Source organism: Mobula birostris, chromosome 9 (genome assembly GCF_030028105.1).
Source record: "Mobula birostris isolate sMobBir1 chromosome 9, sMobBir1.hap1, whole genome shotgun sequence".
Taxonomy (NCBI): Eukaryota; Metazoa; Chordata; class Chondrichthyes; order Myliobatiformes; family Myliobatidae; genus Mobula; species Mobula birostris.
The window spans coordinates 92,822,822-92,894,910 of NC_092378.1; positions in this window are offsets into that span (position 1 = coordinate 92,822,822).

A 72,089-nucleotide genomic window follows, 5' to 3' on the forward strand; every position below is an offset into this window, starting at 1 on the left:
CAGACCATGGTTGATCCAAGACTATTACTCCCTGCAATACTCAGATTGCTGTATCAGACCATGATTGATCCAAGACTATTACTCCCTGCAATACTCAGATTGCTGTACCAGACCATGACTGGTCCGACAATATTACTCTCTGCAATACTCATATTGCTCTACCAGACCATAATTGATCCGAGACTATTACTCCCTGCAATACTCAGATTGCTGTACCAGACCATGATTGATCCAAGACTATTACTCCCTGCAATACTCAGATTGCTACCAGACCATGATTGTTCCGAGACTATTATCCCTGCAATACTCAGATTGCTGTATCAGACCATGATTGATCCGAGACTATTATCCCTGCAATAATCAGATTATTACTCCCTGCAATACTCAGATTGCTATATCAGACCATGATTGATCCGAGACTATTACTCCCTGGAATACTCAATTTGCTGCATCAGACCATGGTCGATCCGAGACTATTACTCCCTGCAATACTCAGATTGCTGTATCGGACCATGGTTTATCCGAGACTATTACTCCCTGCAATACTCAGATTGCTGTATCAGACAATGGTTGATCCGAGACTATTACTCCCTGCAATACTCAGATTGCTGTACCAGACCATGATTGATCCGAGACTATTATCCCTACAATACTCAGATTGCTGTATCAGACCATGATTGATCCGAGACTATTATCGCTGCAATACTCAGATTATTACTCCCTGCTATACTCAGATTGCTGTATCAGACCATGATTGATCCGAGACTATTACTCCCTGCAATACTCAGATTGCTGTATCAGACCATGGTTGATCCGAGACTATTACTCCCTGCAATACTCAGATTGCTGTATCAGACCATGATTGATCCGAGACTATTACTCCCTGCAATACTCAAATTGCTGTATCAGACCATGATTGATCCGAGACTATTACTCCCTGCAATACTCAGATTGCTGTATCAGACCATGGTTGATCCGAGACTATTACTGCCTGCAATACTCAGATTGCTGTATCAGACCATGGTTGATCCGAGACTATTACTCCCTGCAATACTCAGATTGCTGTATCAGACCATGGTTGATCCGAGACTATTACTCCCGGCAATACACAGATTGCTGTACCAGACCATGATTGATCCGAGACTATTAATCCCTGCAATACTCAGATTGCTGTATCACACCATGATTGATCCGAGACTATTACTCCCTAGAATACTCAGATTGCTGTATCAGACCATGATTGATCCGAGACTACTATTCCCTGCAATACTCATATTGCTGTACCAGACCATGATTGATCCGATGTTATTACGCCCTGCAATACTCAGATTGCTGTATCAGACCATGGTTGATCCGAGACTATTACTCCCTGCAATACTCAGATTGCTGTATCAGACCATGGTTGATCCGAGACTATTACTCCCTGCAATACTCAGATTGCTGTATCAGACCATGGTTGATCCGAGACTATTACTCCCGGCAATACTCAGATTGCTGTACCAGACCATGATTGATCCGAGACTATTACTCCCTGCAATACTCAGATTGCTGTATCACACCATGATTGATCCGAGACTATTACTCCCTATAATACTCAGATTGCTGTATCAGACCATGATTGATCCGAGACTACTATTCCCTGCAAGACTCATATTGCTGTATCAGACCATGGTTGATCCGAGACTATTACTCCCTGCAATACTCAGATTGCTGTACCGGACCATGATTGATCCGAGACAATGACTCCCTGCAATACTCAGATTGCTGTATCAGACCATGGATGATCCGAGACTATTACTCCCTGCAATACTCAGATTGCTGTATCAGACCATGGTTGATCCGAGACTATTACTCCCGGCAATACTCAGATTGCTGTACCAGACCATGATTGATCAGAGACTATTACTCCCTGCAATACTCAGATTGCTGTATCACACCATGATTGATCCGAGACGATTACGCCCTACAATACTCAGATTGCTGTATCAGACCATGATTGATCCGAGACTACTATTCCCTGCAATACTCATATTGCGGTACCAGACCATGATTGATCCGAGACTATTACGCCCTGCAATACTCAGATTGCTGTATCAGACCATGGTTGATCCGAGACTGTTACTCCCTGCAATACTCAGATTGCTGTATCAGACCATGGTTGATCCGAGACTATTACTCCCTGCAATACTCAGATTGCTGTATCAGACCATGATTGATCCGAGACTATTATCCCTGCAATACTCAGATTATTGCTCCCTGCAATACTCAGATTGCTGTATCAGACCATGATGGATCTGAGACTATTACTCCCTGCAATACTCAGATTGCTGTACCAGACCATGATTGATCAGAGACTATAACTCCCTTCAATACTCCGATTGCTGTACCAGACCATAATTAATCCGAGACTATTATCCCTGCAATGCTCAGATTGCTGTACCAGACCATGATTGATACGAGACTATTATCCCTGCAATACTCAGATTGCTGTATCAGACCAAGATTGATCCGGGAATATTGTCCCTGCAATACTCAGATTATTACTCCCTGCAATACTCGGATTGCTGTACCAGACCATGATTGATCCGAGACTATTACTCCCTGCAATACTCAGATTGCTGTATCAGACCATGGTTGATCCGAGACTATCACTCCCTGCAATACTCAGATTGCTGTATCAGACCATGGTTGATCCGAGACTATTACTCCCTGCAATACTCAGATTGCTGTACCAGACCATGATGGATCTGAGACTATTATCCTTGCAATACTCAGATTGCTGTACCAGACCATTATTGATCCGAGACTATTACTCCCTGCAATACTCAAATTGCTGTACCAGACCATGATGGATCTGAGAACATTATCCCTGCAATACTCAGATTGCTGTATCAGACCATGATTGATCCGAGACTATTATCCCTGCAATACTCAGATTGCTGTACCAGACCATGATTGATCCGAGACTATTACTCCCTGCAATACTCAGATTGCTGTACCAGACCATGATTGATACGAGACTATTACTCCCTGCAATACTCCGATTGCTGTACCAGACCATGATTAATCCGAGTCTATTATCCCGGCAATACTCAGATTCCTGTACCAGACCATGATTCATCCGAGACTATTGTCCCTGCAATACGCAGATTGCTGTATCAGACCATGATTGATCCGAGACTATTATCCCTGCAATACTCAGATTATTACTCCCTGCAATACTCAGATTGCTGTACCAGACCATGATTGATCCGAGACTATTATCCCTGCAATACTCAGATTGCTGTATCAGACCATGGTTGATCCGAGACTATTACTCCCTGCAGTATTCAGATTGCTGTACCAGACCATGATTGATCCGAGACTATTACTCCCTGCAATACTCAGATTGCTGTACCAGACCATGATTGATTCGAAACTGTTGTCCCTGCAATACTCAGATTGCTGTATCAGACCATTATTGATCCGAGACTATTACTCCCTGCAATACTCAGATTGCTGTACCAGACCATGATGGATCTGAGAACATTATCCCTGCAATACTCAGATTGCTGTATCAGACCATGATTGATCCGAGACTATTATCCCTGCAATACTCAGATTATTACTCCCTGCAATCCTCAGATTGCTGTATCAGACCATGGGTGATCCGAGTCTATTACTCCCTGCAATACTCAGATTGCTGTACCAGACCATGATTGATCCGAGACTATTATCCCTACAATACTCAGATTGCTGTATCAGACCATGATTGATCCGAGAGTATTATCCCTGCAATACTCAGATTATTACTCCCTGCAATACTCACATTGCTGTATCAGACCATGATTGATCCAAGACTATTACTGCCTGCAATACTCAGATTGCTGTACCAGACCATGATTAATCCGAGTCTATTATCCCGGCAATACTCAGATTCCTGTACCAGACCATGATTCATCCGAGACTATTGTCCCTGCAATACGCAGATTGCTGTATCAGACCATGATTGATCCGAGACTATTATCCCTGCAATACTCAGATTATTACTCCCTGCAATACTCAGATTGCTGTACCAGACCATGATTGATCCGAGACTATTATCCCTGCAATACTCAGATTGCTGTATCAGACCATGGTTGATCCGAGACTATTACTCCCTGCAGTATTCAGATTGCTGTACCAGACCATGATTGATCCGAGACTATTACTCCCTGCAATACTCAGATTGCTGTACCAGACCATGATTGATTCGAAACTGTTGTCCCTGCAATACTCAGATTGCTGTATCAGACCATTATTGATCCGAGACTATTACTCCCTGCAATACTCAGATTGCTGTACCAGACCATGATGGATCTGAGAACATTATCCCTGCAATACTCAGATTGCTGTATCAGACCATGATTGATCCGAGACTATTATCCCTGCAATACTCAGATTATTACTCCCTGCAATCCTCAGATTGCTGTATCAGACCATGGGTGATCCGAGTCTATTACTCCCTGCAATACTCAGATTGCTGTACCAGACCATGATTGATCCGAGACTATTATCCCTACAATACTCAGATTGCTGTATCAGACCATGATTGATCCGAGAGTATTATCCCTGCAATACTCAGATTATTACTCCCTGCAATACTCACATTGCTGTATCAGACCATGATTGATCCAAGACTATTACTGCCTGCAATACTCAGATTGCTGTACCAGACCATGATTGATCCGAGAATATTACTCCCTGCATACTCAGATTGCTCTATCTTACCATGATTGATCCGAGACTATTACTCCCTGCAATACTCAGATTTCTGTATCAGACCACGGTTTATCCGAGACTATTACTCCCTGCAATACTCAGATTGCTGTATCAGACCATGGGTGATCCGAGTCTATTACTCCCTGCAATACTCAGATTGCTGTACCAGACCATGATTGATCCGAGACTATTATCCCTACAATACTCAGATTGCTGTATCAGACCATGATTGCTCCGAGAGTATTATCCCTGCAATACTCAGATTATTACTCCCTGCAATACTCACATTGCTGTATCAGACCATGATTGATCCAAGACTATTACTGCCTGCAATACTCAGATTGCTGTACCAGACATTGATTGATCCGAGACTATTACTCCCTGCATACTCAGATTGCTCTATCTTACCATGATTGATCCGAGACTATTACTCCCTGCAATACTCAGATTGCTGTACCAGACCATGATTGATCCGAGACTATTACTCTCTGCAATACTCAGATTGCTGTATCAGACCATGATTGATCCGAGACTATTATCCCTGCAATACTCAGATTATTACTCCCTGCAATACTCAGATGTGTGTACCAGACCATGATTGATCCGAGGCTATTATCCCTGCAATACTCAGATTTCGGTATCAGACCATGTTTGATCCGAGACTATTATCCCTGCAATACTCAGATTATTACTCCCTGCAATACTCAGATTGCTGTATCAGACCATGATTGATCCGAGACTATTACTCCCTGCAATTCTCAGATTGCTGTATCCGACCATGGTTGATCCCAGACTATTACTCCCTGTAATACTCAGATTGCTGTATCAGAGCATGATTGATCCAAGACTATTACTCCCTGCAATACTCAGATTGCTGTATCAGACCATGGTTGATCCAAGACTATTACTCCCTGCAATACTCAGATTGCTGTATCAGACCATGATTGAGCCAGGGCTATTACTTCCTGCAATACTCAGATTGCTGTACCAGACCATGATTGGTCCGAGACTATTACTCTCTGCAATGCTAATATTGCTGTACCAGAACATAATTGATCCGAGACTATTACTCCCTGCAATACTCAGATTGCTGTACCAGACCATGATTGATCCAAGACTATTACTCCCTGCAATACTCAGATTGCTGTACCAGACCATGATTGATCCGAGACTATTACTCTCTGCAATACTCAGATTGCTGTATCAGACCATGATTGATCCGAGACTATTATCCCTGCAATACTCAGATTATTACTCCCTGCAAAACTCAGATTGCTGTATCAGACCATGATTGATCCGAGACTATTACTCCCTGCAATACTCAGATTGCTGTATCAGACCATGGTTGATCCGAGACTATTACTCCCTGCAATACTCAGATTGCTGTACCAGACCATGATTGATCCGAGACTATTACTCCCTGCAATACACAGATTGCTGTATCAGACCATGATTGATCCGAGACTATTACTCCCTGCAATACTCAGATTGCTGTATCAGACCATTGGTGATCCGAGACTATTACTCCCTGCAATACTCAGATTGCTGTATCAGACCATGGTTGATCCGAGACTATTACTCCCTGCAATGCTCAGATTGCTGTACCAGACCATGATTGATCCGAGACTATTATCCCTACAATACTCAGATTGCTGTATCAGACCATGATTGATCCGAGAGTATTATCCCTGCAATACTCAGATTATTACTCCCTGCAATACTCACATTGCTGTATCAGACCATGATTGATCCAAGACTATTACTGCCTGCAATACTCAGATTGCTGTACCAGACCATGATTGATCCGAGAATATTACTCCCTGCATACTCAGATTGCTCTATCTTACCATGATTAATCCGAGACTATTACTCCCTGCAATACTCAGATTTCTGTATCAGACCACGGTTTATCGGAGACTATTACTCCCTGCAATACTCAGATTGCTGTATCAGACCATGGGTGATCCGAGTCTATTACTCCCTGCAATACTCAGATTGCTGTACCAGACCATGATTGATCCGAGACTATTATCCCTACAATACTCAGATTGCTGTATCAGACCATGATTGATCCGAGAGTATTATCCCTGCAATACTCAGATTATTACTCCCTGCAATACTCACATTGCTGTATCAGACCATTATTGATCCAAGACTATTACTGCCTGCAATACTCAGATTGCTGTACCAGACATTGATTGATCCGAGACTATTACTCCCTGCATACTCAGATTGCTCTATCTTACCATGATTGATCCGAGACTATTACTCCCTGCAATACTCAGATTGCTGTACCAGACCATGATTGATCCGAGACTATTACTCTCTGCAATACTCAGATTGCTGTATCAGACCATGATTGATCCGAGACTATTATCCCTGCAATACTCAGATTATTACTCCCTGCAATACTCAGATGTCTGTACCAGACCATGATTGATCCGAGGCTATTATCCCTGCAATACTCAGATTTCGGTATCAGACCATGTTTGATCCGAGACTATTATCCCTGCAATACTCAGATTATTACTCCCTGCAATACTCAGATTGCTGTATCAGACCATGATTGATCCGAGACTATTACTCCCTGCAATTCTCAGATTGCTGTATCCGACCATGGTTGATCCCAGACTATTACTCCCTGTAATACTCAGATTGCTGTATCAGACCATGGTTGATCCGAGACTATTACTCCCTGCAATACTCAGATTTCTGTACCAGACCATGATTGATCTGAGACTATTATCCCTACAATACTCAGATTGCTGTATCAGACCATGATTGATCCGAGACTATTACTCCCAGCAATACTCAGATTGCTGTATCAGACCATGATTGATCCGAGACTATTACTCCCTGCAATACTCAGATTGCTGTATCAGACCATGGTTGATCCGAGACTATTACTCCCTGCAATATTCAGATTGCTGTATCAGACCATGGTTGATCCGAGACTATTTCTCCCTGCAATACTCAGATTGCTGTACCAGACCATGATTGATCCGAGACTATTATCCCTACAATACTCAGATTGCTGTATCAGACCATGATTGATCCGAGACTATTACTCCCAGCAATACTCAGATTGCTGTATCAGACCATGATTGATCCGAGACTATTACTCCCTGCAATACTCAGATTGCTGTATCAGACCATGGTTGATCCGAGACTATTACTCCCTGCAATACTCCGATTGCTGTATCGGACCATGATTGATCCAAGACTATTACTCCCTGCAGTACTGAGATTGCTGTATCAGACCATGGTTGATCAAAGACTATTACTCCCTGCAATACTCAGATTGCTGTATCAGACCATGATTGATCCAAGACTATTACTCCCTGCAATACTCAGATTGCTGTACCAGACCATGACTGGTCCGACAATATTACTCTCTGCAATACTCATATTGCTGTACCAGACCATAATTGATCCGAGACTATTACTCCCTGCAATACTCAGATTGCTGTACCAGACCATGATTGATCCAAGACTATTACTCCCTGCAATACTCAGATTGCTACCAGACCATGATTGTTCCGAGACTATTATCCCTGCAATACTCAGATTGCTGTATCAGACTATGATTGATCCGAGACTATTATCCCTGCAATACTCAGATTATTACTCCCTGCAATACTCAGATTGCTATATCAGACCATGATTGATCCGAGACTATTACTCCCTGGAATACTCAGATTGCTGTATCGGACCATGGTTTATCCGAGACTATTACTCCCTGCAATACTCAGATTGCTGTATCAGACAATGGTTGATCCGAGACTATTACTCCCTGCAATACTCAGATTGCTGTACCAGACCATGATTGATCCGAGACTATTATCCCTACAATACTCAGATTGCTGTATCAGACCATGATTGATCCGAGACTATTATCGCTGCAATACTCAGATTATTACTCCCTGCTATACTCAGATTGCTGTATCAGACCATGATTGATCCGAGACTATTACTCCCTGCAATACTCAGATTGCTGTATCAGACCATGGTTGATCCGAGACTATTACTCCCTGCAATACTCAGATTGCTGTATCAGACCATGATTGATCCGAGACTATTACTCCCTGCAATACTCAAATTGCTGTATCAGACCATGATTGATCCGAGACTATTACTCCCTGCAATACTCAGATTGCTGTATCAGACCATGGTTGATCCGAGACTATTACTGCCTGCAATACTCAGATTGCTGTATCAGACCATGGTTGATCCGAGACTATTACTCCCTGCAATACTCAGATTGCTGTATCACACCATGATTGATCCGAGACTATTACTCCCTAGAATACTCAGATTGCTGTATCAGACCATGATTGATCCGAGACTACTATTCCCTGCAATACTCATATTGCTGTACCAGACCATGATTGATCCGAGGTTATTACGCCCTGCAATACTCAGATTGCTGTATCAGACCATGGTTGATCCGAGACTATTACTCCCTGCAATACTCAGATTGCTGTATCAGACCATGGTTGATCCGAGACTATTACTCCCTGCAATACTCAGATTGCTGTATCAGACCATGGTTGATCCGAGACTATTACTCCCGGCAATACTCAGATTGCTGTACCAGACCATGATTGATCCGAGACTATTACTCCCTGCAATACTCAGATTGCTGTATCACACCATGATTGATCCGAGACTATTACTCCCTATAATACTCAGATTGCTCTATCAGACCATGATTGATCCGAGACTACTATTCCCTGCAAGACTCATATTGCTGTATCAGACCATGGTTGATCCGAGACTATTACTCCCTGCAATACTCAGATTGCTGTACCGGACCATGATTGATCCGAGACAATGACTCCCTGCAATACTCAGATTGCTGTATCAGACCATGGATGATCCGAGACTATTACTCCCTGCAATACTCAGATTGCTGTATCAGACCATGGTTGATCCGAGACTATTACTCCCGGCAATACTCAGATTGCTGTACCAGACCATGATTGATCAGAGACTATTACTCCCTGCAATACTCAGATTGCTGTATCACACCATGATTGATCCGAGACGATTACGCCCTACAATACTCAGATTGCTGTATCAGACCATGATTGATCCGAGACTACTATTCCCTGCAATACTCATATTGCGGTACCAGACCATGATTGATCCGAGACTATTACGCCCTGCAATACTCAGATTGCTGTATCAGACCATGGTTGATCCGAGACTATTACTCCCTGCAATACTCAGATTGCTGTATCAGACCATGGTTGATCCGAGACTATTACTCCCTGCAATACTCAGATTGCTGTATCAGACCATGATTGATCCGAGACTATTATCCCTGCAATACTCAGATTATTGCTCCCTGCAATACTCAGATTGCTGTATCAGACCATGATGGATCTGAGACTATTACTCCCTGCAATACTCAGATTGCTGTACCAGACCATGATTGATCAGAGACTATAACTCCCTTCAATACTCCGATTGCTGTACCAGACCATAATTGATACGAGACTATTATCCCTGCAATACTCAGATTGCTGTATCAGACCAAGATTGATCCGGGAATATTGTCCCTGCAATACTCAGATTATTACTCCCTGCAATACTCAGATTGCTGTACCAGACCATGATTGATCCGAGACTATTACTCCCTGCAATACTCAGATTGCTGTATCAGACCATGGTTGATCCGAGACTATCACTCCCTGCAATACTCAGATTGCTGTATCAGACCATGGTTGATCCGAGACTATTACTCCCTGCAATACTCAGATTGCTGTACCAGACCATGATGGATCTGAGACTATTATCCTTGCAATACTCAGATTGCTGTACCAGACCATTATTGATCCGAGACTATTACTCCCTGCAATACTCAAATTGCTGTACCAGACCATGATGGATCTGAGAACATTATCCCTGCAATACTCAGATTGCTGTATCAGACCATGATTGATCCGAGACTATTATCCCTGCAATACTCAGATTGCTGTACCAGACCATGATTGATCCGAGACTATTACTCCCTGCAATACTCAGATTGCTGTACCAGACCATGATTGATACGAGACTATTACTCCCTGCAATACTCCGATTGCTGTACCAGACCATGATTAATCCGAGTCTATTATCCCTGCAATACTCAGATTGCTGTACCAGACCATGATTCATCCGAGACTATTGTCCCTGCAATACGCAGATTGCTGTATCAGACCATGATTGATCCGAGACTATTATCCCTGCAATACTCAGATTATTACTCCCTGCAATACTCAGATTGCTGTACCAGACCATGATTGATCCGAGACTATTATCCCTGCAATACTCAGATTGCTGTATCAGACCATGGTTGATCCGAGACTATTACTCCCTGCAGTATTCAGATTGCTGTACCAGACCATGATTGATCCGAGACTATTACTCCCTGCAATACTCAGATTGCTGTACCAGACCATGATTGATTCGAAACTGTTGTCCCTGCAATACTCAGATTGCTGTATCAGACCATTATTGATCCGAGACTATTACTCCCTGCAATACTCAGATTGCTGTACCAGACCATGATGGATCTGAGAACATTATCCCTGCAATACTCAGATTGCTGTATCAGACCATGATTGATCCGAGACTATTATCCCTGCAATACTCAGATTATTACTCCCTGCAATCCTCAGATTGCTGTATCAGACCATGGGTGATCCGAGTCTATTACTCCCTGCAATACTCAGATTGCTGTACCAGACCATGATTGATCCGAGACTATTATCCCTACAATACTCAGATTGCTGTATCAGACCATGATTGATCCGAGAGTATTATCCCTGCAATACTCAGATTATTACTCCCTGCAATACTCACATTGCTGTATCAGACCATGATTGATCCAAGACTATTACTGCCTGCAATACTCAGATTGCTGTACCAGACCATGATTGATCCGAGAATATTACTCCCTGCATACTCAGATTGCTCTATCTTACCATGATTGATCCGAGACTATTACTCCCTGCAATACTCAGATTTCTGTATCAGACCACGGTTTATCCGAGACTATTACTCCCTGCAATACTCAGATTGCTGTATCAGACCATGGGTGATCCGAGTCTATTACTCCCTGCAATACTCAGATTGCTGTACCAGACCATGATTGATCCGAGACTATTATCCCTACAATACTCAGATTGCTGTATCAGACCATGATTGATCCGAGAGTATTATCCCTGCAATACTCAGATTATTACTCCCTGCAATACTCACATTGCTGTATCAGACCATGATTGATCCAAGACTATTACTGCCTGCAATACTCAGATTGCGGTACCAGACATTGATTGATCCGAGACTATTACTCCCTGCATACTCAGATTGCTCTATCTTACCATGATTGATCCGAGACTATTACTCCCTGCAATACTCAGATTGCTGTACCAGACCATGATTGATCCGAGACTATTACTCTCTGCAATACTCAGATTGCTGTATCAGACCATGATTGATCCGAGACTATTATCCCTGCAATACTCAGATTATTACTCCCTGCAATACTCAGATGTCTGTACCAGACCATGATTGATCCGAGGCTATTATCCCTGCAATACTCAGATTTCGGTATCAGACCATGTTTGATCCGAGACTATTATCCCTGCAATACTCAGATTGCTGTATCAGACCATGATTGATCCGAGACTATTACTCCCTGCAATTCTCAGATTGCTGTATCCGACCATGGTTGATCCCAGACTATTACTCCCTGTAATACTCAGACTGCTGTATCAGAGCATGATTGATCCAAGACTATTACTCCCTGCAATACTCAGATTGCTGTATCAGACCATGGTTGATCCAAGACTATTACTCCCTGCAATACTCAGATTGCTGTATCAGACCATGATTGAGCCAAGACTATTACTTCCTGCAATACTCAGATTGCTGTACCAGACCATGATTGGTCCGAGACTATTACTCTCTGCAATGCTAATATTGCTGTACCAGAACATAATTGATCCGAGACTATTACTCCCTGCAATACTCAGATTGCTGTACCAGACCATGATTGATCCAAGACTATTACTCCCTGCAATACTCAGATTGCTGTACCAGACCATGATTGATCCGAGACTATTACTCTCTGCAATACTCAGATTGCTGTATCAGACCATGATTGATCCGAGACTATTATCCCTGCAATACTCAGATTATTACTCCCTGCAAAACTCAGATTGCTGTATCAGACCATGATTGATCCGAGACTATTACTCCCTGCAATACTCAGATTGCTGTATCAGACCATGGTTGATCCGAGACTATTACTCCCTGCAATACTCAGATTGCTGTACCAGACCATGATTGATCCGAGACTATTACTCCCTGCAATACTCAGATTGCTGTATCAGACCATTGGTGATCCGAGACTATTACTCCCTGCAATACTCAGATTGCTGTATCAGACCATGGTTGATCCGAGACTATTACTCCCTGCAATGCTCAGATTGCTGTACCAGACCATGATTGATCCGAGACTATTATCCCTACAATACTCAGATTGCTGTATCAGACCATGATTGATCCGAGAGTATTATCCCTGCAATACTCAGATTATTACTCCCTGCAATACTCACATTGCTGTATCAGACCATGATTGATCCAAGACTATTACTGCCTGCAATACTCAGATTGCTGTACCAGACATTGATTGATCCGAGACTATTACTCCCTGCATACTCAGATTGCTCTATCTTACCATGATTGATCCGAGACTATTACTCCCTGCAATACTCAGATTGCTGTACCAGACCATGATTGATCCGAGACTATTACTCTCTGCAATACTCAGATTGCTGTATCAGACCATGATTGATCCGAGACTATTATCCTTGCAATACTCAGATTATTACTCCCTGCAATACTCAGATGTCTGTACCAGACCATGATTGATCCGAGGCTATTATCCCTGCAATACTCAGATTTCGGTATCAGACCATGTTTGATCCGAGACTATTATCCCTGCAATACTCAGATTATTACTCCCTGCAATACTCAGATTGCTGTATCAGACCATGATTGATCCGAGACTATTACTCCCTGCAATTCTCAGATTGCTGTATCCGACCATGGTTGATCCCAGACTATTACTCCCTGTAATACTCAGATTACTGTATCAGAGCATGATAGATCCAAGACTATTACTCCCTGCAATACTCAGATTGCTGTATCAGACCATGGTTGATCCAAGACTATTACTCCCTGCAATACTCAGATTGCTGTATCAGACCATGATTGAGCCAGGACTATTACTTCCTGCAATACTCAGATTGCTGTACCAGACCATGATTGGTCCGAGACTATTACTCTCTGCAATGCTAATATTGCTGTACCAGAACATAATTGATCCGAGACTATTACTCCCTGCAATACTCAGATTGCTGTACCAGACCATGATTGATCCAAGACTATTACTCCCTGCAATACTCAGATTGCTGTACCAGACCATGATTGATCCGAGACTATTACTCTCTGCAATACTCAGATTGCTGTATCAGACCATGATTGATCCGAGACTATTATCCCTGCAATACTCAGATTATTACTCCCTGCAAAACTCAGATTGCTGTATCAGACCATGATTGATCCGAGACTATTACTCCCTGCAATACTCAGATTGCTGTATCAGACCATGGTTGATCCGAGACTATTACTCCCTGCAATACTCAGATTGCTGTACCAGACCATGATTGATCCGAGACTATTACTCCCTGCAATACACAGATTGCTGTATCAGACCATGATTGATCCGAGACTATTACTCCCTGCAATACTCAGATTGCTGTATCAGACCATTGGTGATCCGAGACTATTACTCCCTGCAATACTCAGATTGCTGTATCAGACCATGGTTGATCCGAGACTATTACTCCCTGCAATGCTCAGATTGCTGTATCAGACCATGGTTGATCCGAGACTATTATTCCCTGCAATACTCAGATTGCTGTATCAGACCATGGTTGATCCGAGACTATTACTCCCTGCAATACTCGGATTGCGTTACCAGACATGTTTGATCCGAGACTATTATCCCTGCAATACTCAGATTATTACTCCCTGCAATACTCAGATTGCTGTATCAGACCATGATTGATCCGAGACTGTTACTCCCTGCAATACTCAGATTGCTGTACCAGACCATGATTGATCCGAGACTATTATCCCTACAATACTCAGATTGCTGTATCAGACCATGATTGATCCGAGAGTATTATCCCTGCAATACTCAGATTATTACTCCCTGCAATACTCACATTGCTGTATCAGACCATGATTGATCCAAGACTATTACTGCCTGCAATACTCAGATTGCTGTACCAGACCATGATTGATCCGAGACTATTACTCCCTGCATACTCAGATTGCTCTATCTTACCATGATTGATCCGAGACTATTACTCCCTGCAATACTCAGATTGCTGTACCGGAGCATGATTGATCCGAAACTATTGTCCCTGCAATACTCAGATTGCTGTATCAGACCATAATTGATCCGAGACTATTATCCCTGCAATACTCAGATTATTACTCCCTGCAATACTCAGATTGCTGTACCAGACCATGATTGATCCGAGACTATTACTCCCAGCAATACTCAGATTGCTGTATCAGTCCATGATTATTCCGAGACTATTACTCCCTGCAATACTCAGATTGCTGTATCAGACCATTATTGATCCGAGACTATTACTCCCTGCAATACTCAGATTGCTGTACCAGACCATGATGGATCTGAGACTATTATCCCTGCAATACTCAGATTGCTGTATCAGACCATGATTGATCCGAGACTATTACTCCCTGCAATACTCAGATTGCTCTACCAGACCATCATTGATCAGAGACTATTACTCCCTGCAATACTCCAATTACTGTACCAGACCATGATTAATCCGAGACTATTATCCCTGCAATGCTCAGATTGCTGTACCAGACCATGGTTGATCTGAGACTATTACTCCCTGCAATACTCAGATTGCTGTATCAGACCATGATTGATCCAAGACTATTCCTCCCTGCAATACTCAGATTGCTGTATCAGACCATGGTTGATCCAAGACTATTACTCCCTGCAATACTCAGATTTCTGTATCAGACCACGGTTTATCCGAGACTATTACTCCCTGCAATACTCAGATTGCTGTATCAGACCATGGTTGATCCAAGACAATTACTCCCTGCAATACTCAGATTTCTGTATCAGACCACGGTTTATCCGAGACTATTACTCCCTGCAATACTCAGATTGCTGTATCAGACCATAATTGATCCGAGACTATTATCCCTGCAATACTCAGATTATTACTCCCTGCAATACTCAGATTGCTGTACCAGACCATGATTGATCCGAGACTATTACTCCCAGCAATACTCAGATTGCTGTATCAGTCCATGATTATTCCTAGACTATTACTCCCTGCAATATTCAGATTGCTGTATCAGACCATTATTGATCCGAGACTATTACTCCCTGCAATACTCAGATTGCTGTACCAGACCATGATGGATCTGAGACTATTATCCCTGCAATCCTCAGATTGCTGTATCAGACAATGATTGATCCGAGACTATTATTCCTGCAATACTCAGATTATTACTCCCTGCAATACTCAAATTGCTGTATCAGACCATGATTGATCCGAGACTATTACTCCCTGCAATACTCAGATTGCTGTACCAGACCATGATTGATCAGAGACTATTACTCCCTGCAATACTCCAATTACTGTACCAGACCATGATTATTCCGAGACTATTATCCCTGCAATGCTCAGATTGCTGTACCAGACCATGATTGATTCGAGACTATTATCCCTGCAATACTCAGATTGCTGTATCAGACCACGATGGATCCGGGACTATTCTCCCTGCAATACTCAGATTCTTACTCCCTGCAATACTCAGATGGCTGTACCAGACCATGATTGATCCGAGGCTATTATGCCTGCAATACTCAGATTTCGGTATCAGACCATGTTTGATCCGAGACTATTATCCCTGCAATACTCAGAGTATTACTCCCTGCAATACTCAGATTGCTGTATCAGACCATGGTTGATCCGAGACTATTATTCCCTGCAATACTCAGATTGCTGTACCAGACCATGTTTGATCCGAGACTATTATCCCTGCAATACTCAGATTATTACTCCCTGCAATACTCAGATTGCTGTACCAGACCATGATTGATCCGAGACTATTACTCCCTGCAATATTCAGATTGCTGTACCAGACCATGATTGATCTGAGACTATTATCCCTGCAATACTCAGATTGCTGTATCAGACCATGATTGATCCGAGACTATTACTCCCTGCAATACTCAGATTGCTGTACCAGACCATGATTGATCAGAGACTATTACTCCCTGCAATACTCCAATTACTGTACCAGACCATGATTAATCCGAGACTATTATCCCTGCAATGCTCAGATTGCTGTGCCAGACCATGGTTGATCTGAGACTATTACTCCCTGCAATACTCAGATTGCTGTATCAGACCATGATTGATCCAAGACTATTACTCCCTGCAATACTCAGATTGCTGTATCAGACCATGGTTGATCCAAGACTATTACTCCCTGCAATACTCAGATTTCTGTATCAGACCACGGTTTATCCGAGACTATTACTCCCTGCAATACTCAGATTGCTGTATCAGACCATGGGTGATCCGAGTATATTACTCCCTGCAATACTCAGATTGCTGTACCAGACCATGATTGATCCGAGACTATTATCCCTACAATACCTAGATTGCTGTATCAGACCATGATTGATCCGAGAGTATTATCCCTGCAATACTCAGATTATTACTCCCTGCAATACTCACATTGCTGTATCAGGCCATGATTGATCCAAGACTATTACTGCCTGCAATACTCAGATTGCTGTACCAGACCATGATTGATCCGAGACTATTACTCCCTGCATACTCAGATTGCTCTATCTTACCATGATTGATCCGAGACTATTACTCCCTGCAATACTCAGATTGCTGTATCAGACCATGATTGATCCGAGACTATTATCCCTGCAATGCTCAGATTGCTGTACCAGACCATGGTTGATCTGAGACTATTACTCCCTGCAATACTCAGATTGCTGTATCAGACCATGATTGATCCAAGACTATTACTCCCTGCAATACTCAGATTGCTGTATCAGACCATGGTTGATCCAAGACTATTACTCCCTGCAATACTCAGATTTCTGTATCAGACCACGGTTTATCCGAGACTATTACTCCCTGCAATACTCAGATTGCTGTATCAGACCATGGGTGATCCGAGTCTATTACTCCCTGCAATACTCAGATTGCTGTACCAGACCATGATTGATCCGAGACTATTATCCCTACAATACTCAGATTGCTGTATCAGACCATGATTGATCCGAGAGTATTATCCCTGCAATACTCAGATTTTTACTCCCTGCAATACTCACATTGCTGTATCAGACCATGATTGATCCAAGACTATTACTGCCTGCAATACTCAGATTGCTGTACCAGACCATGATTGATCCGAGACTATTACTCCCTGCATACTCAGATTGCTCTATCTTACCATGATTGATCCGAGACTATTACTCCCTGCAATACTCAGATTTCTGTATCAGACCACGGTTTATCCGAGACTATTACTCCCTGCAATACTCAGATTGCTGTATCAGACCATAATTGATCCGAGACTATTATCCCTGCAATACTCAGATTATTACTCCCTTCAATACTCAGATTGCTGTACCAGACCATGATTGATCCTAGACTATTACTCCCAGCAATACTCAGATTGCTGTATCAGTCCATGATTATTCCGAGACTATTACTCCCTGCAATACTCAGATTGCTGTCTCAGACCATTATTGATCCGAGACTATTACTCCCTGCAATACTCAGATTGCTGTACCAGACCATGATGGATCTGAGACTATTATCCCTGCAATACTCAGATTGCTGTATCAGACCATGATTGATCCGAGACTATTATCCCTGCAATACTCAGATTATTACTCCCTGCAATACTCAAATTGCTGTATCAGACCATGATTGATCCGAGACTATTACTCCCTGCAATACTCAGATTGCTGTACCAGACCATGATTGATCAGAGACTATTACTCCCTGCAATACTCCAATTACTGTACCAGACCATGATTATTCCGAGACTATTATCCCTGCAATGCTCAGATTGCTGTACCAGACCATGATTGATTCGAGACTATTATCCCTGCAATACTCAGATTGCTGTATCAGACCACGATGGATCCGGGACTATTCTCCCTGCAATACTCAGATTCTTACTCCCTGCAATACTCAGATGGCTGTACCAGACCATGATTGATCCGAGGCTATTATGCCTGCAATACTCAGATTTCGGTATCAGACCATGTTTGATCCGAGACTATTATCCCTGCAATACTCAGAGTATTACTCCCTGCAATACTCAGATTGCTGTATCAGACCATGGTTGATCCGAGACTATTATTCCCTGCAATACTCAGATTGCTGTACCAGACCATGTTTGATCCGAGACTATTATCCCTGCAATACTCAGATTATTACTCCCTGCAATACTCAGATTGCTGTACCAGACCATGATTGATCCGAGACTATTACTCCCTGCAATATTCAGATTGCTGTACCAGACCATGATTGATCTGAGACTATTATCCCTGCAATACTCAGATTGCTGTATCAGACCATGATTGATCCGAGACTATTACTCCCTGCAATACTCAGATTGCTGTACCAGACCATGATTGATCAGAGACTATTACTCCCTGCAATACTCCAATTACTGTACCAGACCATGATTAATCCGAGACTATTATCCCTGCAATGCTCAGATTGCTGTACCAGACCATGGATGATCTGAGACTATTACTCCCTGCAATACTCAGATTGCTGTATCAGACCATGATTGATCCAAGACTATTACTCCCTGCAATACTCAGATTGCTGTATCAGACCATGGTTGATCCAAGACTATTACTCCCTGCAATACTCAGATTTCTGTATCAGACCACGGTTTATCCGAGACTATTACTCCCTGCAATACTCAGATTGCTGTATCAGACCATGGGTGATCCGAGTCTATTACTCCCTGCAATACTCAGATTGCTGTACCAGACCATGATTGATCCGAGACTATTATCCCTACAATACTCAGATTGCTGTATCAGACCATGATTGATCCGAGAGTATTATCCCTGCAATACTCAGATTATTACTCCCTGCAATACTCACATTGCTGTATCAGGCCATGATTGATCCAAGACTATTACTGCCTGCAATACTCAGATTGCTGTACCAGACCATGATTGATCCGAGACTATTACTCCCTGCATACTCAGATTGCTCTATATTACCATGATTGATCCGAGACTATTACTCCCTGCAATACTCAGATTGCTGTATCAGACCATAATTGATCCGAGACTATTATCCCTGCAATACTCAGATTATTACTCCCTGCAATACTCAGATTGCTGTACCAGACCATGATTGATCCGAGACTATTACTCCCAGCAATACTCAGATTGCTGTATCAGTCCATGATTATTCCGAGACTATTACTCCCTGCAATACTCAGATTGCTGTATCAGACCATTATTGATCCGAGACTATTACTCCCTGCAATACTCAGATTGCTGTACCAGACCATGATGGACCTGAGACTATTATCCCTGCAATACTCAGATTGCTGTATCAGACCATGATTGATCCGAGACTATTATCCCTGCAATACTCAGATTATTACTCCCTGCAATACTCAAATTGCTGTATCAGACCATGATTGATCCGAGACTATTACTCCCTGCAATACTCAGATTGCTGTACCAGACCATGATTGATCAGAGACTATTACTCCCTGCAATACTCCAATTACTGTACCAGACCATGATTATTCCGAGACTATTATCCCTGCAATACTCAGATTGCTGTACCAGACCATGATTGATCAGAGACTATTACTCCCTGCAATACTCCAATTACTGTACCAGACCATGATTATTCCGAGACTGTTATCCCTGCAATGCTCAGATTGCTGTACCAGACCATGATTGATTCGAGACTATTATCCCTGCAATACTCAGATTGCTGTATCAGACCATGTTTGATCCGAGACTATTATCCCTGCAATACTCAGAGTATTACTCCCTGCAATACTCAGATTGCTGTATCAGACCATGGTTGATCCGAGACTATTATTCCCTGCAATACTCAGATTGCTGTACCAGACCATGTTTGATCCGAGACTATTATCCCTGCAATACTCAGATTATTACTCCCTGCAATACTCAGATTGCTGTACCAGACCATGATTGATCCGAGACTATTACTCCCTGCAATACTCAGATTGCTGTATCAGACCATGATTGATCCGAGACTATTACTCCCTGCAATACTCAGATTGCTGTACCAGACCATGATGGATCCGAGACTATTATCCCTGCAATACTCAGATTATTACGCCCTGCAATACTCAGATTGCTGTATCAGACCATGATTGATCCGAGACTATTACTGTCTGCAATACTCAGATTGCTGTACCAGACCATGATTGATCAGAGACTATTACTCCCTGCAATACTCCGATTGCTGTACCAGACCATGATTAATCCGAGACTATTATCCCTGCAATGCTCAGATTGCTGTACCAGACCATGATTGATCCGAGACTATTATCCCTGCAATACTCAGATTGCTGTATCAGACCACGATGGATCCGGGACTATTCTCCCTGCAATACTCAGATTATTACTCCCTGCAATACTCAGATGGCTGTACCAGACCGTGATTGATCCGAGGCTATTATGCCTGCAATACTCAGATTTCGGTATCAGACCATGTTTGATCCGAGACTATTATCCCTGCAATACTCAGAGTATTACTCCCTGCAATACTCAGATTGCTGTATCAGACCATGATTGATCCGAGACTATTACTCCCTGCAATACTCAGATTACTGTATCAGACCATGGTTGATCTGAGACTATTACTCCCTGCAATACTCAGATTGCTGTATCAGACCATGATTGATCCAAGACTATTACTCCCTGCAATACTCAGATTGCTGTATCAGACCATGGTTGATCCAAGACTATTACTCCCTGCAATACTCAGATTTCTGTATCAGACCACTGTTTATCCGAGACTATTACTCCCTGCAATACTCAGATTGCTGTATCAGACCATGGGTGATCCGAGTCTATTACTCCCTGCAATACTCAGATTGCTGTACCAGACCATGATTGATCCGAGACTATTATCCCTACAATACTCAGATTGCTGTATCAGACCATGATTGATCCGAGAGTATTATCCCTGCAATACTCAGATTATTACTCCCTGCAATACTCGCATTGCTGTATCAGACCATGATTGATCCAAGACTATTACTGCCTGCAATACTCAGATTGCTGTACCAGACCATGATTGATCCGAGACTATTACTCCCTGCATACTCAGATTGCTCTATCTTACCATGATTGATCCGAGACTCTTACTCCCTGCAATACTCAGATTGCTGTACCGGAGCATGATTGATCCGAAACTATTGTCCCTGCAATACTCAGATTGCTGTATCAGAACATAATTGATCCGAGACTATTATCCCTGCAATACTCAGATTATTACTCCCTGCAATACTCAGATTGCTGTACCAGACCATGATTGATCCGAGACTATTACTCCCAGCAATACTCAGATTGCTGTATCAGTCCATGATTATTCCGAGACTATTACTCCCTGCAATACTCAGATTGCTGTATCAGACCATTATTGATCCGAGACTATTACTCCCTGCAATACTCAGATTGCTGTACCAGACCATGATGGATCTGAGACTATTATCCCTGCAATACTCAGATTGCTGTATCAGACCATGATTGATCCGAGACTATTATCCCTGCATTATTCAGATTATGACTCCCTGCAATACTCAGATTGCTGTATCAGACCATGATTGATCCGAGACTATTACTCCCTGCAATACTCAGATTGCTGTACCAGACCATGATTGATCAGAGACTATTACTCCCTGCAATACTCCAATTACTGTACCAGACCATAATTAATCCGAGACTATTATCCCTGCAATGCTCAGATTGCTGTACCAGACCATGGTTGATCTGAGACTATTACTCCCTGCAATACTCAGATTGCTGTATCAGACCATGATTGATCCAAGACTATTACTCCCTGCAATACTCAGATTGCTGTATCAGACCATGGTTGATCCAAGACTATTACTCCCTGCAATACTCAGATTGCTGTATCAGACCATGGGTGATCCGAGTCTATTACTCCCTGCAATACTCAGATTGCTGTACCAGACCATGATTGATCCGAGACTATTATCCCTACAATACTCAGATTGCTGTATCAGACCATGATTGATCCGAGAGTATTATCCCTGCAATACTCAGATTATTACTCCCTGCAATACTCACATTGCTGTATCAGACCATGATTGATCCAAGACTATTACTGCCTGCAATACTCAGATTGCTGTACCAGACCATGATTGATCCGAGACTATTACTCCCTGCATACTCAGATTGCTCTATCTTACCATGATTGATCCGAGACTATTACTCCCTGCAATCCTCAGATTGCTGTACCAGAGCATGATTGATCCGAAACTATTGTCCCTGCAATACTCAGATTGCTGTATCAGACCATAATTGATCCGAGACTATTATCCCTGCAATACTCAGATTATTACTCCCTGCAATACTCAGATTGCTGTACCAGAGCATGATTGATCCGAAACTATTGTCCCTGCAATACTCAGATTGCTGTATCAGACCATAATTGATCCGAGACTATTATCCCTGCAATACTCAGATTATTACTCCCTGCAATACTCAGATTGCTGTACCAGACCATGATTGATCCGAGACTATTACTCCCAGCAATACTCAGATGGCTGTATCAGTCCATGATAATTCCGAGACTATTACTCCCTGCAATACTCAGATTGCTGTATCAGACCATTATTGATCCGAGACTATTACTCCCTGCAATACTCAGATTGCTGTACCAGACCATGATGGATCTGAGACTATTATCCCTGCAATACTCAGATTGCTGTATCAGACCATGATTGATCCGAGACTATTATCCCTGCAATACTCAGATTATTACTCCCTGCAATACTCAAATTGCTGTATCAGACCATGATTGATCCGAGACTATTACTCCCTGCAATACTCAGATTGCTGTACCAGACCATGATTGATCAGAGACTATTACTCCCTGCAATACTCCAATTACTGTACCAGACCATGATTATTCCGAGACTATTATCCCTACAATGCTCAGATTGCTGTACCAGACCATGATTGATTCGAGACTATTATCCCTGCAATACTCAGATTGCTGTACCAGACCATGATGGATCTGAGACTATTATCCCTGCAATACTCAGATTGCTGTATCAGACCATGATTGATCCGAGACTATTATCCCTGCATTATTCAGATTATGACTCCCTGCAATACTCAGATTGCTGTATCAGACCATGATTGATCCGAGACTATTACTCCCTGCAATACTCAGATTGCTGTACCAGACCATGATTGATCAGAGACTATTACTCCCTGCAATACTCCAATTACTGTACCAGACCATAATTAATCCGAGACTATTATCCCTGCAATGCTCAGATTGCTGTACCAGACCATGGTTGATCTGAGACTATTACTCCCTGCAATACTCAGATTGCTGTATCAGACCATGATTGATCCAAGACTATTACTCCCTGCAATACTCAGATTGCTGTATCAGACCATGGTTGATCCAAGACTATTACTCCCTGCAATACTCAGATTGCTGTATCAGACCATGGGTGATCCGAGTCTATTACTCCCTGCAATACTCAGATTGCTGTACCAGACCATGATTGATCCGAGACTATTATCCCTACAATACTCAGATTGCTGTATCAGACCATGATTGATCCGAGAGTATTATCCCTGCAATACTCAGATTATTACTCCCTGCAATACTCACATTGCTGTATCAGACCATGATTGATCCAAGACTATTACTGCCTGCAATACTCAGATTGCTGTACCAGACCATGATTGATCCGAGACTATTACTCCCTGCATACTCAGATTGCTCTATCTTACCATGATTGATCCGAGACTATTACTCCCTGCAATCCTCAGATTGCTGTACCAGAGCATGATTGATCCGAAACTATTGTCCCTGCAATACTCAGATTGCTGTATCAGACCATAATTGATCCGAGACTATTATCCCTGCAATACTCAGATTATTACTCCCTGCAATACTCAGATTGCTGTACCAGAGCATGATTGATCCGAAACTATTGTCCCTGCAATACTCAGATTGCTGTATCAGACCATAATTGATCCGAGACTATTATCCCTGCAATACTCAGATTATTACTCCCTGCAATACTCAGATTGCTGTACCAGACCATGATTGATCCGAGACTATTACTCCCAGCAATACTCAGATGGCTGTATCAGTCCATGATAATTCCGAGACTATTACTCCCTGCAATACTCAGATTGCTGTATCAGACCATTATTGATCCGAGACTATTACTCCCTGCAATACTCAGATTGCTGTACCAGACCATGATGGATCTGAGACTATTATCCCTGCAATACTCAGATTGCTGTATCAGACCATGATTGATCCGAGACTATTATCCCTGCAATACTCAGATTATTACTCCCTGCAATACTCAAATTGCTGTATCAGACCATGATTGATCCGAGACTATTACTCCCTGCAATACTCAGATTGCTGTACCAGACCATGATTGATCAGAGACTATTACTCCCTGCAATACTCCAATTACTGTACCAGACCATGATTATTCCGAGACTATTATCCCTACAATGCTCAGATTGCTGTACCAGACCATGATTGATTCGAGACTATTATCCCTGCAATACTCAGATTGCTGTATCAGACCACGATGGATCCGGGACTATTCTCCCTGCAATACTCAGATTCTTACTCCCTGCAATACTCAGATGGCTGTACCAGACCATGATTGATCCGAGGCTATTATGCCTGCAATACTCAGATTTCGGTATCAGACCATGTTTGATCCGAGACTATTATCCCTGCAATACTCAGACTATTACTCCCTGCAATACTCAGATTGCTGTATCAGACCATGATTGATCCGAGACTATTACTCCCTGCAATACTCAGATTACTGTATCAGACCATGGTTGATCTGAGACTATTACTCCCTGCAATACTCAGATTGCTGAATCAGACCATGATTGATCCAAGACTATTACTCCCTGCAATACTCAGATTGATGTATCAGACCATGGTTGATCCAAGACAATTACTCCCTGCAATACTCAGATTTCTGTATCAGACCACGGTTTATTTGAGACTATTACTCCCTGCAATACTCAGATTCCTGTATCAGACCATGGGTGATCCGAGACTATTACTCCCTGCAATACTCAGATTGCTGTACCAGACCATGATTGATCCGAGACTATTATCCCTACAATACTCAGATTGCTGTATCATGCCATGATTGATCCGAGAGTATTATCCCTGCAATACTCAGATTATTACTCCCTGCAATACTCACATTGCTGTATCAGACCACGATTGATCCAAGACTATTACTGCCTGCAATACTCAGATTGCTGTACCAGACCATGATTGATCCGACACTATTACGCCCTGCAATACTCAGATTGCTGTATCAGACCATGATTGATCCGAGACTATTACTCACTGCAATACTCATATTGCTGTACCAGACCATGATTGATCCGAGACTATTACGCCCTGCATAACTCAGATTGCTGTACCAGACCAGGATTGATCCGAGACTATTCTCCCTGCAATACGCAGATTGCTGTATCTGACCATGATTGATCCGAGACTATTATCCCTGCAATACTCAGATTATTACTCCCTGCAATACTCAGATTGCTGTACCAGACCATGATTGATCCGAGACTATTATCCCTGCAATACTCAGATTGCTGTATCAGACCATGGTTGATCCGAGACTATTACTCCCTGCAATATTCAGATTGCTGTACCAGACCATGATTGATCTGAGACTATTATTCCCTGCAATACTCAGATTGCTGTATAAGACCATGATTGATCCGAGAATATTACTCCCTGCATACTCAGATTGCTGTACCATACCATGATTGCTCCGAGACTATTAGTCCATGCAATACTCAGATTGCTGTACCAGACCATGATTGATCCGAAACTATTGTCCCTGCAGGTCTCAGATTGCTGTATCAGACCATAATTGATCCGAGACTATTACTCCCTGCAATACTCAGATTGCTGTACCAGACCATGATGGATCTGAGACTATTATCCCTGCAATACTCAGATTGCTGTACCAGACCATTATTGATCCGAGACTATTACTCCCTGCAATACTCAGTTGCTGTACCAGACCATGATGGATCTGAGAACATTATCCCTGCAATACTCAGATTGCTGTATCAGACCATGATTGATCCGAGACTATTATCCCTGCAATACTCACATTATTACTCCCTACAATCCTCAGATTGCTGTATCAGACCATGATTAATCCGAGACTATTACTCCCTGCAATACTCAGATTGCTGTACCAGACCATGATTGATACGAGACTATTACTCCCTGCAATACTCCGATTGCTGTACCAGACCATGATTAATCCGAGTCTATTATACCTGCAATACTCAGATTGCTGTACCAGACCATGATTCATCCGAGAGTATTGTCCCTGCAATACGCAGATTGCTGTATCAGACCATGATTGATCCGAGACTATTATCCCTGCAATACTCAGATTATTACTCCCTGCAATACTCAGATTGCTGTACCAGACCATGATTGATCCGAGACTATTATCCCTGCAATACTCAGATTGCTGTATCAGACCATGGTTGATCCGAGACTATTACTCCCTGCAATATTCAGATTGCTGTACCAGACCATGATTGATCTGAGACTATTACTCCCTGCAATACTCAGATTGCTGTATCAGACCATGATTGATCCGAGACTATTACTCCCTGCATACTCAGATTGCTGTACCAGACCATGATTGATCCGAAACTATTGTCCCTGCAATACTCAGATTGCTGTATCAGACCATAATTGATCCGAGACTATTACTCCCTGCAATACTCAGATTGCTGTACCAGACCATGATGGATCTGAGACTATTATCCCTGCAATACTCAGATTGCTGTACCAGACCATTATTGATCCGAGACTATTACTCCCTGCAATACTCAGATTGCTGTACCAGACCATGATGGATCAGAGAACATTATCCCTGCAATACTCAGATTGCTGTATCAGACCATGATTGATCCGAGACTATTATCCCTGCAATACTCAGATTATTACTCCCTGCAAGCCTCAGATTGCTGTATCAGACCATGATTGATCCGAGACTATTACTCCCTGCAATACTCAGATTGCTGTACCAGACTATGATTGATCCGAGACTATTACTCCCTGCAATACTCCGATTGCTGTACCAGACCATGATTAATCCGAGTCTATTATCCCTGCAATACTCAGATTGCTGTACCAGACCATGATTGATCCGAGACTATTACTCCCTGCAATACTCAGATTGCTGTATCAGACCATGATTGATCCAAGACTATTACTCCCTCCAATACTCAGATTGCTGTACCAGACCATGATTGATCCGAGACTATTACTCCCTACAATACTAAGTTTGCTGTATCAGACCATGATTGATCCAAGACTATTACTCCCTGCAATACTCAAATTGCTGTACCAGACCATGGTTGATCCGATACTATTACTCCCTGCAATATTCAGATTGCTGTACCAGACCATGATTGATCCGAGACTATTATCCCTGCAATACTCAGATTGCTGTACCAGACCATGATTGATCCGAGACTATTATCCCTGCAATACTCAGATTATTACTCCCTGCAATACTCAGATTGCTGTATCAGACCATGATTGATCCGAGACTATTACTCCCTGCAATACTCAAATTGCTGTATCAGACCATGATTCATCCGAGACTATTACTCCCTGCAATACTCAGATTGCTGTATCAGACCATGGTTGATCCGAGACTATCACTCCCTGCAATACTCAGATTGCTGTATCAGACCATGGTTGATCCGAGACTATTACTCCCTGCAATACTCAGATTGCTGTACCAGACCATGATTGATACGAGACTATTACTCCCTGCAATACTCCGATTGCTGTACCAGACCATGATTAATCCGAGTCTATTATCCCTGCAATACTCAGATTGCTGTACCAGACCATGATTCATCCGAGACTATTGTCCCTGCAATACGCAGATTGCTGTATCAGACCATGATTGATCCGAGACTATTATCCCTGCAATACTCAGATTATTACTCCCTGCAATACTCAGATTGCTATACCAGACCATGATTGATCCGAGACTATTATCCCTGCAATACTCAGATTGCTGTATCAGACCATGGTTGATCCGAGACTATTACTCCCTGCAGTATTCAGATTGCTGTACCAGACCATGATTGATCCGAGACTATTACTCCCTGCAATACTCAGATTGCTGTACCAGACCATGATTGATCCGAGACTATTACGCCCTGCATAACTCAGATTGCTGTACCAGACCAGGATTGATCCGAGACTATTCTCCCTGCAATACGCAGATTGCTGTATCTGACCATGATTGATCCGAGACTATTATCCCTGCAATACTCAGATTATTACTCCCTGCAATACTCAAATTGCTGTATCAGACCATGATTGATCCGAGACTATTACTCCCTGCAATACTCAGATTGCTGTACCAGACCATGATTGATCAGAGACTATTACTCCCTGCAATACTCCAATTACTGTACCAGACCATGATTATTCCGAGACTATTATCCCTACAATGCTCAGATTGCTGTACCAGACCATGATTGATTCGAGACTATTATCCCTGCAATACTCAGATTGCTGTATCAGACCACGATGGATCCGGGACTATTCTCCCTGCAATACTCAGATTCTTACTCCCTGCAATACTCAGATGGCTGTACCAGACCATGATTGATCCGAGGCTATTATGCCTGCAATACTCAGATTTCGGTATCAGACCATGTTTGATCCGAGACTATTATCCCTGCAATACTCAGACTATTACTCCCTGCAATACTCAGATTGCTGTATCAGACCATGATTGATCCGAGACTATTACTCCCTGCAATACTCAGATTACTGTATCAGACCATGGTTGATCTGAGACTATTACTCCCTGCAATACTCAGATTGCTGAATCAGACCATGATTGATCCAAGACTATTACTCCCTGCAATACTCAGATTGATGTATCAGACCATGGTTGATCCAAGACAATTACTCCCTGCAATACTCAGATTTCTGTATCAGACCACGGTTTATTTGAGACTATTACTCCCTGCAATACTCAGATTCCTGTATCAGACCATGGGTGATCCGAGACTATTACTCCCTGCAATACTCAGATTGCTGTACCAGACCATGATTGATCCGAGACTATTATCCCTACAATACTCAGATTGCTGTATCATGCCATGATTGATCCGAGAGTATTATCCCTGCAATACTCAGATTATTACTCCCTGCAATACTCACATTGCTGTATCAGACCACGATTGATCCAAGACTATTACTGCCTGCAATACTCAGATTGCTGTACCAGACCATGATTGATCCGACACTATTACGCCCTGCAATACTCAGATTGCTGTATCAGACCATGATTGATCCGAGACTATTACTCACTGCAATACTCATATTGCTGTACCAGACCATGATTGATCCGAGACTATTACGCCCTGCATAACTCAGATTGCTGTACCAGACCAGGATTGATCCGAGACTATTCTCCCTGCAATACGCAGATTGCTGTATCTGACCATGATTGATCCGAGACTATTATCCCTGCAATACTCAGATTATTACTCCCTGCAATACTCAGATTGCTGTACCAGACCATGATTGATCCGAGACTATTATCCCTGCAATACTCAGATTGCTGTATCAGACCATGGTTGATCCGAGACTATTACTCCCTGCAATATTCAGATTGCTGTACCAGACCATGATTGATCTGAGACTATTATTCCCTGCAATACTCAGATTGCTGTATAAGACCATGATTGATCCGAGAATATTACTCCCTGCATACTCAGATTGCTGTACCATACCATGATTGCTCCGAGACTATTAGTCCATGCAATACTCAGATTGCTGTACCAGACCATGATTGATCCGAAACTATTGTCCCTGCAGGTCTCAGATTGCTGTATCAGACCATAATTGATCCGAGACTATTACTCCCTGCAATACTCAGATTGCTGTACCAGACCATGATGGATCTGAGACTATTATCCCTGCAATACTCAGATTGCTGTACCAGACCATTATTGATCCGAGACTATTACTCCCTGCAATACTCAGTTGCTGTACCAGACCATGATGGATCTGAGAACATTATCCCTGCAATACTCAGATTGCTGTATCAGACCATGATTGATCCGAGACTATTATCCCTGCAATACTCACATTATTACTCCCTACAATCCTCAGATTGCTGTATCAGACCATGATTAATCCGAGACTATTACTCCCTGCAATACTCAGATTGCTGTACCAGACCATGATTGATACGAGACTATTACTCCCTGCAATACTCCGATTGCTGTACCAGACCATGATTAATCCGAGTCTATTATACCTGCAATACTCAGATTGCTGTACCAGACCATGATTCATCCGAGAGTATTGTCCCTGCAATACGCAGATTGCTGTATCAGACCATGATTGATCCGAGACTATTATCCCTGCAATACTCAGATTATTACTAACTGCAATACTCAGATTGCTGTACCAGACCATGATTGATCCGAGACTATTATCCCTGCAATACTCAGATTGCTGTATCAGACCATGGTTGATCCGAGACTATTACTCCCTGCAATATTCAGATTGCTGTACCAGACCATGATTGATCTGAGACTATTACTCCCTGCAATACTCAGATTGCTGTATCAGACCATGATTGATCCGAGACTATTACTCCCTGCATACTCAGATTGCTGTACCAGACCATGATTGATCCGAAACTATTGTCCCTGCAATACTCAGATTGCTGTATCAGACCATAATTGATCCGAGACTATTACTCCCTGCAATACTCAGATTGCTGTACCAGACCATGATGGATCTGAGACTATTATCCCTGCAATACTCAGATTGCTGTACCAGACCATTATTGATCCGAGACTATTACTCCCTGCAATACTCAGATTGCTGTACCAGACCATGATGGATCAGAGAACATTATCCCTGCAATACTCAGATTGCTGTATCAGACCATGATTGATCCGAGACTATTATCCCTGCAATACTCAGATTATTACTCCCTGCAAGCCTCAGATTGCTGTATCAGACCATGATTGATCCGAGACTATTACTCCCTGCAATACTCAGATTGCTGTACCAGACTATGATTGATCCGAGACTATTACTCCCTGCAATACTCCGATTGCTGTACCAGACCATGATTAATCCGAGTCTATTATCCCTGCAATACTCAGATTGCTGTACCAGACCATGATTGATCCGAGACTATTACTCCCTGCAATACTCAGATTGCTGTATCAGACCATGATTGATCCAAGACTATTACTCCCTCCAATACTCAGATTGCTGTACCAGACCATGATTGATCCGAGACTATTACTCCCTACAATACTAAGTTTGCTGTATCAGACCATGATTGATCCAAGACTATTACTCCCTGCAATACTCAAATTGCTGTACCAGACCATGGTTGATCCGATACTATTACTCCCTGCAATATTCAGATTGCTGTACCAGACCATGATTGATCCGAGACTATTATCCCTGCAATACTCAGATTGCTGTACCAGACCATGATTGATCCGAGACTATTATCCCTGCAATACTCAGATTATTACTCCCTGCAATACTCAGATTGCTGTATCAGACCATGATTGATCCGAGACTATTACTCCCTGCAATACTCAAATTGCTGTATCAGACCATGATTCATCCGAGACTATTACTCCCTGCAATACTCAGATTGCTGTATCAGACCATGGTTGATCCGAGACTATCACTCCCTGCAATACTCAGATTGCTGTATCAGACCATGGTTGATCCGAGACTATTACTCCCTGCAATACTCAGATTGCTGTACCAGACCATGATTGATACGAGACTATTACTCCCTGCAATACTCCGATTGCTGTACCAGACCATGATTAATCCGAGTCTATTATCCCTGCAATACTCAGATTGCTGTACCAGACCATGATTCATCCGAGACTATTGGCCCTGCAATACGCAGATTGCTGTATCAGACCATGATTGATCCGAGACTATTATCCCTGCAATACTCAGATTATTACTCCCTGCAATACTCAGATTGCTATACCAGACCATGATTGATCCGAGACTATTATCCCTGCAATACTCAGATTGCTGTATCAGACCATGGTTGATCCGAGACTATTACTCCCTGCAGTATTCAGATTGCTGTACCAGACCATGATTGATCCGAGACTATTACTCCCTGCAATACTCAGATTGCTGTACCAGACCATGATTGATCCGAGACTATTACGCCCTGCATAACTCAGATTGCTGTACCAGACCAGGATTGATCCGAGACTATTCTCCCTGCAATACGCAGATTGCTGTATCTGACCATGATTGATCCGAGACTATTATCCCTGCAATACTCAGATTATTACTCCCTGCAATACTCAGATTGCTGTACCAGACCATGATTGATCCGAGACTATTATCCCTGCAATACTCAGATTGCTGTATCAGACCATGGTTGATCCGAGACTATTACTCCCTGCAATATTCAGATTGCTGTACCAGACCATGATTGATCTGAGACTATTATTCCCTGCAATACTCAGATTGCTGTATAAGACCATGATTGATCCGAGAATATTACTCCCTGCATACTCAGATTGCTGTACCATACCATGATTGCTCCGAGACTATTAGTCCATGCAATACTCAGATTGCTGTACCAGACCATGATTGATCCGAAACTATTGTCCCTGCAGGTCTCAGATTGCTGTATCAGACCATAATTGATCCGAGACTATTACTCCCTGCAATACTCAGATTGCTGTACCAGACCATGATGGATCTGAGACTATTATCCCTGCAATACTCAGATTGCTGTACCAGACCATTATTGATCCGAGACTATTACTCCCTGCAATACTCAGTTGCTGTACCAGACCATGATGGATCTGAGAACATTATCCCTGCAATACTCAGATTGCTGTAACAGACCATGATTGATCCGAGACTATTATCCCTGCAATACTCACATTATTACTCCCTACAATCCTCAGATTGCTGTATCAGACCATGATTAATCCGAGACTATTACTCCCTGCAATACTCAGATTGCTGTACCAGACCATGATTGATACGAGACTATTACTCCCTGCAATACTCCGATTGCTGTACCAGACCATGATTAATCCGAGTCTATTATACCTGCAATACTCAGATTGCTGTACCAGACCATGATTCATCCGAGACTATTGTCCCTGCAATACGCAGATTGCTGTATCAGACCATGATTGATCCGAGACTATTATCCCTGCAATACTCAGATTATTACTCCCTGCAATACTCAGATTGCTGTACCAGACCATGATTGATCCGAGACTATTATCCCTGCAATACTCAGATTGCTGTATCAGACCATGGTTGATCCGAGACTATTACTCCCTGCAATATTCAGATTGCTGTACCAGACCATGATTGATCTGAGACTATTACTCCCTGCAATACTCAGATTGCTGTATCAGACCATGATTGATCCGAGACTATTACTCCCTGCATACTCAGATTGCTGTACCAGACCATGATTGATCCGAAACTATTGTCCCTGCAATACTCAGATTGCTGTATCAGACCATAATTGATCCGAGACTATTACTCCCTGCAATACTCAGATTGCTGTACCAGACCATGATGGATCTGAGACTATTATCCCTGCAATACTCAGATTGCAGTACCAGACCATTATTGATCCGAGACTATTACTCCCTGCAATACTCAGATTGCTGTACCAGACCATGATGGATCAGAGAACATTATCCCTGCAATACTCAGATTGCTGTATCAGACCATGATTGATCCGAGACTATTATCCCTGCAATACTCAGATTATTACTCCCTGCAAGCCTCAGATTGCTGTATCAGACCATGATTGATCCGAGACTATTACTCCCTGCAATACTCAGATTGCTGTACCAGACCATGATTGATCCGAGACTATTACTCCCTGCAATACTCCGATTGCTGTACCAGACCATGATTAATCCGAGTCTATTATCCCTGCAATACTCAGATTGCTGTACCAGACCATGATTGATCCGAGACTATTACTCCCTGCAATACTCAGATTGCTGTATCAGACCATGATTGATCCAAGACTATTACTCCCTCCAATACTCAGATTGCTGTACCAGACCATGATTGATCCGAGACTATTACTCCCTACAATACTAAGTTTGCTGTATCAGACCATGATTGATCCAAGACTATTACTCCCTGCAATACTCAAATTGCTGTACCAGACCATGGTTGATCCGATACTATTACTCCCTGCAATATTCAGATTGCTGTACCAGACCATGATTGATCCGAGACTATTATCCCTGCAATACTCAGATTGCTGTACCAGACCATGATTGATCCGAGACTATTATCCCTGCAATACTCAGATTATTACTCCCTGCAATACTCAGATTGCTGTATCAGACCATGATTGATCCGAGACTATTACTCCCTGCAATACTCAAATTGCTGTATCAGACCATGATTCATCCGAGACTATTACTCCCTGCAATACTCAGATTGCTGTATCAGACCATGGTTGATCCGAGACTATCACTCCCTGCAATACTCAGATTGCTGTATCAGACCATGGTTGATCCGAGACTATTACTCCCTGCAATACTCAGATTGCTGTACCAGACCATGATTGATACGAGACTATTACTCCCTGCAATACTCCGATTGCTGTACCAGACCATGATTAATCCGAGTCTATTATCCCTGCAATACTCAGATTGCTGTACCAGACCATGATTCATCCGAGACTATTGTCCCTGCAATACGCAGATTGCTGTATCAGACCATGATTGATCCGAGACTATTATCCCTGCAATACTCAGATTATTACTCCCTGCAATACTCAGATTGCTATACCAGACCATGATTGATCCGAGACTATTATCCCTGCAATACTCAGATTGCTGTATCAGACCATGGTTGATCCGAGACTATTACTCCCTGCAGTATTCAGATTGCTGTACCAGACCATGATTGATCCGAGACTATTACTCCCTGCAATACTCAGATTGCTGTACCAGACCATGATTGATCCGAAACTATTGTCCCTGCAATACTCAGATTGCTGTATCAGACCATAATTGATCCGAGACGTTTACTCCCTGCAATACTCAGATTGCTGTACCAGACCATGATGGATCTGGGACTATTATCCCTGCAATACTCAGATTACTGTACCAGACCATTATTGATCTAAGACTATTACTCCCTGCAATACTCAGATTGCTGTACCAGACCATGATGGATCTGAGAACATTATCCCTGCAATACTCAGATTGCTGTATCAGACCATTATTGATCCGAGACTATTATCCCTGCAATACTCAGATTATTACTCCCTGAAATCCTCAGATTGCTGTATCAGACCATGATTGATCCGAGACTATTACTCCCTGCAATACTCAGATTGCTGTACCAGACCATGATTGATCCGAGACTATTACTCCCTGCAATACTCCGATTGCTGTACCAGACCATGATTAATCCGAGTCTATTATCCCTGCAATACTCAGATTGCTGTACCAGACCATGATTGATCCGAGACTATTACTCCCTGCAATACTCAGATTGCTGTATCAGACCATGATTGATCCAAGACTATTACTCCCTCCAATACTCAGATTGCTGTACCAGACCATGATTGATCCGAGACTATTACTCCCTACAATACTAAGTTTGCTGTATCAGACCATGATTGATCCAAGACTATTACTCCCTGCAATACTCAAATTGCTGTACCAGACCATGGTTGATCCGAGACTATTACTCCCTGCAATATTCAGATTGCTGTACCAGACCATGATTGATCCGAGACTATTATCCCTGCAATACTCAGATTGCTGTACCAGACCATGATTGATCCGAGACTATTATCCCTGCAATACTCAGATTATTACTCCCTGCAATACTCAGATTGCTGTATCAGACCATGATTGATCCGAGACTATTACTCCCTGCAATACTCAAATTGCTGTATCAGACCATGATTCATCCGAGACTATTACTCCCTGCAATACTCAGATTGCTGTATCAGACCATGGTTGATCCGAGACTATTACTCCCTGCAATACTCAGATTGCTGTACCAGACCATGATTGATACGAGACTATTACTCCCTGCAATACTCCGATTGCTGTACCAGACCATGATTAATCCGAGTCTATTATCCCTGCAATACTCAGATTGCTGTACCAGACCATGATTCATCCGAGACTATTGTCCCTGCAATACGCAGATTGCTGTATCAGACCATGATTGATCCGAGACTATTACTCCCTGCAATACTCAGATTGCTGTATCAGACCATGATTGATCCGAAACTATTGTCCCTGCAATACTCAGATTGCTGTATCAGACCATAATTGATCCGAGACGTTTACTCCCTGCAATACTCAGATTGCTGTACCAGACCATGATGGATCTGAGACTATTATCCCTGCAATACTCAGATTACTGTACCAGACCATTATTGATCTAAGACTATTACTCCCTGCAATACTCAGATTGCTGTACCAGACCATGATGGATCTGAGAACATTATCCCTGCAATACTCAGATTGCTGTATCAGACCATTATTGATCCGAGACTATTATCCCTGCAATACTCAGATTATTACTCCCTGAAATCCTCAGATTGCTGTATCAGACCATGATTGATCCGAGACTATTACTCCCTGCAATACTCCGATTGCTGTACCAGACCACGATTAATCCGAGTCTATTATCCCTGCAATACTCAGATTGCTGTACCAGACCATGATTGATCCGAGACTATTACTCCCTGCAATACTCAGATTGCTGTATCAGACCATGATTGATCCAAGACTATTACTCCCTCCAATACTCAGATTGCTGTACCAGACCATGATTGATCCGAGACTATTACTCCCTACAATACTAAGTTTGCTGTATCAGACCATGATTGATCCAAGACTATTACTCCCTGCAATACTCAAATTGCTGTACCAGACCATGGTTGATCCGAGACTATTACTCCCTGCAATATTCAGATTGCTGTACCAGACCATGATTGATCCGAGACTATTATCCCTGCAATACTCAGATTGCTGTACCAGACCATGATTGATCCGAGACTATTATCCCTGCAATACTCAGATTATTACTCCCTGCAATACTCAGATTGCTGTATCAGACCATGATTGATCCGAGACAATTACTCCCTGCAATACTCAAATTGCTGTATCAGACCATGATTCATCCGAGACTATTACTCCCTGCAATACTCAGATTGCTGTATCAGACCATGGTTGATCCGAGACTATCACTCCCTGCAATACTCAGATTGCTGTATCAGACCATGGTTGATCCGAGACTATTACTCCCTGCAATACTCAGATTGCTGTACCAGACCATGATTGATACGAGACTATTACTCCCTGCAATACTCCGATTGCTGTACCAGACCATGATTAATCCGAGTCTATTATCCCTGCAATACTCAGATTGCTGTACCAGACCATGATTCATCCGAGACTATTGTCCCTGCAATACGCAGATTGCTGTATCAGACCATGATTGATCCGAGACTATTATCCCTGCAATACTCAGATTATTACTCCCTGCAATACTCAGATTGCTATACCAGACCATGATTGATCCGAGACTATTATCCCTGCAATACTCAGATTGCTGTATCAGACCATGGTTGATCCGAGACTATTACTCCCTGCAGTATTCAGATTGCTGTACCAGACCATGATTGATCCGAGACTATTACTCCCTGCAATACTCAGATTGCTGTACCAGACCATGATTGATCCGAAACTATTGTCCCTGCAATACTCAGATTGCTGTATCAGACCATAATTGATCCGAGACGTTTACTCCCTGCAATACTCAGATTGCTGTACCAGACCATGATGGATCTGAGACTATTATCCCTGCAATACTCAGATTACTGTACCAGACCATTATTGATCCTAGACTATTACTCCCTGCAATACTCAGATTGCTGTACCAGACCATGATGGATCTGAGAACATTATCCCTGCAATACTCAGATTGCTGTATCAGACCATTATTGATCCGAGACTATTATCCCTGCAATACTCAGATTATTACTCCCTGAAATCCTCAGATTGCTGTATCAGACCATGATTGATCCGAGACTATTACTCCCTGCAATACTCAGATGGCTGTACCAGACCATGATTGATCCGAGACTATTACTCCCTGCAATACTCCGATTGCTGTACCAGACCATGATTAATCCGAGTCTATTATCCCTGCAATACTCAGATTGCTGTACCAGAACATGATTGATCCGAGACTATTACTCCCTGCAATACTCAGATTGCTGTATCAGACCATGATTGATCCAAGACTATTACTCCCTGCAATACTCAGATTGCTGTACCAGACCATGATTGATCCGAGACTATTACTCCCTACATTACTAAGTTTGCTGTATCAGACCATGATTGATCCAAGACTATTACTCCCTGCAATACTCAAATTGCTGTACCAGACCATGGTTGATCCGAGACTATGACTCCCTGCAATACTCAGATTGCTGTACCAGCCCATGATTGATCCGAGACTATTATCCCTGCAATACTCAGATTGCTGTACCAGACCATGATTGATCCGAGAATATTATCCCTGCAATACTCAGATTATTACTCCCTGCAATACTCAGATTGCTGTATCAGACCATGATTGATCCGAGACTATTAATCCCTGCAATACTCAGATTGCTGTACCAGACCATGATTGATCCGAGACTATTATCCCTGCAATACTCAGATTATTACTCCCTGCAATACTCAGATTGCTGTATCAGACCATGATTGATCCGAGACTATTACTCCCTGCAATACTCAAATTGCTGTATCAGACCATGATTCATCCGAGACTATTACTCCCTGCAATACTCAGATTGCTGTATCAGACCATGGTTGATCCGAGACTCTCACTCCCTGCAATACTCAGATTGCTGTATCAGACCATGGTTGATCCGAGACTATTACTCCCTGCAATACTCAGATTGCTGTACCAGACCATGATTGATACGAGACTATTACTCCCTGCAATACTCCGATTGCTGTACCAGACCATGATTAATCCGAGTCTATTATCCCTGCAATACTCAGATTGCTGTACCAGACCATGATTCATCCGAGACTATTGTCCCTGCAATACGCAGATTGCTGTATCAGACCATGATTGATCCGAGACTATTACTCCCTGCAATACTCAGATTGCTGTATCAGACCATGATTGATCCGAAACTATTGTCCCTGCAATACTCAGATTGCTGTATCAGACCATAATTGATCCGAGACGTTTACTCCCTGCAATACTCAGATTGCTGTACCAGACCATGATGGATCTGAGACTATTATCCCTGCAATACTCAGATTACTGTACCAGACCATTATTGATCTAAGACTATTACTCCCTGCAATACTCAGATTGCTGTACCAGACCATGATGGATCTGAGAACATTATCCCTGCAATACTCAGATTGCTGTATCAGACCATTATTGATCCGAGACTATTATCCCTGCAATACTCAGATTATTACTCCCTGAAATCCTCAGATTGCTGTATCAGACCATGATTGATCCGAGACTATTACTCCCTGCAATACTCAGATTGCTGTACCAGACCATGATTGATCCGAGACTATTACTCCCTGCAATACTCCGATTGCTGTACCAGACCACGATTAATCCGAGTCTATTATCCCTGCAATACTCAGATTGCTGTACCAGACCATGATTGATCCGAGACTATTACTCCCTGCAATACTCAGATTGCTGTATCAGACCATGATTGATCCAAGACTATTACTCCCTCCAATACTCAGATTGCTGTACCAGACCATGATTGATCCGAGACTATTACTCCCTACAATACTAAGTTTGCTGTATCAGACCATGATTGATCCAAGACTATTACTCCCTGCAATACTCAAATTGCTGTACCAGACCATGGTTGATCCGAGACTATTACTCCCTGCAATATTCAGATTGCTGTACCAGACCATGATTGATCCGAGACTATTATCCCTGCAATACTCAGATTGCTGTACCAGACCATGATTGATCCGAGACTATTATCCCTGCAATACTCAGATTATTACTCCCTGCAATACTCAGATTGCTGTATCAGACCATGATTGATCCGAGACAATTACTCCCTGCAATACTCAAATTGCTGTATCAGACCATGATTCATCCGAGACTATTACTCCCTGCAATACTCAGATTGCTGTATCAGACCATGGTTGATCCGAGACTATCACTCCCTGCAATACTCAGATTGCTGTATCAGACCATGGTTGATCCGAGACTATTACTCCCTGCAATACTCAGATTGCTGTACCAGACCATGATTGATACGAGACTATTACTCCCTGCAATACTCCGATTGCTGTACCAGACCATGATTAATCCGAGTCTATTATCCCTGCAATACTCAGATTGCTGTACCAGACCATGATTCATCCGAGACTATTGTCCCTGCAATACGCAGATTGCTGTATCAGACCATGATTGATCCGAGACTATTATCCCTGCAATACTCAGATTATTACTCCCTGCAATACTCAGATTGCTATACCAAACCATGATTGATCCGAGACTATTATCCCTGCAATACTCAGATTGCTGTATCAGACCATGGTTGATCCGAGACTATTACTCCCTGCAGTATTCAGATTGCTGTACCAGACCATGATTGATCCGAGACTATTACTCCCTGCAATACTCAGATTGCTGTACCAGACCATGATTGATCCGAAACTATTGTCCCTGCAATACTCAGATTGCTGTATCAGACCATAATTGATCCGAGACGTTTACTCCCTGCAATACTCAGATTGCTGTACCAGACCATGATGGATCTGAGACTATTATCCCTGCAATACTCAGATTACTGTACCAGACCATTATTGATCCTAGACTATTACTCCCTGCAATACTCAGATTGCTGTACCAGACCATGATGGATCTGAGAACATTATCCCTGCAATACTCAGATTGCTGTATCAGACCATTATTGATCCGAGACTATTATCCCTGCAATACTCAGATTATTACTCCCTGAAATCCTCAGATTGCTGTATCAGACCATGATTGATCCGAGACTATTACTCCCTGCAATACTCAGATGGCTGTACCAGACCATGATTGATCCGAGACTATTACTCCCTGCAATACTCCGATTGCTGTACCAGACCATGATTAATCCGAGTCTATTATCCCTGCAATACTCAGATTGCTGTACCAGACCATGATTGATCCGAGACTATTACTCCCTGCAATACTCAGATTGCTGTATCAGACCATGATTGATCCAAGACTATTACTCCCTGCAATACTCAGATTGCTGTACCAGACCATGATTGATCCGAGACTATTACTCCCTACATTACTAAGTTTGCTGTATCAGACCATGATTGATCCAAGACTATTACTCCCTGCAATACTCAAATTGCTGTACCAGACCATGGTTGATCCGAGACTATGACTCCCTGCAATACTCAGATTGCTGTACCAGCCCATGATTGATCCGAGACTATTATCCCTGCAATACTCAGATTGCTGTACCAGACCATGATTGATCCGAGAATATTATCCCTGCAATACTCAGATTATTACTCCCTGCAATACTCAGATTGCTGTATCAGACCATGATTGATCCGAGACTATTACTCCCTGCAATACTCAAATTGCTGTATCAGACCATGATTGATCCGAGACTATTACTCCCTGCAATACTCAGATTGCTGTATCAGACCATGGTTGATCCGAGACTATTACTCCCTGCAATACTCAGATTGCTGTATCAGACCATGGTTGATCCGAGACTATTACTCCCTGCAATACTCAGATTGCTGTACCAGACCATGATTGATCCGAGACTATTAATCCCTACAATACTCAGATTGCTGTATCAGTCCATTGTTGATCCGAGACTATTACTCGCTGCAATACTCAGATTGCTGTATCAGACCATGGTTGATCGAGACTATTACTCTCTGCAATAATCAGATTGCTGTACCAGACCAAGATTGATCCGAGACTATTACTCCCTGCAATATTCAGATTGCTGTATCAGACCATGGTTGATCCGAGACTATTACTCCCAGCAATATTCAGATTGCTGTACCAGACCATGATTGATCTGAGACTATTACTCCCTGCAATACTCAGATTGCTGTATCAGACCATGATTGATCCGAGACTATTACTCCCTGCATACTCAGACTGCTGTACCATACCATGATTGATCCGAGACTATTACTCCCTGCAATACTCAGATTGCTGTACCAGAGCATGATTGACACGAAACTATTGTCCCTGCAATACTCAGATTGCTGTATCGGACCATAATTGATCCGAGACTATTATCCCTGCAATACTCAGATTATTACTCCCTGCAATACTCAGATTGCTGTACCAGACCATGATTGATCCGAGACTATTACTCCCAGCAATACTCAGATTGCTCTATCAGACCATGATTGATCCGAGACTATTACTCCCTGCAATACTCAGATTGCTGTATCAGACCATTATTGATCCGAGACTATTACTCCCTGCAATACTCAGATTGCTGTACCAGACCATGATGGATCTGAGACTATTATCCCTGCAATACTCAGATTGCTGTATCAGACCATGATTGATCCGAGACTATTATCCCTGCATTATTCAGATTATTACTCCCTGCAATACTCAGATTGCTGTATCAGACCATGATTGATCCGAGACTATTACTCCCTGCAATACTCAGATTGCTGTACCAGACCATGATTGATCAGAGACTATAACTCCCTTCAATACTCCGATTGCTGTACCAGACCATAATTAATCCGAGACTATTATCCCTGCAATGCTCAGATTGCTGTACCAGACCATGATTGATCCGAGACTATTATCCCTGCAATACTCAGATTGCTGTATCAGACCACGATTGATCCGGGAATATTGTCCCTGCAATACTCAGAGTATTACTCCCTGCAATACTCAGATTGCTGTACCAGACCATGATTGATCCGAGACTATTACTCCCTGCAATACTCAGATTGCTGTATCAGACCATGGTTGATCCGAGACTATCACTCCCTGCAATACTCAGATTGCTGTATCAGACCATGGTTGATCCGAGACTATTACTCCCTGCAATACTCAGTTGCTGTACCAGACCATGATGGATCTGAGAACATTATCCCTGCAATACTCAGATTGCTGTATCAGACCATGATTGATCCGAGACTATTATCCCTGCAATACTCAGATTATTACTCCCTACAATCCTCAGATTGCTGTATCAGACCATGATTGATCCGAGACTATTACTCCCTGCAATACTCAGATTGCTGTACCAGACCATGATTGATACGAGACTATTACTCCCTGCAATACTCCGATTGCTGTACCAGACCATGATTAATCCGAGTCTATTATCCCTGCAATACTCAGATTGCTGTACCAGACCATGATTCATCCGAGACTATTGTCCCTGCAATACGCAGATTGCTGTATCAGACCATGATTGATCCGAGACTATTATCCCTGCAATACTCAGATTATTACTCCCTGCAATACTCAGATTGCTGTACCAGACCATGATTGATCCGAGACTATTATCCCTGCAATACTCAGATTGCTGTATCAGACCATGGTTGATCCGAGACTATTACTCCCTGCAATATTCAGATTGCTGTACCAGACCATGATTGATCTGAGACTATTACTCCCTGCAATACTCAGATTGCTGTATCAGACCATGATTGATCCGAGACTATTACTCCCTGCATACTCAGATTGCTGTACCATACCAAGATTGATCCGAGACTATTATTCCATGCAATACTCAGATTGCTGTACCAGACCATGATTGATCCGAAACTATTGTCCCTGCAATACTCAGATTGCTGTATCAGACCATAATTGATCCGAGACTATTACTCCCTGCAATACTCAGATTACTGTACCAGACCATGATGGATCTCAGACTATTATCCCTGCAATACTCAGATTGCTGTACCAGACCATTATTGATCCGAGACTATTACTCCCTGCAATACTCAGATTGCTTTACCAGACCATGATGGATCAGAGAACATTATCCCTGCAATACTCAGTGTGCTGTATCAGACCATGATTGATCCGAGACTATTACTCCCTACAATACTAAGTTTGCTGTATCAGACCATGATTGATCCAAGACTATTACTCTCTGCAATACTCAAATTGCTGTACCAGACCATGGTTGATCCGAGACTATTACTCCCTGCAATACTCAGATTGCTGTACCAGACCATGATTGATCCGAGACTATTATCCCTGCAATACTCAGATTATTACTCCCTGCAATACTCAGATTGCTGTATCAGACCATGATTGATCCGAGACTATTACTCCCTGCAATACTCAAATTGCTGTATCAGACCATGATTCATCCGAGACTATTACTCCCTGCAATACTCAGATTGCTGTATCAGACCATGGTTGATCCGAGACTATCACTCCCTGCAATACTCAGATTGCTGTATCAGACCATGGTTGATCCGAGACTATTACTCCCTGCAATACTCAGATTGCTGTACCAGACCATGATGGATCTGAGACTATTATCCCTGCAATACTCAGATTGCTGTACCAGACCATTATTGATCCGAGACTATTACTCCCTGCAATACTCAGATTGCTGTACCAGACCATGATGGATCTGAGAACATTATCCCTGCAATACTCAGATTGCTGTATCAGACCATGATTGATCCGAAACTATTATCCCTGCAATACTCAGATTATTACTCCCTGCAATCCTCAGATTGCTGTATCAGACCATGATTGATCCGAGACTATTACTCCCTGCAATACTCAGATTGCTGTACCAGACCATGATTAATCCGAGTCTATTATCCCTGCAATACTCAGATTGCTGTACCAGACCATGATTCATCCGAGACTATTGTCCCTGCAATACGCAGATTGCTGTATCAGACCATGATTGATCCGAGACTATTATCCCTGCAATACTCAGATTGCTGTATCAGACCATGATTGATCCGAGACTATTACTCCCTGCAGTATTCAGATTGCTGTACCAGACCATGATTGATCCGAGACTATTACTCCCTGCAATACTCAGATTGCTGTACCAGACCATGATTGATCCGAAACTATTGTCCCTGCAATACTCAGATTGCTGTATCAGACCATAATTGATCCGAGACTATTACTCCCTGCAATACTCAGATTGCTGTACCAGACCATGATGGATCTGAGACTATTATCCCTGCAATACTCAGATTACTGTACCAGACCATTATTGATCCTAGACTATTACTCCCTGCAATACACAGATTGCTGTACCAGACCATGATGGATCTGAGAACATTATCCCTGCAATACTCAGATTGCTGTATCAGACCATGATTGATCCGAGACTATTATCCCTGCAATACTCAGATTATTACTCCCTGCAATCCTCAGATTGCTGTATCAGACCATGATTGATCCGAAACTATTACTCCCTGCAATACTCAGATTGCTGTACCAGACCATGATTGATCCGAGACTATTACTCCCTGCAATACTCCGATTGCTGTACCAGACCATGATTAATCCGAGTCTATTATCCCTGCAATAATCAGATTGCTGTACCAGACCATGATTGATCCGAGACTATTACTCCCTGCAATACTCAGATTGCTGTATCAGACCATGATTGATCCAAGACTATTACTCCCTCCAATACTCAGATTGCTGTACCAGACCATGATTGATCCGAGACTATTACTCCCTACATTACTAAGTTTGCTGTATCAGACCATGATTGATCCAAGACTATTACTCCCTGCAATACTCAAATTGCTGTACCAGACCATGGTTGATCCGAGACTATTACTCCCTGCAATACTCAGATTGCTGTACCAGACCATGATTGATCCGAGACTATTATCCCTGCAATACTCAGATTGCTGTACCAGACCATGATTGATCCGAGAATATTATCCCTGCAATACTCAGATTATTACTCCCTGCAATACTCAGATTGCTGTATCAGACCATGATTGATCCGAGACTATTACTCCCTGCAATACTCAAATTGCTGTATCAGACCATGATTGATCCGAGACTATTACTCCCTGCAATACTCAGATTGCTGTATCAGACCATGGTTGATCCGAGACTATTACTCCCTGCAATACTCAGATTGCTGTATCAGACCATGGTTGATCCGAGACTATTACTCCCTGCAATACTCAGATTGCTGTACCAGACAATGATTGATCCGAGACTATTAATCCCTACAATACTCAGATTGCTGTATCAGTCCATTGTTGATCCGAGACTATTACTCGCTGCAATACTCAGATTGCTGTATCAGACCATGGTTGATCGAGACTATTACTCTCTGCAATACTCAGATTGCTGTACCAGACCAAGATTGATCCGAGACTATTACTCCCTGCAATATTCAGATTGCTGTATCAGACCATGGTTGATCCGAGAATATTACTCCCTGCAATATTCACATTGCTGTACCAGACCATGATTGATCTGAGACTATTACTCCCTGCAATACTCAGATTGCTGTATCAGACCATGATTGATCCGAGACTATTACTCCCTGCATACTCAGATTGCTGTACCATACCATGATTGATCCGAGACTATTACTCCCTGCAATACTCAGATTGCTGTACCAGAGCATGATTGACCCGAAACTATTGTCCCTGCAATACTCAGATTGCTGTATCGGACCATAATTGATCCGAGACTATTATCCCTGCAATACTCAGATTATTACTCCCTGCAATACTCAGATTGCTGTACCAGACCATGATTGATCCGAGACTATTACTCCCAGCAATACTCAGATTGCTGTATCAGACCATGATTGATCCGAGACTATTACTCCCTGCAATACTCAGATTGCTGTATCAGACCATTATTGATCCGAGACTATTACTCCCTGCAATACTCAGATTGCTGTAGCAGACCATGATGGATCTGAGACTATTATCCCTGCAATACTCAGATTGCTGTATCAGACCATGATTGATCCGAGACTATTATCCCTGCAATGCTCAGATTATTGCTCCCTGCAATACTCAGATTGCTGTATCAGACCATGATGGATCTGAGACTATTACTCCCTGCAATACTCAGATTGCTGTACCAGACCATGATTGATCAGAGACTATAACTCCCTTCAATCCTCCGATTGCTGTACCAGACCATAATTAATCCGAGACTATTATCCCTGCAATGCTCAGATTGCTGTACCAGACAATGATTGATACGAGACTATTATCCCTGCAATACTCAGATTGCTGTATCAGACCAAGATTGATCCGGGAATATTGTCCCTGCAATACTCAGATTATTACTCCCTGCAATACTCAGATTGCTGTACCAGACCATGATTGATCCGAGACTATTACTCCCTGCAATACTCAGATTGCTGTATCAGACCATGGTTGATCCGAGACTATCACTCCCTGCAATACTCAGATTGCTGTATCAGACCATGGTTGATCCTAGACTATTACTCCTTGCAATACTCAGATTGCTGTACCAGACCATGATGGATCTGAGACTATTATCCTTGCAATACTCAGATTGCTGTACCAGACCATTATTGATCCGAGACTATTACTCCCTGCAATACTCAAATTGCTGTACCAGACCATGATGGATCTGAGAACATTATCCCTGCAATACTCAGATTGCTGTATCAGACCATGATTGATCCGAGACTATTATCCCTGCAATACTCAGATTGCTGTACCAGACCATGATTGATCCGAGACTATTACTCCCTGCAATACTCAGATTGCTGTACCAGACCATGATTGATACGAGACTATTACTCCCTGCAATACTCCGATTGCTGTACCAGACCATGATTAATCCGAGTCTATTATCCCTGCAATACTCAGATTGCTGTACCAGACCATGATTCATCCGAGACTATTGTCCCTGCAATACGCAGATTGCTGTATCAGACCATGATTGATCCGAGACTATTATCCCTGCAATACTCAGATTATTACTCCCTGCAATACTCAGATTGCTGTACCAGACCATGATTGATCCGAGACTATTATCCCTGCAATACTCAGATTGCTGTATCAGACCATGGTTGATCCGAGACTATTACTCCCTGCAGTATTCAGATTGCTGTACCAGACCATGATTGATCCGAGACTATTACTCCCTGCAATACTCAGATTGCTGTACCAGACCATGATTGATCCGAAACTGTTGTCCCTGCAATACTCAGATTGCTGTATCAGACCATTATTGATCCGAGACTATTACTCCCTGCAATACTCAGATTGCTGTACCAGACCATGATGGATCTGAGAACATTATCCCTGCAATACTCAGATTGCTGTATCAGACCATGATTGATCCGAGACTATTATCCCTGCAATACTCAGATTATTACTCCCTGCAATCCTCAGATTGCTGTATCAGACCATGATTGATCCGAGACTATTACTCCCTGCAATACTCAGATTGCTGTACCAGACCATGATTGATCCGAGACTATTACTCCCTGCAATACTCCGATTGCTGTACCAGACCATGATTAATCCGAGTCTATTATCCCTGCAATACTCAGATTGCTGTACCAGACCATGATTGATCCGAGACTATTACTCCCTTCAATACTCCGATTGCTGTACCAGACCATAATTAATCCGAGACTATTATCCCTGCAATGCTCAGATTGCTGTACCAGACCATGATTGATACGAGACTATTATCCCTGCAATACTCAGATTGCTGTATCAGACCAAGATTGATCCGGGAATATTGTCCCTGCAATACTCAGATTATTACTCCCTGCAATACTCCGATTGCTGTACCAGACTATGATTAATCCGAGTCTATTATCCCTGCAATACTCAGATTGCTGTACCAGACCATGATTCATCCGAGACTATTGTCCCTGCAATACGCAGATTGCTGTATCAGACCATGATTGATCCGAGACTATTATCCCTGCAATACTCAGATTATTACTCCCTGCAATACTCAGATTGCTGTACCAGACCATGATTGATCCGAGACTATTATCCCTGCAATACTCAGATTGCTGTATCAGACCATGGTTGATCCGAGACTATTACTCCCTGCAGTATTCAGATTGCTGTACCAGACCATGATTGATCCGAGACTATTACTCCCTGCAATACTCAGATTGCTGTACCAGACCATGATTGATCCGAAACTGTTGTCCCTGCAATACTCAGATTGCTGTATCAGACCATTATTGATCCGAGACTATTACTCCCTGCAATACTCAGATTGCTGTACCAGACCATGATGGATCTGAGAACATTATCCCTGCAATACTCAGATTGCTGTATCAGACCATGATTGATCCGAGACTATTATCCCTGCAATACTCAGATTATTACTCCCTGCAATCCTCAGATTGCTGTATCAGACCATGATTGATCCGAGACTATTACTCCCTGCAATACTCAGATTGCTGTACCAGACCATGATTGATCCGAGACTATTACTCCCTGCAATACTCCGATTGCTGTACCAGACCATGATTAATCCGAGTCTATTATCCCTGCAATACTCAGATTGCTGTACCAGACCATGATTGATCCGAGACTATTACTCCCTTCAATACTCCGATTGCTGTACCAGACCATAATTAATCCGAGACTATTATCCCTGCAATGCTCAGATTGCTGTACCAGACCATGATTGATACGAGACTATTATCCCTGCAATACTCAGATTGCTGTATCAGACCAAGATTGATCCGGGAATATTGTCCCTGCAATACTCAGATTATTACTCCCTGCAATACTCAGATTGCTGTACCAGACCATGATTGATCCGAGACTATTATCCCTGCAATACTCAGATTGCTGTACCAGACCATTATTGATCCGAGACTATTACTCCCTGCAATACTCAAATTGCTGTACCAGACCATGATGGATCTGAGAACATTATCCCTGCAATACTCAGATTGCTGTATCAGACCATGATTGATCCGAGACTATTACTCCCTGCAATACTCAGATTGCTGTACCAGACCATGATTGATACGAGACTATTACTCCCTGCAATACTCCGATTGCTGTACCAGACCATGATTAATCCGAGTCTATTATCCCTGCAATACTCAGATTGCTGTACCAGACCATGATTGATCCGAGACTATTGTCCCTGCAATACGCAGATTGCTGTATCAGACCATGATTGATCCGAGACTATTATCCCTGCAATACTCAGATTATTACTCCCTGCAATACTCAGATTGCTGTACCAGACCATGATTGATCCGAGACTATTATCCCTGCAATACTCAGATTGCTGTATCAGACCATGGTTGATCCGAGACTATTACTCCCTGCAGTATTCAGATTGCTGTACCAGACCATGATTGATCCGAGACTATTACTCCCTGCAATACTCAGATTGCTGTACCAGACCATGATTGATCCGAAACTTTTGTCCCTGCAATACTCAGATTGCTGTATCAGACCATAATTGATCCGAGACCATTACTCCCTGCAATACTCAGATTGCTGTAACAGACCATGATGGATCTGAGACTATTATCCCTGCAATACTCAGATTATTACTCCCTGCAATCCTCAGATTGCTGTATCAGACCATGATTGATCCGAGACTATTACTCCCTGCAATACTCAGATTGCTGTACCAGACCATGATTGATCCGAGACTATTACTCCCTGCAATACTCCGATTGCTGTACCAGACCATGATTAATCCGAATCTATTATCCCTGCAATACTCAGATTGCTGTACCAGACCATGATTGATCCGAGACTATTACTCCCTGCAATACTCAGATTGCTGTATCAGACCTTGATTGATCCGAGACTATTATCCCTGCAATACTCAGATTATTACTCCCTGCAATCCTCAGATTGCTGTATCAGACCATGATTGATCCGAGACTATTACTCCCTGCAATACTCAGATTGCTGTACCAGACCATGATTGATCCGAGACTATTACTCCCTGCAATACTCCGATTGCTGTACCAGACCATGATTAATCCGAGTCTATTATCCCTGCAATACTCAGATTGCTGTACCAGACCATGATTGATCCGAGACAATGACTCTCTGTAATACTCAGATTGCTGCATCAGACCATGGTTGATCTGAGACTATTATTCCCTGCAATACTCAGATTGCTGTATCAGACCATGGTTGATCCGAGACTATTACTCCCTGCAATACTCAGATTGCTGTACCAGCCCATGATTGATCCGAGACTATTACTCCCTGCAATACTCAGATTGCTGTACCAGACCATGATTGATCCGAAACTGTTGTCCCTGCAGTACTCAGATTGCTGTATCAGACCATAATTGATCCGAGACCATTACTCCCTGCAATACTCAGATTGCTGTACCAGACCATGATGGATCTGAGACTATTATCCCTGCAATACTCAGATTGCTGTACCAGACCATTATTGATCCGAGACTATTACTCCCTGCAATACTCAGATTGCTGTACCAGACCATGACGGATCTGAGAACATTATCCCTGCAATACTCAGATTGCTGTATCAGACCATGATTGATCCGAGACTATTATCCCTGCAATACTCAGATTATTACTCCCTGCAATCCTCAGATTGCTGTATCAGACCATGATTGATCCGAGACTATTACTCCCTGCAATACTCAGATTGCTGTACCAGACCATGATTGAACCGAGACTATTACTCCCTGCAATACTCCGATTGCTGTACCAGACCATGATTAATCCGAGTCTATTATCCCTGCAATACTCAGATTGCTGTACCAGACCATGATTGATCCGAGACTATTACTCCCTGCAATACTCAGATTGCTGTATCAGACCATGATTGATCCAAGACTATTACTCCCTCCAATACTCATATTGCTGTACCAGACCATGATTGATCCGAGACTATTACTCCCTACAATACTAAGTTTGCTGTATCAGACCATGATTGATCCAAGACTATTACTCCCTGCAATACTCAAATTGCTGTACCAGACCATGGTTGATCCGAGACTATTACTCCCTGCAATACTCAGATTGCTGTACCAGACCATGATTGATCCGAGACTATTATCCCTGCAATACTCAGATTGCTGTACCAGACCATGATTGATCCGAGAATATTATCCCTGCAATACTCAGATTATTACTCCCTGCAATACTCAGATTGCTGTATCAGACCATGATTGATCCGAGACTATAACTCCCTGCAATACTCAAATTGCTGTATCAGACCATGATTGATCCGAGACTATTACTCCCTGCAATACTCAGATTGCTGTATCAGACCATGGTTGATCCGAGACTATTACTCCCTGCAATACTCAGATTGCTGTATCAGACCATGGTTGATCCGAGACTATTACTCCCTGCAATACTCAGATTGCTGTACCAGACCATGATTGATCCGAGACTATTACTCCCTGCAATATTCAGATTGCTGTATCAGACCATGATTGATCCGAGACTATTACTCCCTGCAATACTCAGATTAATATATCAGACCATGGTTGATCCGAGACTATTACTCCCTGCAATACTCAGATTGCTGTATCAGACCATGATTGATCCAAGACTATTACACCCTGCAATACTCAGATTGCTGTATCAGACCATGGTTGATCCAAGACTATTACTCCCTGCAATACTCAGATTGCTGTATCAGACCATGATTGATCCGAGACTATTATCCCTGCAATACTCAGATTATTACTCCCTGCAATACTCAGATTGCTGTACCAGACCATGATTGATCCGAGACTATTACTCCCTGCAATATTCAGATTGCTGTACCAGACCATGATTGATCTGAGACTGTTACTCCCTGCAATACTCAGATTGCTGCATCAGACCATGATTGATCCGAGACTATTATTCCTGCAATACTCAGATTATTACTCCCTGCACTACTCAGATTGCTGTATCAGACCATGATTGATCCGAGACTATTACTCCCTGCAATACTCAGATTGCTGTATCAGACCATGGTTGATCCAAGACTATTACTCCCTGCAATACTCAGATTGCTGTATCAGACCATGGTTGATCCGAGACTATTACTCCCTGCAATACTCAGATTGCTGTACCAGACCATGATTGATCCGAGACTATTATCCCTGCAATACTCAGATTATTACTCCCTGCAATACTCAGATTGCTGTATCAGACCATGATTGATCCGAGACTATTACTCCCTGCAATACTCAGATTGCTATATCAGACTATGGTTGATCCGAGACTATTACTCCATGCAATACTCAGATTGCTGTATCAGACCATGATTGATCCAAGACTATTACTCCCTGCAATACTCAGATTGCTGTATCAGACCATGATTGATCCGAGACTATTATCCCTGCAATACTCAGATTATTACTCCCTGCAATCCTCAGATTGCTGTATCAGACCATGATTGATCCGAGACTATTACTCCCTGCAATACTCAGATTGCTGTACCAGACCATGATTGATCCGAGACTATTACTCCCTGCAATACTCCGATTGCTGTACCAGACCATGATTAATCCGAGTCTATTATCCCTGCAATACTCAGATTGCTGTACCAGACCATGATTGATCCGAGACTATTACTCCCTGCAATACTCAGATTGCTGTATCAGACCATGATTGATCCAAGACTATTACTCCCTCCAATACTCATATTGCTGTACCAGACCATGATTGATCCGAGACTATTACTCCCTACAATACTAAGTTTGCTGTATCAGACCATGATTGATCCAAGACTATTACTCCCTGCAATACTCAGATTGCTGTACCAGACCATGATTGATCCGAGATTATTATCCCTGCAATACTCAGATTGCTGTACCAGACCATGATTGATCCGAGAATATTATCCCTGCAATACTCAGATTATTACTCCCTGCAATACTCAGATTGCTGTATCAGACCATGATTGATCCGAGACTATTACTCCCTGCAATACTCAAATTGCTGTATCAGACCATGATTGATCCGAGACTATTACTCCCTGCAATACTCAGATTGCTGTATCAGACCATGGTTGATCCGAGACTATTACTCCCTGCAATACTCAGATTGCTGTATCAGACCATGGTTGATCCGAGACTATTACTCCCTGCAATACTCAGATTGCTGTACCAGACCATGATTGATCCGAGACTATTAATCCCTACAATACTCAGATTGCTGTATCAGTCCATTGTTGATCCGAGACTATTACTCGCTGCAATACTCAGATTGCTGTATCAGACCATGGTTGATCCGAGACTATTACTCTCTGCAATACTCAGATTGCTGTACCAGACCATGATTGATCCGAGACTATTACTCCCTGCAATATTCAGATTGCTGTATCAGACCATGATTGATCCGAGACTATTACTCCCTGCAATACTCAGATTGCTGTATCAGACCATGATTGATCCAAGACTATTACTCCCTGCAATACTCAGATTGCTGTATCAGACCATGGTTGATCCAAGACTATTACTCCCTGCAATACTCAGATTGCTTTATCAGACCATGGTTTATCCGAGACTATTACTCCCTGCAATACTCAGATTGCTGTATCAGACCATGGTTGATCCGAGAATATTACTCCCTGCAATACTCAGATTGCTGTACCAGACCATGATTGATCCGAGACTATTATCCCTGCAATACTCAGATTATTACTCCCTGCAATACTCAGATTGCTGTACCAGACCATGATTGATCCGAGACTATTACTCCCTGCAATATTCAGATTGCTGTACCAGACCATGATTGATCTGAGACTGTTACTCCCTGCAATACTCAGATTGCTGCATCAGACCATGATTGATCCGAGACTATTATTCCTGCAATACTCAGATTATTACTCCCTGCAATACTCAGATTGCTGTATCAGACCATGATTGATCCCAGACTATTACTCCCTGCAATACTCAGATTGCTGTATCAGACCATGGTTGATCCAAGACTATTACTCCCTGCAATACTCAGATTGCTGTATCAGACCATGGTTGATCCGAGACTATTACTCCCTGCAATACTCAGATTGCTGTACCAGACCATGATTGATCCGAGACTATTATCCCTGCAATACTCAGATTATTACTCCCTGCAATACTCAGATTGCTGTATCAGACCATGATTGATCCGAGACTATTACTCCCTGCAATACTCAGATTGCTATATCAGACCATGGTTGATCCGAGACTATTACTCCCTGCAATACTCAGATTGCTGTATCAGACCATGATTGATCCAAGACTATTACTCCCTGCAATACTCAGATTGCTGTATCAGACCATGGTTGATCCAAGACTATTACTCCTTGCAATACTCAGATTGCTTTATCAGACCATGGTTTATCCGAGACTATTACTCCCTGCAATACTCAGATTGCTGTATCAGACCATGGTTGATCCGAGAATATTACTCCCTGCAATACTCAGATTGCTGTACCAGACCATGATTGATCCGAGACTATTATCCCTGCAATACTCAGATTATTACTCCCTGCAATACTCAGATTGCTGTACCAGACCATGATTGATCCGAGACTATTACTCCCTGCAATATTCAGATTGCTGTACCAGACCATGATTGATCTGAGACTGTTACTCCCTGCAATACTCAGATTGCTGCATCAGACCATGATTGATCCGAGACTATTATCCCTGCAATACTCAGATTATTACTCCCTGCAATACTCAGATTGCTGTATCAGACCATGATTGATCCGAGACTATTACTCCCTGCAATACTCAGATTGCTGTATCAGACCATGGTTGATCCAAGACTATTACTCCCTGCAATACTCAGATTGCTGTATCAGACCATGGTTGATCCGAGACTATTACTCCCTGCAATACTCAGATTGCTGTACCAGACCATGATTGATCCGAGACTATTATCCCTGCAATACTCAGATTATTACTCCCTGCAATACTCAGATTGCTGTACCAGACCATGACTGATCCGACACTATTACTCCCTGCAATATTCAGATTGCTGTACCAGACCATGATTGATCTGAGACTATTACTCCCTGCAATACTCAGATTGCTGTATCAGACCATGATTGATCCGAGACTATTACTCCCTGCATACTCAGATTGCTGTACCATACCATGATTGATCCGAGACTATTACTCCCTGCAATACTCACTTTGCTGTACCAGAGCATGATTGATCCGAAACTATTGTCCCTGCAATACTCAGATTGCTGTATCAGACCATAATTGATCCGAGACTATTATCCCTGCAATACACAGGTTATTACTCCCTGCAATACCCAGATTGCTGTACCAGACCATGATTGATCCGAGACTATTACTCCCAGCAATACTCAGATTGCTGTATCAGACCATGATTGATCCGAGACTATTACTCCCTGCAATACTCAGATTGCTGTATCAGACCATGATTGATCCGAGACTATTATCCCTGCAATACTCAGATTATTACTGCCTGCAATACTCAGATTGCTGTACAGACCATGATTGATCCGAGACTATTACTCCCTGCAATACTCCGATTGCTGTACCAGATCATGATTAATCCGAGACTATTATCCCTGCATTGCTCAGATTGCTGTACCAGACCATGATTGATCCGAGACTATTATCCCTGCAATACTCAGATTGCTGTATCAGACCACGATTGATCCGGGACTATTGTCCCTGCAATACACAGATTATTACTTCCTGCTATACTCAGATTGCTGTACCAGACCATGATTGATCCGAGACTATTACTCCCTGCAATACTCAGATTGCTGTATCAGACCATGGTTGATCCGAGACTATTACTCCCTGCAATATTCAGATTGCTGTATCAGACCATGGTTGATCCGAGACTATTACTCCCTGCAGTACTCAGATTGCTGTACCAGACCATGATTGATCCGAGACTATTATCCCTACAATACTCAGATTGCTGTATCAGACCATGATTGATCCGAGACTATTACTCCCAGCAATACTCAGATTGCTGTATCAGACCATGATTGATCCGAGACTATTACTCCCTGCAATACTCAGATTGCTGTATCAGACCATGGTTGATCAGAGACTATTACTCCCTGCAATACTCAGATTGCTGTATCAGACCATGATTGATCCAAGACTATTACTCCCTGCAGTACTGAGATTGCTGTATCAGACCATGGTTGATCCAAGACTATTACTCCCTGCAATACTCAGATTGCTGTATCAGACCATGATTGATCCGAGACTATTACTCCCTGCAATGCTCAAATTGCTGTATCAGACCATGGTTCATCCGAGACTATTACTCCCTGCAATACTCAGATTGCTGTATCAGACATTGGTTGATCCGAGACTATTACTCACTGCAATACTCAGATTGCTGTATCAGACCATGGCTGATCCGAGACCATTACTCCCTGCAATACTCAGATTGCTGTATCAGACCATGATTGATCCAAGACTACTACTCCCTGCAATGCTCATATTGCTGTACCAGACCATGATTGATCCGAGACTATTACGCCCTGCAATACTCAGATTGCTGTATCAGACCATGGTTGATCCGAGACTATTACTCCCTGCAATACTCAGATTGCTGTATCAGACCATGGTTGATCCGAGACTATTACTCCCTGCAATACTCAGATTGCTGTACCGGACCATGATTGGTCCGAGACTATTACTCCCTGCAATACTAATTTTGCTGTATCAGACCATGATTGATCCAAGACTATTACTCCCTGCAATACTCAGATTGCTGTATCAGACCATTGTTGATCCGAGACTATTACTCCCTGCAATACTCAGATTGCTGTACCAGACCATGATTGATCCGAGACTATTATCCCTGCAATACTCAGATTATTACTCCCTGCAATACTCAGATTTCTGTATCAGACCATGATGGATCCAAGACTATTACCCCCTGCAATACTCAGATTGCTATATCAGACCATGGTTGATCCAAGACTATTACCCCCTGCAATACTCAGATTGCTATATCAGACCATGGTTGATCCGAGACTATTACACCCTGCAATACTCAGATTATTACTCCCAGCAATACTCAGATTGCTGTATCAGACCATGATTGATCCGAGACTATTACTCCCTGCAATACTCAGATTGCTGTATCAGACCATGGTTGATCCGAGACTATTACTCCCTGCAATATTCAGATTGCTGTATCAGACCATGGTTGATCCGAGACTATTACTCCCTGCAATACTCAGATTGCTGTACCAGACCATGATTGATCCGAGACTATTATCCCTACAATACTCAGATTGCTGTATCAGACCATGGTTGATCCGAGACTATTACTCCCTGCAATACTCAGATTGCTGTATCAGACCATGATTGATCCAAGACTATTACTCCCTGCAGTACTGAGATTGCTGTATCAGACCATGGTTGATCCAAGACTATTACTCCCTGCAATACTCAGATTGCTGTATCAGACCATGATTGATCCAAGACTATTACTCCCTGCAATACTCAGATTATTACTCCCTGCCATACTCAGATTGCTGTATCAGACCATGATTGATCCGGGACTATTACTCCCTGCAATACTCAGATTGCTGTATCAGACCATGGTTGATCCGAGACTATTACTCCCTGCAATACTCAGATTGCTATATCAGTCCATGATTGATCCAAGACTATTACTCCCTGCAATACTCAGATTGCTGTATCAGACCATGGTTGATCCGAGACTATTACTCCCTGCAATACTCAGATTGCTATATCAGTCCATGATTGATCCAAGACTATTACTCCCTGCAATACTCAGATTGCTGTATCAGACATTGGTTGATCCGAGACTATTACTCACTGCAATACTCAGATTGCTGTATCAGACCATGGCTGATCCGAGACCATTACTCCCTGCAATACTCAGATTGCTGTACCAGACCATGATTGATCCGAGACCATTACTCCCTGCAATACTCAGATTGCTGTATCACACCATGATTGATCCGAGACTATTACTCCCTACAATACTCAGATTGCTGTATCAGACCATGATTGATCCAAGACTACTACTCCCTGCAATGCTCATATTGCTGTACCAGACCATGATTGATCCGAGACTATTACGCCCTGCAATACTCAGATTGCTGTATCAGACCATGGTTGATCCGAGACTATTACTCCCTGCAATACTCAGATTGCTGTATCAGACCATGGTTGATCCGAGACTATTACTCCCTGCAATACTCAGATTGCTGTACCGGACCATGATTGGTCCGAGACTATTACTCCCTGCAATACTAATTTTGCTGTATCAGACCATCATTGATCCAAGACTATTACTCCCTGCAATACTCAGATTGCTGTATCAGACCATTGTTGATCCGAGACTATTACTCCCTGCAATACTCAGATTGCTGTACCAGACCATGATTGATCCGAGACTATTATCCCTGCAATACTCAGATTATTACTCCCTGCAATACTCAGATTTCTGTATCAGACCATGATGGATCCAAGACTATTACCCCCTGCAATACTCAGATTGCTATATCAGACCATGGTTGATCCGAGACTATTACACCCTGCAATACTCAGATTATTACTCCCTGCAATACTCAGATTGCTGTATCAGACCATGGTTGATCCAAGACTATTACTCCCTGCAATACTCAGATTGCTGTATCAGACCATGATTGATCCAAGACTATTACTCCCTGCAATACTCAGATTGCTGTACCAGACCATGATTGGTCCGAGACTATTACTCTGTGCAATACTCATATTGCTGTGCCAGGCCATAATTGATCCGAGACTATTACTCCCTGCAATACTCAGATTGCTGTACCAGACCATGATTGATCCAAGACTATTACTCCCTGCAATACTCAGATTGCTGTACCAGACCATGATTGTTCCAAGACTATTATCGCTGCAATACTCAGATTGCTGTATCAGATCATGATTGATCCGAGACTATTATCCCTGCAATACTCAGATTATTACTCCCTGCAATACTCAGATTGCTGTATCAGACCATGATTGATCCGAGACTATTACTCCCTGCAATACTCACATTTGCTGTATCAGATCGTGGTTCATTCGAGACAATTACTCCCTGCAATACTCAGATTGCTGTATCAGACCATGGTTGATCCGAGACTATTACTCCCTGCAATTCTCAGATTGCTGTACCAGACCATGATTGATCCGAGACTATTACTCTCTGCAATACTCAGATTGCTGTGTCAGACCATGGTTGATCCGAGACTATTACTCAATGCAATACTCAGATTGCTGTACCAGACCATGATTGATCCGAGACTATTATCCCTGCAATACTCAGATTGCTGTACCAGACCATGATTGATCCGAGACTATTATCCCTGCAATAATCAGATTATTACTCCCTGCAATACTCAGATTGCTGTATCAGACCATGATGGATCCGAGAATATTACTCCCTGCAATACTCAAATTGCTGTATCAGACCATGATTGATCCGAAACTATTACTCCCTGCAATACTCAGCTTACTGTATCAGACAATGGTTGATTCGAGACTATTACTCCCTGCAATACTCAGATTGCTGTACCAGACCATGAGTGATCCGAGACTATTACACCCTGCAATACTCAGATTGCTGTATCAGACCATGATTGATCTGAGACTATTACTCTCTGCAATTCTCAGATTGCTGTATCAGACCATGGTTGATCCGAGACTATTACTCCCTGCAATACTCAGATTGCTGTACCAGACCATGATTGATCCGAGACTATTATCCCTGCAATACTCAGATTATTACTCCCTGCAATACTCAGATTGCTGTACCAGACCATGATTGATCCGAGACTATTACTCCCTGCAATATTCAGATTGCTGTACCAGACCATGATTGATCTGAGACTATTACTCCCTGCAATACTCAGATTGCTGTATCAGACCATGATTGATCCGAGACTATTACTCCCTGCATACTCAGATTGCTGTACCATACCATGATTGATCCGAGACTATTACTCCCTGCAATACTCAGATTGCTGTACCAGAGCATGATTGATCCGAAACTATTGTCCCTGCAATACTCAGATTGCTGTATCAGACCATAATTGATCCGAGACTATTATCCCTGCAATACTCAGATTATTACTCCCTGCAATACCCAGATTGCTGTACCAGACCATGATTGATCCGAGACTATTACTCCCAGCAATACTCAGATTGCTGTATCAGACCATGATTGATCCGATACTATTACTCCCTGCAATACTCAGATTGCTGTATCAGAACATGATTGATCCGAGACTATTATCCCTGCAATACTCAGATTATTACTCCCTGCAATACTCAGATTGCTGTATCAGACCATGATTGATCCGAGACTATTACTCCCTGCAATACTCAGATTGCTGTACCAGACCATGATTGATCAGAGACTATTACTCCCTGCAATACTCCGATTGCGGTACCAGACCACGATTGATCCGAGACTATTACTCCCTGCAATACTCAGATTGCTATATCAGTCCATGATTGATCCAAGACTATTACTCCCTGCAATACTCAGATTGCTGTATCAGACCATGGTTTATCCGAGACTATTACTCCCTGCAATACTCAGATTGCTGTATCAGACCATGGTTGATCCGAGACTATTACTCCCTGCAATACTCAGATTTCTGTACCAGACCATGATTGATCCGAGACTATTATCCCTACAATACTCAGATTGCTGTATCAGACCATGATTGATCCGAGACTATTACTCCCAGCAATACTCAGATTGCTGTATCAGACCATGATTGATCCGAGACTATTACTCCCTGCAATACTCAGATTGCTGTATCAGACCATGGTTGATCCGAGACTATTACTCCCTGCAATATTCAGATTGCTGTATCAGACCATGGTTGATCCGAGACTATTACTCCCTGCAATACTCAGATTGCTGTACCAGACCATGATTGATCCGAGACTATTATCCCTACAATACTCAGATTGCTGAATCAGACCATGGTTGATCCGAGACTATTACTCCCTGCAATACTCAGATTGCTGTATCAGACCATGATTGATCCAAGACTATTACTCCCTGCAGTACTGAGATTGCTGTATCAGACCATGGTTGATCCAAGACTATTACTCCCTGCAATACTCAGATTGCTGTATCAGACCATGATTGATCCAAGACTATTACTCCCTGCAATACTCAGATTATTACTCCCTGCCATACTCAGATTGCTGTATCAGACCATGATTGATCCGGGACTATTACTCCCTGCAATACTCAGATTGCTGTATCAGACCATGGTTGATCCGAGACTATTACTCCCTGCAATACTCAGATTGCTATATCAGTCCATGATTGATCCAAGACTATTACTCCCTGCAATACTCAGATTGCTGTATCAGACCATGGTTGATCCAAGACTATTACTCCCTGCAATACTCAGATTGCTGTATCAGACCATGGTTTATCCGAGACTATTACTCCCTGCAATACTCAGATTGCTGTATCAGACCATGGTTGATCCGAGACTATTACTCCCTGCAATACTCAGATTTCTGTACCAGACCATGATTGATCTGAGACTATTATCCCTACAATACTCAGATTGCTGTATCAGACCATGATTGATCCGAGACTATTACTCCCAGCAATACTCAGATTGCTGTATCAGACCATGATTGATCCGAGACTATTACTCCCTGCAATACTCAGTTGCTGTATCAGACCATGGTTGATCCGAGACTATTACTCCCTGCAATATTCAGATTGATGTATCAGACCATGGTTGATCCGAGACTATTACTCCCTGCAATACTCAGATTGCTGTACCAGACCATGATTGATCCGAGACTATTATCCCTACAATACTCAGATTGCTGTATCAGACCATGATTGATCCGAGACTATTACTCCCAGCAATACTCAGATTGCTGTATCAGACCATGATTGATCCGAGACTATTACTCCCTGCAATACTCAGATTGCTGTATCAGACCATGGTTGATCCGAGACTATTACTCCCTGCAATACTCAGATTGCTGTATCAGACCATGATTGATCCAAGACTATTGCTCCCTGCAGTACTGAGATTGCTGTATCAGACCATGGTTGATCCAAGACTATTACTCCCTGCAATACTCAGATTGCTGTATCAGACCATGATTGATCCAAGACTATTACTCCCTGCAATACTCAGATTGCTGTACCAGACCATGATTGGTCCGACAATATTACTCTCTGCAATACTCATATTCCTGTACCAGACCATAATTGATCCGAGACTATTACTCCCTGCAATACTCAGATTGCTGTACCAGACCATGATTGATCCAAGACTATTACTCCCTGCAATACTCAGATTGCTACCAGACCATGATTGTTCCGAGACTATTATCCCTGCAATACTCAGATTGCTGTATCAGACCATGATTGATCCGAGACTATTATCCCTGCAATACTCAGATTATTACTCCCTGCAATACTCAGATTGCTATATCAGACCATGATTGATCCGAGACTATTACTCCCTGGAATACTCAATTTGCTGCATCAGACCATGGTCGATCCGAGACTATTACTCCCTGCAATACTCAGATTGCTGTATCGGACCATGGTTTATCCGAGACTATTACTCCCTGCAATACTCAGATTGCTGTATCAGACAATGGTTGATCCGAGACTATTACTCCCTGCAATACTCAGATTGCTGTACCAGACCATGATTGATCCGAGACTATTATCCTTACAATACTCAGATTGCTGTATCAGACCATGATTGATCCGAGACTATTATCGCTGCAATACTCAGATTATTACTCCCTGCTATACTCAGATTGCTATATCAGACCATGATTGATCCGAGACTATTACTCCCTGCAATACTCAGATTGCTGTATCAGACCATGGTTGATCCGAGACTATTATCCCTGCAATACTCAGATTGCTGTATCAGACCATGATTGATCCGAGACTATTATCCCTGCAATACTCAGATTATTACTCCCTGCAATACTCAGATTGCTATATCAGACCATGATTGATCCGAGACTATTACTCCCTGGAATACTCAATTTGCTGCATCAGACCATGGTCGATCCGAGACTATTACTCCCTGCAATACTCAGATTGCTGTATCGGACCATGGTTTATCCGAGACTATTACTCCCTGCAATACTCAGATTGCTATATCAGACAATGGTTGATCCGGGACTATTACTCCCTGCAATACTCAGATTGCTGTACCAGACCATGATTCATCCGAGACTATTATCCCTACAATACTCAGATTGCTGTATCAGACCATGATTGATCCGAGACTATTATCGCTGCAATACTCAGATTATTACTCCCTGCTATACTCAGATTGCTGTATCAGACCATGATTGATCCGAGACTATTACTCCCTGCAATACTCAGATTGCTGTATCAGACCATGGTTGATCCGAGACTATTACTCCCTGCAATACTCAGATTGCTGTATCAGACCATGATTGATCCGAGACTATTACTCCCTGCAATACTCAAATTGCTGTATCAGACCATGATTGCTCCGAGACTATTACTCCCTGCAATACTCAGATTGCTGTATCAGACCATGGTTGATCCGAGACTATTACTGCCTGCAATACTCAGATTGCTGTATCAGACCATGGTTGATCCGAGACTATTACTCCCTGCAATACTCAGATTGCTGTATCAGACCATGGTTGATCCGAGACTATTACTCCCGGCAATACACAGATTGCTGTACCAGACCATGATTGATCCGAGACTATTACTCCCTGCAATACTCAGATTGCTGTATCACACCATGATTGATCCGAGACTATTACTCCCTAGAATACTCAGATTGCTGTATCAGACCATGATTGATCCGAGACTACTATTCCCTGCAATACTCATATTGCTGTACCAGACCATGATTGATCCGAGGTTATTACGCCCTGCAATACTCAGATTGCTGTATCAGACCATGGTTGATCCGAGACTATTACTCCCTGCAATACTCAGATTGCTGTATCAGACCATGGTTGATCCGAGACTATTACTCCCTGCAATACTCAGATTGCTGTATCAGACCATGGTTGATCCGAGACTATTACTCCCGGCAATACTCAGATTGCTGTACCAGACCATGATTGATCCGAGACTATTACTCCCTGCAATACTCAGATTGCTGTATCACACCATGATTGATCCGAGACTATTACTCCCTATAATACCAGATTGCTGTATCAGACCATGATTGATCCGAGACTACTATTCCCTGCAATACTCAGATTGCTGTATCAGACCATGGTTGATCCGAGACTATTACTCCCTGCAATACTCAGATTGCTGTACCGGACCATGATTGATCCGAGACAATGACTCCCTGCAATACTCAGATTGCTGTATCAGACCATGGATGATCCGAGACTATTACTCCCTGCAATACTCAGATTGCTGTATCAGACCATGGTTGATCCGAGACTATTACTCCCGGCAATACTCAGATTGCTGTACCAGACCATGATTGATCCGAGACTATTACTCCCTGCAATGCTCAGATTGCTGTATCACACCATGATTGATCCGAGACTATTACGCCCTACAATACTCAGATTGCTGTATCAGACCATGATTGATCCGAGACTACTATTCCCTGCAATACTCATATTGCGGTACCAGACCATGATTGATCCGAGACTATTACGCCCTGCAATACTCAGATTGCTGTATCAGACCATGGTTGATCCGAGACTATTACTCCCTGCAATACTCAGATTGCTGTATCAGACCATTGTAGATCCGAGACTATTACTCCCTGCAATACTCAGATTGCTGTACCGGACCATGATTGATCCGAAGCTATTACTCCCTGCAATACTAATTTTGCTGTATCAGACCATGATTGATCCAAGAATATTACTCCCTGCAATACTCAGATTGCTGTATCAGACCATTGTTGATCCGAGACTACTACTCCCTGCAATACTCAAATTGCTGTACCAGACCATGGTTGATCCGAGACTATTACTCCCTGTAATACTCAGATTGCTGTACCAGACCATGATTGATCCGAGACTATTATCTCTGCAATACTCAGATTGCTGTACCAGACCATGATTGATCCGAGACTATTATCCCTGCAATACTCAGATTATTACACCCTGCAATACTCAGATTGCTGTATCAGACCATGGTTGATCCAAGACTATTACTCCCTGCAATACTCAGATTGCTGTATCAGACCATGGTTGATCCAAGACTAATACTCCCTGCAATACTCAGATTGCTGTATCAGACCATGATTGATCCAAGACTATTACTCCCTGAAATACTCAGATTGCTGTACCAGACCATGATTGATCCGAGACTATTACTCCCTGCAATACTCAGATTGCTGTATCACACCATGATTGATCCGAGACTATTACTCCCTATAATACCAGATTGCTGTATCAGACCATGATTGATCCGAGACTACTATTCCCTGCAATACTCATATTGCTGTATCAGACCATGGTTGATCCGAGACTATTACTCCCTGCAATACTCAGATTGCTGTACCGGACCATGATTGATCCGAGACAATGACTCCCTGCAATACTCAGATTGCTGTATCAGACCATGGATGATCCGAGACTATTACTCCCTGCAATACTCAGATTGCTGTATCAGACCATGGTTGATCCGAGACTATTACTCCCGGCAATACTCAGATTGCTGTACCAGACCATGATTGATCCGAGACTATTACTCCCTGCAATGCTCAGATTGCTGTATCACACCATGATTGATCCGAGACTATTACGCCCTACAATACTCAGATTGCTGTATCAGACCATGATTGATCCGAGACTACTATTCCCTGCAATACTCATATTGCGGTACCAGACCATGATTGATCCGAGACTATTACGCCCTGCAATACTCAGATTGCTGTATCAGACCATGGTTGATCCGAGACTATTACTCCCTGCAATACTCAGATTGCTGTATCAGACCATTGTAGATCCGAGACTATTACTCCCTGCAATACTCAGATTGCTGTACCGGACCATGATTGATCCGAAGCTATTACTCCCTGCAATACTAATTTTGCTGTATCAGACCATGATTGATCCAAGAATATTACTCCCTGCAATACTCAGATTGCTGTATCAGACCATTGTTGATCCGAGACTACTACTCCCTGCAATACTCAAATTGCTGTACCAGACCATGGTTGATCCGAGACTATTACTCCCTGTAATACTCAGATTGCTGTACCAGACCATGATTGATCCGAGACTATTATCTCTGCAATACTCAGATTGCTGTACCAGACCATGATTGATCCGAGACTATTATCCCTGCAATACTCAGATTATTACTCCCTGCAATACTCAGATTGCTGTATCAGACCATGGTTGATCCAAGACTATTACTCCCTGCAATACTCAGATTGCTGTATCAGACCATGGTTGATCCAAGACTAATACTCCCTGCAATACTCAGATTGCTGTATCAGACCATGATTGATCCAAGACTATTACTCCCTGAAATACTCAGATTGCTGTACCAGACCATGATTGGTCCGAGACTATTACTCTGTGCAATACTCATATTGCTGTGCCAGGCCATAATTGATCCGAGACTATTACTCCCTGCAATACTCAGATTGCTGTACCAGACCATGATTGATCCAAGACTATTACTCCCTGCAATACTCAGATTGCTGTACCAGACCATGATTGTTCCGAGACTATTATCGCTGCAGTACTCAGATTGCTGTATCAGACCATGATTGATTAGAGACTATTATCCCTGCAATACTCAGATTGCTGTATCAGACCATGGTTGATCCGAGACTATTACTCCCTGCAATACTCAGATTGCTGTATCAGACCATGATTGATCCAAGACTATTACTCCGTGCTGTACTGAGATTGCTGTATCAGACCATGGTTGATCCAAGACTATTACTCCCTGCAATACTCAGATTGCTGTATCAGACCATGATTGATCCAAGACTATTACTCCCTGCAATACTCAGATTGCTGTACCAGACCATGATTGGTCCGACAATATTACTCTCTGCAGTACTCATATTGCTGTACCAGACCATAATTGATCCGAGACTATTACTCCCTGCAATACTCAGATTGCTGTACCAGACCATGATTGATCCGAGACTATTACTCCCCGCAATACTCAGATTGCTGTGCCGGACCATGATTGATCCGAGACTATTACTCCCTGCAATACTAATTTTGCTGTATCAGACCATGATTGATCCAAGAATATTACTCCCTGCAATACTCAGATTGCTGTATCAGACCATTGTTGATCCGAGACTACTACTCCCTGCAATACTCAAATTGCTGTACCAGACCATGGTTGATCCGAGACTATTACTCCCTGCAATACTCAGATTGCTGTACCAGACCATGATTGATCCGAGACTATTATCTCTGCAATACTCAGATTGCTGTACCAGACCATGATTGATCCGAGATTATTATCTCTGCAATACTCAGATTATTACTCCCTGCAATACTCAGATTGCTGTATCAGACCATGGTTGATCCAAGACTATTACTCCCTGCAATACTCAGATTGCTGTATCAGACCATGGTTGATCCAAGACTTTTACTCCCTGCAATACTCAGATTGCTGTATCAGACCATGATTGATCCAAGACTATTACTCCCTGCAATACTCAGATTGCTGTACCAGACCATGATTGGTCCGAGACTATTACTCTGTGCAATACTCATATTGCTGTGCCAGGCCATAATTGCTCCGAGACTATTACTCCCTGCAATACTCATATTGCTGTACCAGACCATGATTGATCCAAGACTATTACTCCCTGCAATACTCAGATTGCTGTACCAGACCATGATTGTTCCGAGACTATTATCGCTACAGTACTCAGATTGCTGTATCAGACCATGATTGATCCGAGACTATTATCCCTGCAATACTCAGATTGCTGCATCAGACCATGGTTGATCCGAGACTATTACTCCCTGCAATACTCAGATTGCTGTATCAGACCATGATTGATCCAAGACTATTACTCCATGCTGTACTGAGATTGCTGTATCAGACCATGGTTGATCCAAGACTATTACTCCCTGCAATACTCAGATTGCTGTATCAGACCATGATTGATCCAGGACTATTACTCCCTGCAATACTCAGATTGCTGTACCAGACCATGATTGGTCCGACAATATTACTCTCTGCAGTGCTCATATTGCTGTACCAGACCATAATTGATCCGAGACTATTACTCCCTGCAATACTCAGATTGCTGTACCAGACCATGATTGATCCAAGACTATTACTCCCTGCAATACTCAGATTGCTGTACCTTACCATGATTGATCCGAGACTATTACTCCCTGCAATACTCAGATTGCTGTACCAGAGCATGATTGATCCGAAACTATTATCCCTGCAATACTCAGATTGCTGTATCAGACCACAATTGATCCGAGACTATTATCACTGCAATACTCAGATTATTACTCCCTGCAATACTCAGATTGCTGTATCAGACCATGATTGATCCGAGACTATTACTGCCTGCAATACTCAGATTGCTGTACCAGACCATGATTGATCAGAGACTATTACTCCCTGCAATACTCCGATTGCTGTACCAGACCATGATTAATCCGAGACAATTATCCCTGCAAGTCTCAGATTGCTGTACCAGACCATGATTGATCCGAGACTATTATCCCTGCAATACTCAGATTATTACTCCCTGCAAAACTCAGATTGCTGTATCAGACCATGATTGATCCGAGACTATTACTCCCTGCAATACTCAGATTGCTGTATCAGACCATGGTTGATCCGAGACTATTACTCCCTGCAATACTTAGATTGCTGTATCAGACCATGGTTGATCCGAGACTATTACTCCCTGCAATACTCAGATTGCTGTACCAGACCATGATTGATCCGAGACTATTACTCCCTGCAATACACAGATTGCTGTATCAGACCATGATTGATCCGAGACTATTACTCCCTGCAATACTCAGATTGCTGTATCAAACCATTGGTGATCCGAGACTATTACTCCCTGAAATACACAGATTGCTGTATCAGTCCATGATTATTCCGAGACTATTACTCCCTGCAATACTTAGATTGCTGTATCAGGCCATTATTGATCCGAGACTATTACTCCCTGCAATACTCAGATTGCTGTACCAGACCATGATGGATCTGAGACTATTATCCCTGCAATACTCAGATTGCTGTATCAGACCATGATTGATCCGAGACTATTATCCCTGCAATACTCAGATTGCTGTACCAGACCATGATGGATCTGAGACTATTATCCCTGCAATACTCAGATTGCTGTATCAGACCATGATTGATCCGAGACTATTATCACTGCAATACTCAGATTATTACTCCCTGCAATACTCAGATTGCTGTATCAGACCATGATTGATCCGAGACTATTACTGCCTGCAATACTCAGATTGCTGTACCAGACCATGATTGATCAGAGACTATTACTCCCTGCAATACTCCGATTGCTGTACCAGACCATGATTAATCCGAGACTATTATCCCTGCAATGCTCAGATTGCTGTACCAGACCATGATTGATCCGAGACTATTATCCCTGCAATACTCAGATTATTACTCCCTGCAAAACTCAGATTGCTGTATCAGACCATGATTTATCCGAGACTATTACTCCCTGCAATACACAGATTGCTGTATCAGACCATGATTGATCCGGGACTATTACTCCCTGCAATACTCAGATTGCTGTATCAGACCATTGGTGATCCGAGACTATTACTCCCTGAAATACACAGATTGCTGTATCAGTCCATGATTATTCCGAGACTATTACTCCCTGCAATAC